Source organism: Carcharhinus amblyrhynchos, chromosome 6 (genome assembly GCF_965287045.1).
Source record: "Carcharhinus amblyrhynchos chromosome 6, sCarAmb.v2.hapA, whole genome shotgun sequence".
Lineage (NCBI taxonomy): Eukaryota > Metazoa > Chordata > Chondrichthyes > Carcharhiniformes > Carcharhinidae > Carcharhinus > Carcharhinus amblyrhynchos.
Genome location: NC_137329.1, coordinates 71,753,911 through 71,825,999, shown reverse-complemented (window position 1 = coordinate 71,825,999; position 72,089 = coordinate 71,753,911). Strand labels below are relative to the sequence as shown.

General features: G+C 43.7%; 1 pseudogene; it reads right to left on the bottom strand.

The window, feature by feature from the left end:
- Positions 1-24,522: 24,522 nt before the first annotated feature.
- On the bottom strand, positions 24,523-41,021 carry LOC145344355 (cold-inducible RNA-binding protein B pseudogene; annotated as a pseudogene).
- Positions 41,022-72,089: the final 31,068 nt, after the last annotated feature.

Genomic DNA, 72,089 nt, shown 5'->3' with positions numbered 1-72,089 from the left:
CCACTTTTCCCTTTAAGGAGAGAAGCCGTCGTTTTCAACTTTACTTCCCTCCATATCCTCAGATGCATCCCATCTGGTCCTGTTGACTGATCAACTTTGTGTACAATCAGCCTTTCTAATGCCCCCTTTTTTCCACAATTTAATACATCTACTCTCTCAACAGCCTCCCCCTTCATTATAATTTTGGCAGCATCTTCCTTGGTAAAGACAGATGCAAAGTATTCAATGAACACGTCAGTCTTGCTCTCCCACCCCACACATAGATCCCCTTTTGTTTCCTGAATTGGCTCCACCTATTCTCTTGCAGCATTTATTTGCCAACAGAAGACTTTTGGTTTCACTTTTATGTTTGGTTGTCAGTCTCTTTTCATCTTTCCTCTTTGGCTTTCATTTTCTTTTTCACTGATGCTCTGAATTTCCAATAATCAACCTAGTTTCTTTATTTACCAGTATTACAAGTAGGCTTACATTAACACTACAGTGAAGTTACTGTGAAAATCCCCTAGTTGCTACAGTCTGGCACCTGTTCAGGTACACTGAGCAATTTAACATGGCCAATGAAAGTAACCAACATGTTTTTCAGACTGAGTAAACCCACACAGACATGGCGAGAATGCGCAGACTCTGCACAGACAGTGACCTATAGATTTCATAGAATCTTACACTATAGAAGAAGGCCATTTGGCCCATTGAGTCTTCACCAACCACAAATCCACCCAGGCCCTATCCTCATAACAAAGAACAAAAATCAGCCCGGGAAACAGGCCCTTCGGCCCAACGAGCCCACGCCGCCATCTCAAACCCCATGCATTTACTCTAGCTGGTCCCCCTAACAATAATGGGCAATTTAGCTTTGCCAATCTACCTAAAGCGCACATCTTTGGACTGTGGGAAGAAACCAGAGCACCCAGAGGAAACCCATGCAGTCATGGGGATAATATACAAACTCCACACAGGCAGTGACCCAAACTGGGAATCGAACCCAGGCCCCTGGTGCTGTGAGGCAGCAGTGCTAACCATTGTGCCACCCTATTCACACTTGTATTATCAAGCTGACGTCAATCATACTCTTGCTGTTTCATACTTTTTTTTGTTATCCAGAGAGGTCTAGTTTTGGTTGCTGTATCTTTCCCCCTTGCAATTTGACAGTATCCAAACCATTTCCTCTTTAAAAATAGTTCATGACAGTGTCTCCTTTCAATCTATGATTCCCAAATATATTTATCTCCACTTAAACTGGCTCTTTCAGCTGGGTTACTTGTCCTTTTCCATAGCTAACCTAAATCTTATTATACTATGATCACTTTTGCTTAAATATTCCCCATTTGATCCAGTCAACTCACTTCCAGAGCCATTTCAGCAATGTCTTCTTCCTTGTTGGACTGGAAATACATGGATTAAGGAAATTCCCCTGAGAGCTCTTTCCCCTCAATGCCCTCTGCACTATTACTACCTCTGTCTTTATTAAGATAATTGTGGTCTCCAATCATCTCTAATCTTTTGCTTCTTGCACCTCTCTGTGACTTCCCTGCAAATTTGCTTTTTTTTCACACTAGTTCTTGACCTGTAGAAGACACCCAGTAGTGCAATGGCACCTCTATTGTTTCTTAACTCTGAGCAAATCGACTCAGTCATTCTCCCTGGAATACCTTCTTTAGCTCTATACCCAGCACTGTCACGTATCATGTAATTGTTCCTATTGGCTCATTGTGGAGCCTTATTGCAGTAACGTATACAGACGGAAATGGTGTTGTAAGATGAAGAGCAGGGTGCAGAGGGAGAGAAACAGCAGCCCTGGAGGAGATCGCCCACCATTAATAATGTTACGTTCATTTTTAACCCCGTGCTTCCAAGCGTCATATCTCCAAATACACAACCCCACCGTTCCATTTTTCTTTGCTTCCCTATCATTCCTTGAACTCATTGTTTTCAGGGATTTTTAGTACCCAACCTTGGCCCTTTGAGCCAGATCTTCTTTATCACAACATCATACTCTCATATGGCTGTTGCTCCTGCAGGTCAACACTATTATTTACCTTCATGCCTTTAGATACACAACCATCAACTTGAATGAGAGATTTCTGTATTTTCACCAAAACATTATAATTTCTTACTCTAGTGCCATCTGCGTGTCCCAGTCTTTCATTTACCTTGTTTATTCTTTCTATTAATGTGCCCTGGTTCCTGTTTCCCCACCAAGTTAGTTTGAACCCTCACCAACAGTACTAGCAAGGCCATTGGTCCCAGCCCTATTGAAGCCTGATGATGACAATGAAACAGTTGTCAATTGTTGTAAAAATCCACCTGGTTCACCAATGGCCCTTAGGGAAGGAAATCTGCTGCCCTTCTTTGATCTGGCCTCGATGTGACTCCAGATCCACAGCAATGTCGATGCCCTCTGAAATAGTCTAGAAAGCCACTCAGTTCAAGGGCAATGGGTAATAAATACTGACCCAGCCAGCGATGCCCACATCCCATGAACAGATTTTAAAAGAAGGGTAGCCCATCTGATCTAAATGGGACCTGTATCTCCCTAGAACAGGTCCCATTGTTCTGGGGATCTGGACTTGTGCATTGCCTCTCTAATAAATCATCTACCCAACCCTTCTATTTCACACTAGCATGTGGCATTAGGAGCAGTCCAGCAACTATTACCTTTTAGAGGTTCTGCTTAATGTGACACTTTCTTCATCTGAGCTCACTGTATAATTCTGGCCTCCCCGTCTGCCTATCTGATTTTCATCATTCCCATTGGCAGCCATGGTTTCAGCTGTCTAGTTTCTGAGCTCTGGAATTCCCTCACTAAATCTTTCCAAATCTCGAGCTCTCCCTCCCCCTTTTAAGATGCTTCTTAAAACCTATAGGGGTGATTCTCCCATCCCGAGGAGAGTCGCGTGTTGGTTAATTTGCGCATGCATTCCCGCCATGTGTGCATCTTCCAGTGTCAGATATCTGGCGCCATCTGAGCCGGCAGGTACACAAGGTAGGCACTTTGCATCTGTTTTTAATCTGATTTTTAATGTGATTAGCAGCCCGGAACTGAATTCTCCAGGCCCTCCCACCCCGGGGAATTAATTCACTCTAGTGGGGTTCAGACTAGCTCCCCACTTTTGGGGTGGAGTGAAGAGGGGGGCATTCGGAGTCTCCCAAGAGGGGTGGGTGGCTGACGGGTGATGACCCCCCGGGCATGGGCACTGTGTGCCCTCTGGTACTGCCCAAAGGACTAAGTAACAGGTAACATCTTGGAACTGCCCATCGGGCATTGGGCAGTGTCCAAGAGGCTGAGGCCATTTGAGGGTGAGGCCTAGGGAGCGATCCACAAGGCGGGGGGTGGGGGGGGTCCTGCTGCCACTCTGCATTGGGATCGGTGGGGGGCTGGAGGGAGGCCAATGAAGGGGGGAGGGGAGAGAGGGAGGTTGTGGTCACCCTGGGATGGTGAGCCAGGGATCGTGCCAAAGGGCTCTGTGGGGTTGGGGGGGTAGCTGGTGGTGTGCCTAGTGTGGGATGGTTTGTCTGGGCAGAGCCAGCCTATGGGAGAATAATCACTGCTGTGGTTTAGGGGGCTGCAGATCAGCCCCTCTGGAAAGGAGGGTGTCGGGGCTAACCCAGTAATGCTTGTGGGGGCGTGATCAGGCCATCGGGGTGTTGGGAGGGCAGCACTGTAAGGTTCCCGGGCTGGCCAGTTCAATCACTGGCCGGCAATCAGGAGGATGATCGATAGGGGCCACTGCGTGTGCGCAGAGACCCAGAACTTTTAGCCTCTGACCCCGCCCCTGAACTTTTAATTACATTTACAATTGTGACCCTTGCGTTGTACAGAGTGTGGGAGATTTGAGTGTGAGGCTGGACTGAAAAATCTGGAGTGATTTGCACCAGTTTTCCTGTGAATTTGACACAACTTTTTTGGGAAAATTGCGGTCTACCTCTGATTAAACTTTCATTCACTTATCCTAATATCTCATGTGGCTTGGTGACAGCTTTTGTTTTGGTAACACTTATATGAAACACCAATGGAGGATGGAGGATATGGGGCCACAGTTGTAGGATCACTGGACTGGTAACCCTAAGGCCTACGCAATACTCTGGCGACGTGGGCTCAAATCCCTCCACAGCAACTGGTGGAATTTAAATTCAATTAATAAATCTGAAATATAAAGCTAATCTTAGTAATGATGACCATGAACCCATAATTATGGTCATAAAAACCTATCTGGTTCACTAATGTCCTTTACGGAAGGAAATCTGCCATCCTTACCCCAGTCTGGCCTACATGTGCCTCCAGACCAACAGCAATGTGAATGCCCTCTGAAATGGCCTAGCAAACCACTCAGTTCAAGGGCAGTAAGGGATGAGCAACAAATACTGACTTTTCCGGTATTGCCCACATCCCATGAAAGAACAAAAATAAATTGGGACATTTTACTGTATTAATAGTTGAGTAGCAAGTCAAATTTGTGATCTTTGATTTACAGTGAGTTAGCTAATTTTTTTATTCTTTCATGGGATCTGGCAAGGCCATCATTTGGTACCCATCATTAATTGCCCTTGAACTGAGTGGCTTACCGGGTCATTTCAGAAGGTAGTTAAGAGTCAAGTGACAGTGATGGCAGGATTGTCACAATTAGCATCAGTGCCCAGAGTTACGGGGAGCAGAATCAGTCGGGGGCTCCTATTCTGATTGCTACCCAGTGACAGCCACTGGAAGGACATGCTAACAGACATTGGGTGAGGCTGTGATGTGCTCTAACACTCACTGCCATGACTCACAGCTACTTGTTAAAGACAACCTGGGACACATCAGAACCTGAGATACTGCAGCTTAATGAGAAATCAACACCTTCATTTGTGAGATACAAAAAAAATTCAATTTGCAAGTTTGTTTAAGTTACGTAACCCTTGCACATAAATTTGAATGTAATAAATATATTTGCTCACAGTTTGCTACAGGTTTGTCTTATTTCTAGCAATGCCATATCCAAGTTCTGAATCTCTTCAAGTTCCACTGTCAATCTCAACCTCTTGCAAATTCCCCCATCCTGCCTTGGTCACTGCCACATATCTGCACACATTCTTTGTTGGCAGCGTTAGCTAAATGTTAATAGCACATTCACTTCCTAGCCTGAGGTTGGAAGTTCATCGACCTAGTCCTGAGATTCTGGGATAAATCCCACCGAGGGAATGTTACACTGTTAGAAGTGCCACCTTTCAGATGAGACGTGAAACTGATGCCTCATTAGACACCTCAAGATGACGTAGAAGAACCCACATATTGCTTTGAATAAAAAGCAACAGAGTTCTCCTTGGTGTTTTGGCCAATATTTATCATCGGAATCTGTACCCTACTTGTACAGTACTAGAATAGTGTTCCACCCTCCCATTCCTCCTATAGGATGCTCATTCAGGCAGCACTCATTCCTTCTGAAAGCCCCCCCCCACCCTCCCCATTTATTTCTGTCTTCCCATTGCCTTCCCTGTTTTTCCACTTTTCAGCCATGTCTCCAGCTCCCTGCCAAACCATCTCAACCCCTGTGTTCCCCATGAATGGTAAAAACATCTCTCCTCTTCACACCCCCTCCCAAAAACTTGTCCATTATCTAGAAGACATGTATCAGGATTGTTATGGAATACTCTCCACTTACCTGGATGGGTGTAGTCCCAACTCTCGAGAAACTCGACACCATCCAGGACAAAGCAACCCGCTTGATTGTGACACCTTCCACAAACATTCAATCCATCCACCACTGATCAGCAATAGCCATCTACAATAATATAAAAGAAAATTACTGCTGGAATCTGCAACCAAATGAGAAAATGCTGGAATATCTCAATTTAGATTATACTCTTAAGGATAATTTCTGTAGCTTTTTTCTATCCTTACAGATGCTGTGGAGATGCTGGCGTGGGACTGGGGTAAGCACAGTAAGAAGTCTCACAACAACAAGTTAAAGTCCAGTGGGTTTATTTGGTAGCACAAGACACCAAGGCTTCTTACTGTCCTTACAGATGCTACCAGTCCCACTAAGATTTTCCAGCATGTTCTCTATTGATGTCCCATCTGCAAGTTGCACAGCAGGAACTCACCATGGTTCCTTAAGTAGCATTTTCCAAATCTGGAACCACTATCATTTAGAAGTACAAGGGCAGCAGATAATTGGGAACATCACCACCTGGAAGCTCCTCTCCAAGGTAGTCACCATCCTGACTTGGAAATATATCGCCATTCCTTATATGTTGCAAGGTCAAAATCCTGGAACTCCCTCCCTAACAGTACTGTGGGTGTACCTACATCTCAGGGACTGCAACAGTTCAAGAAAGCAGCCCACTACTATCTTCCGAAGGGCAATAAATGTTGGCCTAGCCAGCAACATCCATGAATGAATATTTAATGCCCCTTTTTACCACATTTTAGTCCAGGCACTCTCCAGTGCAGACTCCTTCATTGTGATTTTGGCAGCATTTCTGCCTCCAGCAAAAGATAGGTCAAATGTTGTCATTTTCTACATTATCAGAAAATGTAATGATATTTGAGTTCAGCGCTAAAGTGGAATGTTACCCCAAAGTAGATTTGTTCAGGAGAGAAGGATTGAAAATTTATCAAAATCTAAATCAAATCAACAACCACATATTATGACATCTGTAACTGATTTTTGCCCTTACAAAATGCACTTAAGTCCCCACCCAACTGAATTACTTTGTATTACTGTCAAGGACATTTGTGTTTTCACTGACTCCCAGTATTGAAGGCAATCTTCATTATTGCACTGTAAGAAGATAAGAAAGTAGAAGAATCTGTTTCACATTCCCTTTAGATTACCTGTACCTCAACTCAATTTATCTCAGCTCTATATCCCTTCATACAAGGATAAAGGGATGGAGATGAAGGGAATTATTTTCTGAGACTCGTTAGTCAATGGAATTGACTATATTCAAGGCCAAGTTGAACAGACTTTTGATTGACAAGGAAGCCAAAGTTAATGGGGGGCAAATAGGAAAATAGAGTTGAGACCACAACTGGATGAGTCCTCATCATGAGTGGTGAAACAGAATCAATCAATGGACTGAATAGTCCACTCCTGTTCCTAAGTCCCAAGTTCCTGTAATATCTATAGCTAATGAAAATCTATTTGACTCCAACTTCTTTTTGTCACAGACAATGGGGATGGGGTGGTGGAGGAAAGAGAATCAATTTAAATCACTTGATTTCCCACTCTCTACCTATTCATAAACAGGGACTGTTTTTTTAAAATCCTCATTTTTCCCCCTTTATAAATTTTCCCTAACTCTTAAATTTGGACTTTCAAATTCTCTGTTAATAATTTGCGCAGCAAACTTGATGTAAGAAAATGAAAGGATTGGTTTATTTTTACATGTATGCAGACATGCGAGAGGGGTTTTGCAACATCCACTCCTTTTTTCACTCACAATAAATAGGGGATAAAGAAAGAGGATTCAGGGTACGGCCGCAATAAAATATAACTGTGGGTTTTACAAATGTCTAGAGTCCAGAATCATGAGTCAATGTGAATGTTCCTTCTGCGGGGAGATTGGTTGATTATAGAATGCTTTGACTTTCTAGAGTGACACTTTCACAACAGGAGAAGTCATGGAGAGTGAATTAGTCTGGAGGCATGAGTTCCAAGGTTCTAGCATTTGGCAGGTTTGATGAGGGCCAGGGTTCTTTCTGCTACCACCGGTTTGATGGTAGACAGCACAGACTATTGCTTGGAGTTCTGTTCATGTTGGAATTCAAAACAATAACTGCTGGAATTCAGTTCCACTATATGCTATCTCAATGCAGCTTGAGAAACATCATGTGACATACTTCCTCAATGTTGGACAAAGATGGTATGTCACCACGGCTGCAATCTTGAAGTGTTGAATTGGAGCCAGGCTTGCTTTGTTCTAGGAGATGCTGGTTTCGGATTGGTAAACAGGCTCCCTTGTGTAAACCATTGTGTCAGAACTACTAGTGCTTCATCCATTAGCAGTATTGTGGGAGATTAAGGCCTGCAAAGGCTTGTCTTTATTTGAATGTGGAGGGAGCAGACTCACTCATATGACCATTCAAACTGCTGCAAGGCATCAGGTGACCAGCTGAATGATTTTGTACACCTTCAGCTATTGCCCATTTTGAAAAATTGATATAATGAAACAGTCCAGCTGATGAATGTAGTTTTTTTTTATCTTTTACGTTTTGACTGTGACACATTTCTCGAAATTGGTCTGGGACAGTACAACGGCAGTGAAAACTGAGAGCCCGGTAGGCTAATCCCAGATAAAGCAGGATACATGCACAGTATTCACCAATAGTTTGTGATGCCTGAATGAACTGTGTGGGATGCTGAAAGTGTTGGTTCAAGGCAAGAGTTTGCAAATGAGGATGAACCCATTGTTGCTAAATACCCCAACCCCTATGAGTAACTTGAGCGATTTGCTGTAACTACTTATTCTACAGCCACTCACAATTTAAACCAGCAACAAATGTACACGCACAATGTTCACACTTAATAATGGCATCAATGATTTGAAGACTCAATTTGCACATCCGCATTGTGAACTAAAAGAACTATTATGGGGGACAAATCTTAAAATACAAAGAAGCATAATGATAGAGTAAATAAGGAGAAGCTGTTTTTTTACTGGCTGGGAACAATAATTAGAGGAGACAGATTTCAGATAATTACCAAAAAGAACCAGTATGAAGATGAGTAGCGCTCCCTAATCCAGCGAGTTATAATCAGTAAAGCACTGTCTGAAAGGGTGGTGAAAGCAGGTTAGCTTATACATTTCTAATTAGACTAACTGGATACCTCTTTCAAAGAGCTAGCACATGCAACAATGGGCCAAATGGCCTACATCTGTGCTGTAAGATCTATGACCAGATTGATTTCTGGGATGATAGGATTGACATTTGAGGAGAGATTGAGTTGGTTAGGATTATATCGGCTACAGTTTAGAAGAACGTGAAGGGGGTGGTAGGGATCTCACAGAGATCTATAAAGGTTTAACAGGATTCCACAGGGTACATGCAGAAAGGATGTTCTGGATGGTGGGAACTAGGGGCCATAGTTTGAAGATGAGGGGAAAATTATTTAGGACTGAGATGAGGAAAAGTTTCTTCACCCAGAGAGTGGCGAGGCTATGGAATTTGCTACGACAGGAAACAGATGAGGCCAAAACAGTTTTATATATGGGGCTAAAGGGATCAAAGGATATGGGAAAAGTGGAACAGGTTACTGAGTTGGATGATCAATCATGATCATAATGAATGGTGGCTTGAAGGGCTGAATGGCCTACTCCTCCTCTCATTTTCTATGTTTCTATGAACTGTTGTCCGTTTCTCTTCCTTTAAAAAAATACAACACCTCAGTTCATTATCAACTCTAAAATATTTGAAAGTGCAAGAAATAAAACATTAAAAATTATAAAGACAAGAGGGGAAAATGCTCCTAAACCATCCCCCAAATAAAATCTTTTGAACTCAACAAATGTATTTCATTTAGTCTTCCACATTCGGTTTAACTTCTGTCGCTGTCTCCAGCTTCCCCAGTCTGAATAAAAGATTATTGGCTATATTCCTACAGCTTAATTTGCCATCCTGTCTGTTGTCCCACTGCAGTTTTGTGTAATTACCTTTCTTTTTTTGATGTCTTTTATCAGTTTTTGCTCATTTATGAGGTTAATACATATAATGTAGCTAAATTTTCAAAGGCACTTCCCAAGAGAGTTGGCAAACTGAAATTGACTAAAGAAGACGATTTGAGAAAATGTGACCAAATGTTTGGACAGAGAATTAGGCTTAAAGCAGCGTGTTAAAAGATGAAAGAGAGGTGGAAAGGACAGGGGAGGAATTTTCAGAGCATGGGCACTGGACAGTGAAAGAAAGGACCACCAGTGGTGGGCTCTTGAAGGTGGACAAGAGGCCAGAGCCGATGGAGCAAAGAGTTCATGGGAAAGAATAAGATATATTCCAATGATCTCCCTGCAGTATTTTCTTCTCTGCTCTCTTAGAGTCATCCTTTTGTTGAAGGAGGTAATAAAGATGTGAATTTAGATATGTATCCCACTGAGCCCCTGATGACATGCTTCAATATTTGCATGCAGCTAGCAAAGCCAGGCTATCCTGGGAGAATGAGATGAATAACTCCAAGCTGGATTAAACTTATCATACATACTCTCTTTTACATAAAGCAGTGACCCAATGTGGAGAGATTCTGCAGTTACTACGTAGAAACTTCATATAGGGCCAGGCTTATTCTGGATGATAGTAGAATCCTACATTCTCATGCTAACCCCACAATCACATTGACTGCAATGGAGCAGCCTGATGCTGAAGCAAGAGTAGGGATGATACCACCACCTATGGAAAGTGGATATCTTACCCTGAGAGGAGCAGGGAAAGCTTCCTCTGCTCTAGTGTCATTTGGATGTTCTTTGTTTTTTCATCTATCAGATTCATTTATGTCTCAGGCATTGAATGCTTTTTTTCTAGTCACAGAAATGGTGAATGATGTAGCTGCGAGGTTTCTCATAGCAGATGTGCTCCATTATCTCAAGCCAGTGTGCAATGCAGAACAGAACTACAGAGAGAATGTCAGTTTGTCACCTTCCTTTTCAAGGGGTTGTGATCAGTCAATTCATGAAGATTTCTGTCTTGAATCAGTTTTTCCTTGATTGGTTTCCATAGCCTTTATCTTCAGTTGATCTAAGAGCCCTAGACCAGGAAGTGGCTATCCTGGGAAATTCCTACCCCACTCCACACATGGGTTTGTCTTCCAAGAAGGAAATAAAGGAACATATGGACTCAACATTTCCTCCAGGACAGTCTTGAAGAGAATTGGGGATTGATGCCTCTTGGTAACAGTGACTTGTGCGGGGGGGGAGGTGGGGGAGGGTGGGGGGAACGTTGGAAGTAGCAGTTGGGTAGAAACTGTAACCAATACATGCAGTTTACAAATGTTGTGAATGTAATGTAAATAGTTTTAGCAAAATAATGTAGCAGTTTTGAGACTACTTGGGGGAGATGTAGAGTAAAGGATCAATGATTATTTTGAGGTTAATGATGATGTAAGCGTGACATCTAGAACCAGATGATCAAGGGGCTCCAAGAGAGAAAGGCACACGACAACCTATGTCCAGAAAACCATCTACTTACCATGAGGTCTTTGTTAACTGCTTACGTAGAAACATACATAAAACTAGAAGCAGGAGTAGGCCATAAAACTCCACTATTCATTACAATCATCAAATTCCCATCTCCCACCACCCCTCTCTCCACCCACCCACCCCATATCCCTTTTTAGCCCCAAGAGCTACATCTAATTCCTTCCTGAAATCAGGCAATGTCTTGGGCTCAGCTACTTTCTGTGGTAGTGAATTCCACAGATTCACCAGTCTCTGGGTGAAGAAATGTCTCCTCACCTCAGTCCTAAAAGGTTTACCTTTTATTCTCAACCTATGATCCTGGTTCCGGGCTCCCTCACCATCGGGAATATTCTTTCTGAATCTACTCTGTCTAATCTGTTAGAATTTTATAAGTTTCTATGAGATCCCGTCCCACCCTTGTGAATGTAATCTTAACCAATTTAGTTGCTCCTTGTATGACAGATCTGCCATCCCAAGAATCAGCCTGGTAAACCTTCGCTGTGCTCCCTCTATTGCAAGGATTATCTTTCCTCAGATAAGGACACTAAAACTGCACATAATACTCCAGATGTGGCCTCACCAGCACCCTATACAACTACAGTAAAACATCTCTATCCCTATACTCAAATCCTCTTGAAGGTCAACATACCATTTGTGTTCTTTACTGCCTGCTGTACCTGCGTACTTACTTTGTGACTGCTGCACGAGACCACTCACTGAGTATCCACCTCTCTCAGTTTACACCCATTCAAATAATCTGCCTTCTTATTTTTGCTATAGAATTGGACAACCTCACATTTATCCACAATATACTGCCAAGCGTATGACCACTCACTCAGCCTGTCCAAATCACGTTGAAGCATGTCTGTATCCTCCCCATAGCTCACCCTTCCACCCAGTTTTGAACCATCTGCAAATTTGGAGATAATATATTTAGTTCCTTTGTCCAGATCATTGACATATAAAATGAACAATTGGGCTCCTAGCACAGATTCCTTCAGTACTCTACTAGTTACTGCCTGCCAATCAGAAAAAGACCCATTTATGCCAATTCTTTGCTTCCAGCCTGCTAATCAGCTTTCTATCATCTCGACATTATCTGGAATCCCGTGCGCTTTAACTTTATGCAGTAATCTGCTATTGTTGAAAGCCTTCTGAAAATCTAAATAAACCACATCCAGTCTCCATTAGCTTCCAAAAAAGGCTATGACCAACAGCCCTCAGCATGAACACTGCACTGGACTTGCCGCCCCTTCACTTGCATGATTTTGTACTGACGTGGAGTGCCCGCACGTTCACTGAAAATGAGGTTAATGGAGACCCTGAGTGTCTATGTGATTTTGAAGACCTTCTTCAATGGGGAAACCTGGCCCTTTAAAAAGTGCTATGTCTTTTTATTCAGTTGCAGGCTCTCCACGGGGAAGCTTATGAAGGAATTAGCCCTAGCATTTGTCATCTGCTGAATACATCAGTGCACTGCTGATTGACTGAAGCTGCAAACATCCCCTGAAAGGATCCAGAGGCAATGATGTTCAGTGCTGCGGTTACCCGCACAGCCCCCTCGGCCCATCTTGTCTGCACATCAGGCTTGAGCAGATCGTCTGACTTTATCACTGTCTCCTTGGTGAAGTGAAGCATGCAAGGACAATGTTTCCTCAATCATTCTCAGGTCACTGCCTGGATCTGTAGATGCAGCTTCCTGTTTAAGGACAAGTCTTCCTCTTCTATAAGAAAACATGCTCCCTGTGTTTCTGCTCTAAAACAGTCCTGTAGAGATGGGCAGACAATCAGAATTCCGAGCTTGGAATTTATACTGAAGCAACTGAAATTGGAGTTCTAAAAACTCATCTGTGTTAACTTTCCATTCATTAGAATAACCTTCAAGACCTTAATGAATTTTTCATACGCCTCCTGTCAGAATCCTCTTTGATGCTGAACAAAGGTTCAAGTGGAAGATTTTATTCAGAATAAATTGGGAAGCAATTAGATGGAAGCATTCAAATGTCAGGTAACCTTTGACATTCAGTCATTACCATTGCTGAATACCCCTGCCATCAACATCCTGGGGGTTACCATTGACCAAAAACTGAACAGGACCAGCCATATAAATGCTGTGACGACAAGACAGAGGCTAGGAATCCAGTGGCGTCTCAACTCCTGTCCTCCCAGCCTGCCCACCATCTACAAATCAGGAGTGATGCCTGGATAAGTGCACCTCCAGCAATACTCAAAGAAACTTAACACCATTCAGGATAAAGCAGCCCACTTGATCATTATCCCATCCACAAACATTCGCTTCCTTCACCACTGACGCATATCTACAAGATGCCCTGCAGCAACTCACCAAGGCTCCCTTGACAGCATCTTCCTAATCTGTGACCTCTATCAGTTAGAAGGACAAGGATTTAAGTTTTAACTTTATTTATTAATATCACAAATAGGCTTAAATTAACATTGCAATGAGGTTACTGTGAAAATCACCACACTCAAACGCCTGTTCAGGCACACTGAGGGAGAATTTAGCATGGCCAATGCATCTAACCAGTATGTCTTTCGGCCTGTGGGAGGAAACTGGAGCACCTGGTAGAAACCCATGCAGACATGGGGAGACTGTGCAGACTCCACACAGACAGTGACCCAAGCTGGGAAGAGTCCTACTAATTGTCCTGGCTTGTTTAACCTGTGATTATTCCTCTCTCCACACACATTGTTTGTACCTATAAAGACTTGATTACCTGTGAAGACTCACATTCCAGCCACTCTTCACATTCCAATCTTGCAACTGTATCTTTGTCTATATATGCTGTGTTTGTCAACCGACCTCCACTCACCTGATGAAGGAACAGCACTCTGAAAGCTCATGATTCCAAATAAACCTGTTGGAATTTAACCTGGTGTTGTGAGATTTCTTACTGTGCCCACCTCAGTTCAATGCCAATGTCTCCACATCAATTAATAATTAACATTCAAATTTATCTTTGAAACCCTTTGAGATATGTGTATATATTGAATCTTGGGATTTGGGATTTGGACTACCTTTTTAAGAGTGTAGGTCAGGTGACCTTTGACAATTAGCTCCTTGCAGCATAAGACCCAGCTGGGCAGTCTGATATCTGACTGAGCCTCTGATAAAGAGCTGTGCGTTCAAGTTATCAAGCCTACTATTTGATTCCTTATGCACCCTTAGTCCATACGAGCATACATAAAACCCTTGAGAACAACAACAATGACAGTTTGGGTACCTAACTCTTTTCCTAATAGTGACAACTGTTTAGGGGAAATATGTTGCAAGCTATTTTGTGGTACAGTATTCCCCCTTTCACCAGAAACATCTGCCCTTGTCCGTACCTGGGATTCTCCAGTGCGACCAAGTGTCAAAATCTTTGTTCTCACTGCCAGTGGTAGCAGGGTGAACAAGATCAGAGAATCCCATTCCTTGTCACTAGAACTGTGACGAGAAACACATTGGGAGACTTGGTCAAGTCTTTACCAACTACTGAGCATGTCTATTCTGCAATTCTGAGATCTTCACCTTAAGAGTGCAGGTTCTGCAATTCTGCTTTCTTGGGCACCTTGTAGGAGTCACCAGCAGAAAGGGAGTGATTGATTATGGGCACCTTGTTGTCCCACTCAGTCTGGCTGATGAATATGAGGAGGAGGTGAGGGCAGGCACAACAGCTGCTGCTGGAGTGAGGGTCCGCAAGGTGAGGAGGGTAATGTTCTGTCCTTTCCCCTCCTGGAGGTACAGGACATCACTTCATCTCTGGATCTCCTCCACCAGAACCAGCAACACAGCAGTCGAGAACCTATGTGCCCTCTTCCTCAATTGGTACCTATGCCATACTGGGACATGCCACTGTGTTATACAGGACATTCTATAGCTCCATGGCTTGCAGGGTCACTCTAGGCCCTGATTACCATGGTTACTAAAATGCCTCACACAAGTGGGATCTGGAATCATGCAACAACGGATATGATCAATCTTTCAAGATTAGTGCCAAACTCCACGGCACGTTGGCACAGCGGTTAGCAATGCTGCCTCGCAGCACCAGGGACTTGGATTCGATTCCGCCCTCGGGTAACGGTCTGCCTGTGTGGTGTTTGCACATTCTCCCCGTGTCTGCATGAGTTTCCTCTAGGAACTCTGCTTTCCTCCCACAGTCCAAAGATGTGCAGTTTGGATAGATTGGCCATGGTTAATTGCCCCTTAGTGTCCCAAGATGTGTAGGTTAGGGCGATTAGCAGGGTTAATATGCGGGGTTGTGGGGACAGGACCTTGGTGGGATGCTCTTTCAAACAGTTCGTGCGGACTTAATAGCCAGATGGCCTCCTCGTGCACTGTAGGGATTCAATGATTACCCGCAGATAGATCTCATAGTGGCTACGAGCTATAAAACTCACAACTCTCTGAATTAAGATGTAAAATGACAAGATTTATGAATCGTTCAAGGCCATATCTCATTGACATAAGGAATAAAGTCTGGCGATTATTAAATGTTAAATCCTGATTACATAAAGACCTTAATCCGCTCCGCTCTTTATAACCTCTTCTGTATCTTGGAAACATGATACCTTGTAAAACATACCTCTATTCGGCCCTTGGCTGTGATAGAATTTGATTTTAAATAAATAAACCTTTGATTGATGATGAAGTTGATGTGAGGAGCTGGTAGCTGCCGCATGAAAATTGTTTCAAAACAGCACTTTGGGTTAGGGCTGTATGTGTCGGAATTAGCACCTTCAGGCAAGTTCAAATGATAGTAATCAGCAATGAGGATCAACGTTGTGGGCTATATCAGAACCTTCTTACTAACATAACACACATTCATCTCCTGTTTACAACATTTGGACAAAATAAGCTCCACTTTGCTTTCCACTATTTCAAAAGCACATTGGCTGTAAAGTATTTTTGAAATGCAGTCACTGTTCAAGTATACAAATTGTAACAACAATAAAACAAATGGCCTGGTAATCAGCACAGCATCACAACATCCACCTTGAGGCGGTGCACAAGCCTCTGGAGTGGTGCTGGAACTGCCAACTTTTAAACAGTGATACTAATGACACTGACAGATCCACAGTCGACAGCTTGGACCTGTGAAGAAAGACTAGAGAACCTCGAGGTTGGCCAAAGTGGGGACGATGGCACAGTGATAATATCACTGAACTACCATCCCAGAACACAGCCAAATTCTCTGGTGGCAGAGTTCAAATCTCACCACTGCAGCTGATGTGGTTTAAATCCAATTAATAAATCTGGAATTGAATGTCTCAGTAACAAGGACCGTGAAGCTATCATTGATTTAGGGGAAGGCAACGAATAGCGGCCTTGCCAGTGAGGTCCACATTCCCATGAAACTGTCAATAACAAAAACATCCAAAAACAGACCATTAAAAAAAGTTCCCCATTGACATGAGTTCCAAACAGATACACACAAATGCAAAGGAAATCTGCTGCCCTTACCTAGCCAGGTTTATATGTACACACAGCAATATGGGTCTTAACTACCGACCGAAAACTGACCTTGTGGGACAGGTTCAAGGACCATTAGAAATGGGCAACAAATACTGGCAATGCCAGTGATGCCCACATCCCATAAGAGGTTAGTAAAGGATAGCAAGCATGTTTAAAGTACTGAACAGATAACGGATGGAAATTCAATAAAATCTCCTTTACTGTACTGAGTAATCTCCACATGAGGTATGGCAGACCAATACAGTGGACTTATTAAAATGCAAAAAGATTCCATGGTGGAGAGTTAATTACTGGGGGGATGGACTTTGATGAGATGAACAGTCTTTTATCATCCCAAACTTTTCTTATGAATTGTGACATGCTGCAGCTGTGAACATACATAGAACTACAAACTATAGTCCATCCTGGGATTTTTAAGTGCTTTTTAACTCTCCTGAAATGAGTGGCCTTGATCCAAGATGGGGCAGTGATGGATGTGCCTCATAGGCATAAAGCATTACAATATGTTATTGTGAAGGCAATAAAACCAGAGATAAATGAAGCTTGTTGTATCTACTGAGGTTTCTGTCATGAATAGTTAATTTGCAATGATCTAAGTCTCAGATACGGTGAGACTCACTGAATTTTGAAAAGCTTCGCAGATTTTGTTTTTGTGTCCCAACTGAAGCAGTCGAACATCTGCCTCATTTTTTAATGTAAAAAAAGAGGCGGCGTATGTGTTTGGATATCATGGCAATGGGGATTTTTTTATGGTCTGTTTTTGGGAACTTTTGTTATTGATAATTTCATGGGATGTGGGTATCACTTGCGAAGCCAGCATTTGTTGCTCATCCCTAATTGCACTTGAACTGAATGGCTTGCATGGCCATTTCAGAGGGAGCATTGTGGGGTATGAAGACATGTATTCAGCAGACCAGGTCAGGATAGCACATTTCCTTCTGTAAAGGAAAGTGGTGAACTTAATTTAAATTCTGCCAGCTTGCCATGGTGGGATCTGAACTTCTGCCCAAAGAGCATTTAGACTATGCCTTTGGTTACTTGTCCAGTCGTAAAATTACTATGCTATCAATTCCCAGTGCAAGTGACAGTGCAGGCTCAGCAAACCCAAACTGCAAGTGCTAAAATTAACCCTAGGCCTCATTTTAGTAGGTGATGAGTTCTCAGCCTTCCCATGAATGAGTCTGGGCTGCTAGGCTCCCTGGCTGCTACTGTCAGGTTAGACGTGGAGATGAGGTGAGGTAAAGTATGGGCGGAGGAAGTGTTGGGGTTGAGGATGTGGGCAGCAGTGACCTTTAAGCTTTGGAACTCCTGCTCCTACAGTGACAGACCTACCTCCACCAGTACTGTTCCCAGTGTTACACAGTGACAGACCTGTCCCCACCAGTACTGTACCCCAGTGTTACACAGTGACAGAGCTGTCCCCATGAGTACCGTACCCCAGTGTTAAACAATGGCAGACCTATCCCCAGCAATACTATACTACAATGTTACACACTGATAGACCTGAACCCATCAGTACTGTACTGACTTCAGGAAACATAGTGGGGCACATGCCTTTGTCTACATCACAGGTGAGGAAGTTGAGATGGTTGAGAGCTTCAAGTTTCCATGTGTACAGATCACCAACAATCTGATCTGGTGGCTCCATGCAATTGCTATGGTCAAGAAAGCCCACCAATGTCTCTACTTTCTCAGAAGGCTTAAGGAAATTCAACATGTCCAATATGACTTTCACCAATTATTCAAGATGCACCATAGAAAGCATCTTTTCTTGATGCATCACAACTTGGTATGGCTTCTCCTCTGACCAAGATTGCAAGAAACTACAAAGGATCATGAATGAAGCCCAAACCATCATGCAAACCTGTCTCCCATTCATTGATTCCATTCATACTTCCTGTTGCCTCGGAAAAGCAGCTAGCATAACCAAGGACTCTATACACTCCGGCCATTCTCTCTTAAACCTTCTTCTGTTGGGAAAAAGAAATAAAAGTCTGAAAACACATACCACCTAATTCAGGAACATCATCTTTCCTGCTGTTATCAGACTTTTGAATTTGATTTATTATTGTCACATGTATTATTATACAGTGAAAAGTATTGTTTTTTGCGCACTGTCAGACAAAGCACACTGTACATAGAGAAGGAAATGAGAGAGTGAAGAATGTAGTGCTACAGTCATAGCTAGAGTGTAGAGAAAGATCAGTGAGGCAGGTTCATTCAAAAGTCTGTTGGCAGCAGGGAAGAAGCTTTTCTTAAGTCGATTGATATTTTTTTCCTAACGGAAGAGGGTAGAAGAGTATGCCTGGGGTCTTTAATTGTGCTGGCTGCTTTTCAGCGGGCAGCGGGAAGCATAGACAGAGCCAATGGTTGGATTGAGTGATGGATTGGGCCTACTTCCCAACCCTTTGTCGTTTTTTGCGGTCCTGGACAGAGCAGGAGTCATACCAAGCTGTGATACAACCAGAAATAATGCTTTCTATGGTGCGTCTGTAAAAGTTGGTGAGAATCTTAGCAGACATGCCAAATTTTCTTAGTCTTCTGAGAAAGTAGAGACGTTGGTGGGCTATAATGTCAGCATGGAGGGACCAGAACATGTTGTTGGTGATCTGGGCACCTAAAAACTTGAAGCTGCTGACCATTTCTATTTGATCCCCATTGACGTAGACCCGGGCACGTAATAGTCCTATCACAAAGTCCTTTCCTCAGCTGATTTTTCTCTTCACCATATCGGTAACTGCAACACTATATTCCATACTCTATTCTTTCCTTCTGCCCAATGTACTCTATGAATGGTGTTTTGTCTGCATAACTCACAAATGAACACTACTTTTCACTGTATCCCAATACACGTGACAATAATAAATCAATTCAATCAGTGTTATATAGTGACAGACATGTCTACACCAATACTGCACCTTGATGTTATACAGTGACGGGCTGTCCCCACCAATATTGTACTCTGGTGTTATCAACGACACATTTGTCCCACCAGTACTCTATTCCAATGTTAAGTGGAGACAGACCTGTCCCTATCAGTAATATATCTCAATGTTATGTAGTTTTGGGTCTATGCCCACACATATTGCAACCCAGAGTTATATAGAGGTATCCCTTTAAACACCATGAGCACTCTCCTCTACATGTTAGAGACGGTTGTCTACCAAGGCCACTATTGGATGATCAGGGCAGTTCTCCCTGGCCAATATTTATCCCTCAACCAACATCACTAAAAAATGGATGTTTTGAATGTTCACCTCTTTCCTGATCTCTATGCTGTGACTTGATTGTTTGTGGCATTTCCTTACATTACAATAGCTATTACATTTCCAAAGTACTTGATGGGTTGCTAGGTGTTTTGGGACATGTTGTCGTTGTGAAAAGTGTGTTGTGAATGCAAGTTTGTTTGAAGTGAAACAATAAAGCTCTTTTTTCACTTTAGCTCCAGCTGTGACTTTATTGCCTCTCTTTTCCTTGTGCATTTTTAAAAAATTGCTGCCTCCTTTGCAATCCCTGTACAAAACCATTTCAAATTAAAGCTGTTAATAGCTGTCCCAAAGGCTGGGCTTGTTCTGGTATGTTCCTGGCTCAATTCCTCACCTTGGCTATGCTACCATTCGCGAGGCCGCACAAATCCGGATTAGGAGAAAGAACAAAGTGTATTAGCCAGGGATCTCACTCCTTATTGCCAGAGACTTTGCCACCTGAATGACAGACAGAGGTCCAGTAGAGTCCTCTGATGTGATGCCCCTACTGCCAAACTGCCTGCCAACACCCTCTGGCAAGGCTGCCTCATTAAGAATGACTGGCTGGACAGATTAATGGGTGGTGCTAGGCTCCTGTGGAAGCAAATTTCAGCAAGTGGTCAGGGCTTTTTGGTCAGAAAGATCACTTGGCAAAAGAAACAACAATAATGAACAGCACTGAAGCTAATTAGTAGCATTGATTTCTCCATCATGCCAGAATTTTAGCTTAGAGGTATTATTGTATCTGGGACAGTGCAATACAACATGCACAATGCACCTAGGTTTTGATTTGGATAGAATTGGAAAATGCCATTGAAATTATAGTCTTAAGGTCAGCTTTCAAAAGTCCACTAAAATTCACTTACAAACATTTACAAATGTTCGAACTTCTACAAAACAGGGCAGTCAAGTAGGATTATTGAAAGTACATGTTTCTTATTTTTTTCATTTAAACTTTCTGTGACGTATTTAAAAGTGTTCCCAACACACTTGTGTTTTGTACAACACACCTGAAAATAAGTTTATCATCAAAAAAGTAAACCTTTTTAATAAAAATCTTTCAATCACCGCCTGTGAACAATCTGTCATAAAATCACTGAAAATTACTTTCAAAAACTGCACTGAAGTGTTTGATAGGTTCAGTAGTTTGTACTATTCACGGTCATAGGACTAAATTTTTTGGTCCCATCTGTCATGTGGATGGAAAATTTGACAGGCCAGCTTGTTTGGCAGGAGGGTGGGGACAAAAGCAAAGGTGAATTAACAGAAGAGAAACCAGAGAGTGGGGCCAGAAAGACACGGAGAAAGGGCAGGCAGAGTGCAGTTGCTACTCAAAGAGGATCTGGTGGACTGAAGTGCATTTGTTTCAATGCAAGAAGTGTAACGTGTAAGGCAGATGAACTTAGTGCTTGGATTAGTACTTGAAACTTTGATGTTGTTGCCATTGCAGAGACTTGGTTAAGGGAAGGACAGGATTGACAGCTTAACGTTCCAGGATACAGATGTTTCAGGGAGGATAGAGGGGGATGTAAAAGGAGTGGGCAGTTGTGCTACTGGTTAAGGAGAATATCACAGTTGTACTGCGGGAGGACACCTCGGAGGGCTCATACAACAAGGCAACATGGGTAAAGCTCAGGAATAGGAAGGGTGTAGTCATAATGTTGGGGGTTTTACTGTAGGCCACCCAACTGCCAGCGGGAGATAGAAGAACAGATATGTAGGCAGATTTTGGCAAGGTATAAAAGTAACAGGGTTGTTGTGATGGGTGATTTTAACTTCCCCTACATTGATTGGGACTCACTTAATGCTTGGGGTGTGGATGGGGCAGAATTTATAAGGAGCATCCAGGAGGTCTTCTTGAAACAGTAAGTAGATAGTCCAACTAGGGAAGGGACCATACTGGACCTGGTATTGGGGAATGAGCCCAGCCAGACGTTTCAGTAGTGGAGCAGTTCGGGAACAGTGACCATAGTTCAGTAAGCTTTAAGGTACTGTTGGATAGAGATAAGTGTAATCCTCAAGTGAAGGTACTAAATTGGGGGAAGGCTAATTACAACATAATTAGGCAGAAACTGAAGAATGTAGATTGGAGCAGATGTTTGAGGGCAAATCAACATCTGGCATATGTGAGGCTTTCAAGTGTAAGTTAATAGGAATTCCAAGACCAACACATTCCTGTGAGGAAGAAGGTAAGAATGGCAAGTTTTGGGAACCTTGGATAATGAGAGATATTGTGAGCCTAGTCAAAGAGGAAAAGGAAGCATTTGTCAAGGCTAGGAGGCTGAGAACACACGAAGCAAGTGTGGGATACAAGGGGATACAAGGAAAGTAGAAAGAAATTTAAGCAAGGATTTAAGAAGGCTAAAGGGGATCACGAAAAGTCATTGGCCAGCAGGATTAAGGAAAATCCCAAGGCTTTTTATCCATATATAAAGAGCAAGAGGGTAGCCAGGGAGAGGGTTGTCCCACTCAAGGACAGGGGAAGGAATCTATGCGTGGAGCCAGAGGAAAGGGCGAGATATTAAATGAGTACTTTGCGTCAGTATTCACCAAAGAGAAAGATTTGGTGGTTGATGAGTTTGGGAAAGTTGTGTCGATATCTTAGGTCATGTTGAGGTCAAAAAGGAGGTGGCATTGGGGTTCTTGAAAAACATTAAGGTAGACAAACCTCCAGGGCCTGATGGGATATACTCCAGAATACTGCGAGAGGCAAGAGAAGAAATTGCTGGGGCCTTGAGAGAAATCTTTGTACCGTCACTGACTACAGAGGAAATCCCAGAGGATTGGAGAATAGCCAATGTTGTTCCTTTGTTTAAGAAGGGTAGCAAGAATAATACAGGTAATTACAGACCAGTGAGCCTTACGCCTGTGGTAGGCAAATTATTGGAGAGGATTCTTCAGACAGAATTTGCTCCCAATTGGAAGTAAGTGGATGTATTAGCAAGGGCAACATGGTTTTGTGAAGGGAAGGTTGCATCTTACTATCTTGATCAAGTTTTTCAAGGAAGCGACGAAGATGATTGATGAGGGTAGGGCAGTGGATATTATGTAACAAGGTATTTGACAAGGTCCCTCATGGCCCCTGGTGCAAAAGGTGAAGTCACATGGGATCAGAGGTGAGCTGGCAAGATAGATACAGAACTGGCTCCGTCATTGAAGACAGTGGAAGGGTGCGTTTCTGAAATGGAGGCCTGTGATAAGTGGCGTTCCTCAGGGACCAGTGCTGGGACCTTTGCTGTTTGTAATATATCTAAATGATTTGGATGAAAATGTAACTGGTTTAATCGGTAAGTTTGCAGATGGCACAAAGGTTGGTGGATTTACAGATAGCGATGAGGACTGTCAGAGGATACAGCAGGATATAGATCAGTTGAAGACTTGGGTGGAGAGATGGCAGATGGAGATTAATCTGGTCAAATGTGAAGTAATGCATTTTGGAAGGTCTAATAAAGATGGGAAATATACAGTAAATGGCAGAATTCTTAAGAGTATTGATAGGCAGAGGGATCTGGGTGTACAGGTAAACAAGTCACTGAAAGTGGCAAAGCACGTGGAGAAGGTAGTTACGAAGACATACAACATGCTCACCTTCAACAGCTGGGGCACTGAGTTTAAAATCGGCAAGTCATGTTGCAGATTTACAGAACCTTAGGTAGGCTGTTCTTGGAATATAGTGGTCAATTCTGGTTGCCACACTACCTGAAGAATGTGGAGGTTTTGGAGAGGGTACAGAAAAGATTTACCAGGATGCTGCCTGGCACGGAGGGTGTTAACTATGAGGAAACTTTGTTTGTTCTCACCGGAATAATGGAGTTTGTGGGGTGACCTGATAGAAGTCTATAAGTTTATGAGGGCATGGACAGAATGGATATTCAGAAGCTTTTTTCCAAGATGGAAGAGTCAATTGCTAGGTGGCATAGGTTTAAGGTGTTAACCACCTTAACCTACACATCTTGGGATACTAAGGGGCAATTTACCATGGCCAATCAACCTAATTTGTACATCTTTGGACTGTGGGAGGAAATCGGAACACCCGGAGGAAACCCATGCAGACATGGAAAGTATAATCTCCACACAGACAGTGACCCAACTGGGAATCGAACTCAGGTTCCTGGCACTGTGATGATGCACCACGGTTAACAAGGACAACATGATTTTGTGAAGGGGAGGTTGCATCTCGCTAACTTGATCAAGTTTTTCGAGGAAGTGACGAAGATGATTGATGAGGGTAGGGCACCATGCCGCTCATACAAGTGCAAGTTACTGTTGTTGAAGGGAGATGCTGGTAATCACAAAAAGACTGCCAATGGGTCCCACTGGTTTCAGTGATTGTGAACTCCTGCTATGATCACAGGGAATTAAGGTTCTAGTCATTGCAGCACTGTTTGGAATGTCTGTGAGGAAAGGAAGAGCTGTGTGCTTTATACAAGATTGTAAAGACTCAGGGGAACCCAGTGCCTTCATTGATCTTTGCAAGGTTTATGAGCTGCTACCTCGTGTGGAACTGCTGAAGAAGGTGGAAATTACAGGAGCACGTGACTAAACATTGGAACTTATCCAGACTGGCAGTCCAACTCCAAAATCGATATTGAGAGAGACAGGAGATTTGTATTAAATCTATCCCTCTGAAAAGAGGAATGTGCCAATTGTCTGCCATCATGCATCCTGTTCAATACCTTCATCAGTCATAGGTTTGATGACATTGTCGAGGATGATCGCAGAATATCTGTCCAAGATATTTTTAAACAATGAGCTAAACAATAGCATTTTGTATTTAATGCCTCCAGTGTATGATTATGATTTTGTCTGCTGGATTTTTTCCAAAAAGATACAGGGTTGTTGAGCACAAGAGCTGTTAGCTACACAAATCTGTTGCTTACTTCCCAATGGGTGAGAAGATTGATAGGCCACATATCCAAACACAATGAGCTGCACTGTGCAATTCATGGGAAATAGGTTTGAGGACATACCTAGAACTTCGGTATTGTTAGTTGCCTCAATTGTTCCCTTTAAGTGCACCACGCTTATCATAGAATCATAGAACCCTACAGTGTAGAAAGAGGCCCTTCGGCCCATCGAGTCTGCACCGAATACAATCCCACCCAGGCCTTACCCCCATATCCCAACATATTATACCCACTAATCCCTCTCACCTCCACATCCCTGCACACTAATGGACAATTTCTTAGCATGGCCAATCAACCTAACCCGCACATCTTTGGACTGTGGGAGGAAACCAGAATACCTGGAGGAAACCCACGCAGAGACGAGGAGAACATGCAAACTCCACATAGACAGTGACCTGAGCTGGGAATCGAACCTAGGACCCTGGAGCTGTGAAGCAGCAGTGCTAACCACTGTGCTACCGTGCCGCCCTAACCTTAGCTTGGCTTAGTCAGTCGCACTTTTACCTAGAATCAGAAGTTTAGGAGTTCCCAGCCCAGAGTTAAACCCAGGCTGAAGTTAACACTTCAGTGGAGTTCTGTACCATCAGAAGAGTCGTCTTTTAAATGACATTATACAAGGGTACCATCTGCTTTCTCAGATGAATGCAAAATGTCGCAGCACTATTTTTGAAGAAGAGGAAAGTTTTCTCCTATCTTGCTCAATATTGACCTCTCTAAGGACCATCTGCATAAGTTGCTGGTGAACCTGCCGCAGTGGAGGGGGGTTTGCCTTTGAAATGATTGGAAAATTCCACTGACAGGAAGGGCTAGAAGATCTCAGCCACTAAATATCTTCCATTAAGGAACTTCCATTGTCCAATCTCTGTTGAGCAGGATATGGTATATATCCACCTGCTACAATGTTCAAGCACATACTTGTGGGCAGTGCATGCCTTACAACAGGCAGAGCACTTCAACAGCAGTTCATCGTCTGAGAAACAATTTGCAACAGGATCATAAAGCAAAAATGAAAGAAACTTGGCCCTGTGCACCACTTCAAAACAATCACTTCTTCTGCTCTTTCTCAAGTCTCAAACTCTCCCTCCTCAAGGATTTATTGATTACCCTTGAATAGGCTTCTACCACCTTTACAGCCGGAATATTCCAGGTGAAATCAACTGGCTATGTGAAAAACAAATATTCCCCCTCAAGTTCTTTTGTCCATTACCTGAAGTCTGTCTCCTCTGGAAATAGTTTCCTCTACCATATATTCCATCAAAATCTTTCTTAATTTTGAACACCTTCATTAAATCTCCCCTTAATCTTTTCTCTTCTCCAAGGAAAACAATAACAGCTTCTCCCATCTCTCTGTAGAACAAACTATCCTTATTCCTGATACCATCCTATCCAACTCCCCATGGTCTTCACATCCTTCCTAAAATACGATACCCAGAATTGGACATTACGCTGCAGCTGATATATAGGCTGGGATTTTTCTGGTACCCCTGTGGCGGGTTCATCCCATGGTGGGTTCCTACCCCGGCGGGTACTTCCTGTGATGGGTTCCCCCCGCTCCCTCTGCAGCGGGTTGTCCCCAATGATATATGTAACAAGCTATTTAATGCCTATTGACATTGGCAGGACTGGAAAATCCCACTAGTAGGTGGGACTGGAAAATTCCAGCCATAAAGTTTCAGTATAACTTCCTTGAATTGTGTTAGGACACTCTCTTAATCTCATTCTTAGGACCTATACTTGAATCATGGCCTCCATTTTCTTTCCTTTTCAAATGCTTTTCCACTATCTTCCTTTCTTAAAATTTCGATAAGACGTGTGTTTAGATTGAGACGGGTGTGCTGCGTGTCAGGTCACCGTGACTGACTGACTCGTTAACTTGGCTTGACTTGTCACAGAAATTCTTGCTACATGACCCCAGACGACACAGCAAGCCAATCCTGTCCAGCTGAATGGCAGTGGAGTGTTTACCAGTGCTCTATGTTAGTAACTGCAGGGTTTTCAGTGGCTGAACTACAGCCAAATACCCCTGTACACTTGAGTGCTTTCATGTACCAGGCCTTCCCAACCTGGACTTTGGTGGGATATGCCCCTGCAGGGAGAGAGCACACAATCTGGCCAAAATCTTTCATCCTTGTCTGCGTTGGTGATTCTCTGAGTGAATGGAGTTTTGTCGAGAACTGCCAAATTTTCCGTTGTTGTTCACAACAGGTCCTGCCATGGACACCACTGGAGAATTCCAACCCTCTTATATCAGGAGTGCTGGACGTAGTAATTTGGCATTCCAATTGGGATGGTAGCATAGCAGTGATGTTACTGGGCTAGTAACACTAAAGCCCAGGCTAATGCTCTGGGAGTACAGGTTCAAAGCCCACCACGGAGGCTGGTGGAACTTAAACTCTGTTCATAAATCTGGAATATAAAACTAGTCTCAGTGATGGTGACCATGGCAACGATCATCAGTTGCATTAGGGAAGGAAATCTGTTGTCCTTACCTGGTCTGGCCTACATGTGACTCCAGACTCACACTAATGTGGTTGACTCTGAAAAACTCCTGAAATAGCTTCACAAACCACTCAGTTCAAGGGCAATTGGGGATGAACAACAAAAACTCTCAGTGATGCCCATATCCCGTGAAAGAATTAAAAAAAGACTCTTTCTGGTAAATCTCTTCACAGATCCTGGGTCCTCTCATCAAAACTTGTCCCCAGAAATACCACAGTCTAGTTGAGGGTAAATTATTTTGATACCGGTTTATCACAACTCCCTGCCTTTGTACAGTATTCCTCTATTTATAAAGCCCAGGATCTCATGTGCTTTATTAACTGCTTTGTTCACCTGGCTGACCCCCAAAGGACTCCCAAAGTTATGCTTATTCTGTCCTACTTCTTACTGTATAAATGTTTCTGCATGCAGACACCTTGCTGTTTACTGACTGCTTGCAACAGGGGGGAGCCCGGAATCTTAACCTTACAGCATCACTTAAAGCTAGTCTGTGTCTTTTTAAAGGGGTTGTAGTTGGGGTAAGTGCTGGGAAGTAAGTAGGAAGTTAATCTGTCCTCAGAATCAGTGGGGGAATTGTATTAGCTCAGTTGGTTGGATAGCTGGTTTATGATGTGTGGCGACGATTTCAGCACAGGTTCAATTCCTGTACCGATAACTTCCATACCCGTCTTCTCAACCTTGCTTGAGGTGTAGTGATCCTTAGGTTAAATTACCACCACTCAGCTCTGCCACTCAAGCAGAAAGCAACCTATGGTCACCTGGGATGATGTGGCATTACCTTTAGCTTTCACAGTTTAACATAGGACAGAGCACACTCCCAGTTATTTGGACACTGCACTGGGAGCCTTGTTGCAGGAAGTGTAAATAAGGAGCGATGTCCTCTATCCACAGCAGTACAGAATGTCCTCCGAACACATGATCAAAAGGAAAGATGGCCATGGAGGTCAATGCCAAGCATCAAGCCCTGAAGACCTGCAGAGTGTGGCAGAAAAAGTCCAAAGACCTCACAATGGTGTTCAAGGTCAGTGAATGTGTTTGCAAATGCCACATCCTACCAACTGCACTAAGAGCCTCCGCCACTGCTCAGGCTATCACACCTGCTCACTCACCCAGCAACAATCTCTATCAATCTGCTCTCATAGTTCACATGCATCGTTCTACCTCACCCTCATACACACAATACTGCTGCAAGCCTCACCACCATGTCCCACACATGCAGCTAGTTATTCAACCATGACAGGAGAGATGATAGAAATTGTGTTTGTATTTTTTGGAATGTGAAGGGTTAATGAATGATTGAATAAAAATGTTTAGAATTTTGCCAGGAATTGTTACGGTAGACAAGTGGAGGGAAAGTCTGTCTGCTGGTTAGGGATTTTAGCTCATGGGGCCAAAGCGTAGCCCCATTCAGGAGATAAGTTAAGAAATATTTAAGCTGGGAGTAGTGTCTGACCTCACCCTTCCGAATGAAAACATAAATTAAGCAAGTTCCACACATGCTGCAGACTTACTGAGTGTTCCCAGCATTTTCTGTTTTAATTTCAGATTTCCAGCATCAGCAATAATTTGCTTTTCGATAAACATTGCAGCTGGAAAGCCAAGGTTAAAATGAACGTGTTTTTCAAAATAAATCGGTCGATAAGAACAAAGTCAGGTTTGGTGAAATCCAGCTTTCTGAAACTTGAAGATATGAGTTCACCTCGGGATTTAACACCGCCAGTGATACCCACCCCCGGACTTTAGAAGCCAATCAGAGGTTAGGTGCTGAGTATCCGTGAGCTAACCCAATACAGAGGGCAACACAGCCCCGTTCTTGTCCAATGGCCCACATACAAATCTGCACTTATTGGCAGGGGTCACTGGCAGGGATCAGAAGCTCTGGGTCATGGGGCACTCTGATAACACTGCCCATGTCTGCCAATGGCAAGCTGTGAACAAACCCTGGCATTAGATCCAGGATCTGTGCTAGGCCTCAGGGGAACAAACGGCGTCAGACACTACTTCCAGATGAAATTTAATAAAGACAAAAACTCTGATTTCAATCTGTGCCATTTGATTACTAATGTGGAGTCAGACTTCCTAGCAGCCCTGAACATGTCTCCACAGGCAGGGCCTACCCCTGTGGAAAGTTACCACCAGTCATTCCCTACAATGCAGCAGAATTTTTATATTTGGTTGAACATTAAAGAAATACAGTTACATAATTGGTCTGAAATGAATGTTTCATTAATGACTTTGAGTGCCAAGTTTCCCAAGAATTGTTTGAGATTAATTATGACTCCCGGAGCCAGGGCGAGGTTAAAAATCCCCTGGCCTGGCAATGCTTCATAATCAGGCTTGCTGATTGACAGTCTGGCCAGTGACCTGGGAACAGCCCATCTGACTTGGAAGTAATCAACCTCAGCTTTTACTGCAAGTTCTCACCACTGATCATGCACTTGTTGGCTGCACCAGTTTAGTCAATATTTGGAGCATCGTCACAGCAAAGGAGAAGGCCATTTGCCCCATTGTGTCCCCACTAGAATTCCTAAGGAACAAAACATATACTGCAATTCCCTTGTCCCAAACTTCACCTCCCACCCATCCCACGACCACTGCTACCACCAGCAAAATCCCATTTTCTAGCTCTTGGTCCATAGCCCTGGAAGTCACAGCACCTCAGATTCATCCCCAGAGGTCTTTTAAATGATGGGGGTTCCCCTCTGCCACCCTTTCAGGAAGCAAGTTCCCGACCCCGCCCAAACTCTGGGTGAACACAACTTTACCTCATTTCCCCATTAATGCTTCCACCAATCACTTCCCATTGACACCCCCCCAGTCATTGACTTCTCATTTTGAAAACTACTTCAGCATCAATTCCTCACAATCGGGGGGTGGGGGTGGGGGTGGGGTTAACAGCCTTTTACAGTTGTTCTCGAAAAAACACAGGAAGAAGTCTCACAACACCAGGTTAAAGTCCAACAGGTTTATTTGGTAGTAAATCCACTAGCTTTCGGAACACTGCTCCTTTGTCAGGTGAGTGGGGAGTTCTGATCACAAACAGGGCATATAAAGGCGCACACAGTTTACAGAATACTGACTAGAATGCGAGTCTTTACAGCTAATCAAGTCTTAAAGGTGCAGACAATGTGAGTGGAGATAGCATTAAGCATAGGTTAAAGAGATGTGTATTGTCTCCAGACAGAATAGTAAGTGAGATGTTGCAAGTTCAGGCAAGTCATGGGGGTTACAGATAGTGTGACATGAACCCAAGATCCCGGTTGAGGCCATCCTCATACGTACGGAACTTGGCTATCAGTTTCTGCTCAGCAGTCGTGTGCCGTGAAGGCTGCCTTGGAGAACGCTTACCCAAAGATCAGAGGCTGGATGCCCATGACGGCTCAAGTGTTCGCCAACAGGAAGAGAACAGTCTTGCCTGGTGATTGTCGAGCAGTGTTCATCCATCTGTTGTAGCGCCTGCATACCTTCCTGTTGGCGAACACTTCAGCGGTCACGGGCATTCGGCCTCTGATCTTCGAGTAAGCATTCTCCAAGGCAGCCTTCGCAACACACCAAAGCGCAGGGATAGCCAAGTTCCGCACACGTGAGGACGGCCTCAACCAGGATCTTGGGTTCATGTCACACTATCTGTAACCCCCATGACTTGCCTGGGCTTACAACATCTCACTGCCCTGTCTGGAGACAATACACATCTCTTTAACCTAAGCTTAATGCTATCTCCACTCACACTGTCTGCACCTTTAAGACTTGATTAGCTGTAAAGACTCACATTCTAATCAGTATTCTGTAGTGTGTCTTTATATGCCCTGTTTGTGATCAGAACTCCCCACTTACCTGATGAAGGGGCAGAGCCCCGAAAGCTAGTGGCGTTTATGACCAAAGAAACCTGCTGGACTTTAACCTGGTGTTGTGAGACTTCTTACTCAGTTTACCCCAGTCTAATGCCAGCATCTCCATATCTAGGTAAAACACCCAGAATTAATGGGGAATCTTGCAGGTGACAAACCCCTGATAAAACAATAAAATTTTCTTTGATCTCTTTTGTGCTTTAACTGGAACAATACTGGATATGAGGTGGTAAATTGGCACCAGGATAATCCAATAGGGAATTGGCATCAGTGCCCCACATGATGGTCATGCCGTCTGCACAATGGCAGCAATGTGGGGGGGGGTTGGAGTGAGGGGTGTGATTGTGGGCAGGAGGTCATGTGATGAATCCTCCACTGTCAATAACTCTACCCACTGCTATACACTTGAAGGCGTTGTATGCTTATGGGCCATTGACCCCTCAGCTATGACAGTATGCTAGGAGATAGGGGTCACTGCAGAGTGTGAGGAGATGGGGGTCACAGGGAGTGTGAGGAGATGGGGGATCACAAGGACTATGACGAGATGGGGGATTGCAGGGAGTGTGAGGAGATGGGGGTTCATGTGAAGCGTGAGGAGGTGGGGAATCATGGAGAATGTGAGGAGATGGGGGATCATGGGAAGCGTGAGGAGATGGGGGTCACGGGGAGTGTGAGGAGATGGGGGATCACGGGGAGTGGGAGGAGATGGGGATCACGGGGAGTGGGAGGAGATGGGGGATCATGGGGAGTGGGAGGAGATGGGGGATCACGGGGAGTGGGAGGAGATGGGGGATCACAAGGACTATGACGAGATGGGGGATTGCAGGGAGTGTGAGGAGATGGGGGTTCATGTGAAGCGTGAGGAGGTGGGGAATCATGGAGAATGTGAGGAGATGGGGGATCATGGGAAGCGTGAGGAGATGGGGGTCACGGGGAGTGTGAGGAGATGGGGGATCACGGGGAGTGGGAGGAGATGGGGGATCACGGGGAGTGGGAGGAGATGGGGACCATGGGGAGTGTGAGGAGATGGGGATTACGGGGAGTTTGAGGAGATGGGGATTACGGGGAGTGTGAGGAGATGGATGATGACGGGGAGTTTGAGGAGATGGGGGATTACGGGGAGTGTGAGGAGATGGGAGATTATGGGGACTGTGAGGAGATGGGGATTACAGGGAGTGTGAGGAGATGGGGGATTATGGAGAATGTGAGGAGATGGGGGATCACGGGAAGCGTGAGGAGATGGGGGATCACGGGGAGTGGGAGGAGATGGGGGATCACGGGGAGTGGGAGGAGATGGGGGACCATGGGGAGTGGGAGGAGATGGGGGACCATGGGGAGTGTGAGGAGATGGGGATTACGGGGAGTTTGAGGAGATGGGGATTACGGGGAGTGTGAGGAGATGGATGATGACGGGGAGTTTGAGGAGATGGGGGATTACGGGGAGTGTGAGGAGATGGGGGATTATGGGGAGTGTGAGGAGATGGGGATTACGGGGAGTGTGAGGAGATGGGGATTACGGGGAGTTTGAGGAGATGGGGGATTATGGGGACTGTGAGGAGATGGGGATTACGGGGAGTGTGAGGAGATGGGGGGGCCACTCTGTGAGGAGGTGGGACGTGATTTTCTTTTCCTTCATTCTTCTGTAAGATGTGAGTGTTCCTGTCAAAACCAACATATTTTGCCCATCCTTAATTGGCTTTGAACTGAATTAGACCATTTCAGAGGGCAGTTAAGGGCCAACTATATTGACGTGGGTTTGGAGTTGCATGTAGGCCAGAGCCAGTAACAATGGCAGGTTTCCTTCCCTAAAGGTTGTTTGTGAACCAACTGGGTTTTGATGAAATAAATCGATATTAGTTTTTACAATCACCGTTACCGAGACAAGCTGGCTTTATATTCCAGCTGCTGTAGTAGAATGTGAACCATTTTCTCAGAACATTAGACCAGGTCTCTGGATTATTTGTTGGATAACATTCCCAATGTACCACTGCCTCACCTGGAATTGGAGGAAATGGTGATTTTCCCCTGGGATGTGAGGAGTCAATTTGGACACAATCTTTTATGAGAGGACTGGAGCAAAATGGGCTTTGCACATGGAAAATTGAAAACTGGCACATTATGGAGTGGCACAATGGCACAGTGGTTAGCACTGCTTCCTGACAATACCAGGGAAATAGGTTCAATTCCCGCTTTGGGTGACAGTGTGAATGCTGTTTGCACGTTCTCCCTGTGCCTGTATGGGATTCCTCCAGATGCTCCAGGTTCCTCCCACAGTCCAAAAACTGAAGGTTAGGTGGATTGTTCATAGTAAAATTGCCCTTTAGTGTCCCAAGTTATGTAGGTTAGATGGATTAATCATGATAAATGTATGAGGTTATGGAGAAAGGACAGAGGAGAGGGCCTGAGTAAAGTACTCTGTCACAAATTGGTGCAGACACAATTGGTGAAATGGTCTCATTCTGCACTGTAGGGATTCTATGTTTCTATGATTGTCTATGATAGCACTTTGGTTTCCAATTTAATAAAATAACTCATTTCCTGATGAATTGGCATCTGGATGTTGACAGCCTGCTTTTGACTTTAAGCAACATTTGGTTAATTTTCGATATTTTGATTGGAAGTGTCTGCCTCTGAATCAATAGTGTGTGCGTGGAAATCGCTGAGCTGTCCTTTGATAGACAGTGAAGTTGATGTTAGTAATTATTTAACCTATAGATCTTCCTTTATTCCTCCAGGAGAAAGTTGTTTTATAGTATTTCCCATGTCAGGGTATAGATTTTATCCTCTGTCTATACTCCACTTCCAGTGTCTTACATCTGTTGATCTTCATTACAAACCACTCATTTATCTCTTTACTATCCCTGGAATGAAACATTGCACATTTATTGCTTCAAAAGTGCTTCGCACAGATTCTCATTCAGCAGCCGAAGCTTTAATCATCCTTCATTATTTTGTTTTGTTCCCCAGTTTTAGTCTGTCAATGGTGTGAGATATTGGTGCTGGAGAAGGTACATTTTCTTTTTTACTGCTTCCACAGCAGTGATCGATTGCATACGGTTTGAGGCACAATAAAGTTGCCTCTACTCTCCAATCACTAACCCCCTCCTACTGCCCGCCAAAGACTACCTCAGTCACGGTTTCTATTTAGACCCTCAGCTTCAGAATGGGACATTTGTCCATTCCCCACACTATGTTTCAGCCTCTCTGAACATTAATGTTTCACCCTACCCAGCTTGTAAAATGAACATGATGGATCTTTTTTTACCGCTGTAAGTTCAGGTCAGTTACACCTCCAGGATTTTGTTCAACTGAAATATAATTCAGTTTCATTATTTTCAACTAAATCATGAGTGGAATTTTAAAACTTTTGCATCTGGAGTTTTATACATTCTTTCCTTGACTTTGGTTGGGGTACTGGTCACTGTTACCTTCCACACTAGGCCATTCGTTAAGTTACAAGAATGAATGCTCACTGACTATTCAACTATAAAGGCATCTCAGTCAATCCTATCCTCAGCCAACAGAATCATAGGGATATACAACACAGAAACGAGCCCTTCAGTCTAACTCATCCATACCAACCAGGTTCCCTAAACAGAACTCATCCCATTTGCCTGCGTTTGGCCCATTTACCTCTAAACCTTTGCCATCCATGTACCTGTCCAAATGTATTTGGAATGTTTAAATTGTACTCACCTCTATCTGTTCAGTTAAGCACTTGCTGACTTGGGTCATTGAGTGCCAGTAAGGAGAAAGGATTCTGGTTCTTTTCCTTCCCTATCCCCGGGCACACAATCTAATTTTACTGGCCTTCCCCTTGTGGCTGCCCTCTTCCTATCCCTCAACCTATGTCCCACTGCTATCTAACGGCAGTGAAGGTTTGCAACTCAGAAGCAAGCTTGCTGAGTGATCAGAATAGATGGCTGAGACGATGAAGCATTGGGAATTATTAAGAGTGTTTAAAGTTGCAAGCTTTGGACATTTCTAAAATTATATGAGATGCTGAGAGGTAGTTTCCCCATACGGGAGAGTCTAGGACCAGGGGGCATAATCTCAGGGTAAGGGATCGCCCATTTAAAGCTGAGTTGAGGAGGAATTTCTTCTCCGAGTGCAGAGGGCTGCAGAAGCTGGGTCATTAAATATGTTCAAGGCTGAGATAGATAGATTTTTAATCAGTCAGGAAAGTGAGGGTTATGGGGATAAAGCAGAAAAGTGGACCCATACAGGATCTGAGAGCTTGTCCAGGTACCCCACCCGGGCCAGTCGCTTTCCTTGGGTTGAACTTTGAGAAGGCTACTCTGACATTTGCAATGGTGACCTCAGATACAGGTTCATCCGAGGGTGCAGGGTCAATGTTGGAGACACGCAGGGCGATTATGAAGCTTACCTTTCAGCCCAACTGTTCCTTGCCAGTGTCTCAGGTTTCAACTCGTTAACTTTTTAGGACAATCTGTCAACTCCATGGTCACTTTTTACCCCAACCAGTTCTATTAAAACTGAACCCAAAATCACAACACTGCCATGGTGGGATCGAACTTACATTTACTAAATCAATAACTTCACCATTACATACCCAACAGCACATTCCAAACCTACGACCTCTACCAGCCAGAAGGACAAGATCAGCAGATACATGGAAACACCATTACCTGGATGCTCTCCCCAGACCAATCACCATCCCGACTTGGAAATATACCGACATTCCTTCACTGTCACTGGGTCAAAATCTTGGAACTCCCTCCCTAATGGCACTGTGGTTAGCCCAATGGAATTTTATGCGTCCACCTGAACAGGTTAAGACATAAAGGATTATTTCACCACCCCTTGCATTCAGCTATGCTTCTCTCTCTATTTCACACTGAGCAACATGGTAGCACAGTGGTTAGCACTGCTGCCACACAGCGCCAGGGACCTGGATTCAATTCCAGCCTTGGGTCACTGTCTGCGTGGAATTTGCACATTCTCCCTGTGTCTGTGTGGGTTTCACCTCAGCAACTGCTGCTGTTCAGGAAGCTCACCGCCACTTCTCAAAGGAGAAGTAGGGATAAGCAATAAATGCTAGTTTAGACAGTGACGCTCACATCCCATGGAAGAATGAAAAACAAAGTTTACTCTGTTAATGATGTGGCTCTGGTGTTGCTAAATGGGACACCGATTCATAGCAGAATGGTTAGAAAAAATGACCATAATGTGGAATGCTATGGCTGTTGTACTGGGGCTAATACAGTGGATTATATTAATTCATAGTGTAAAACAGGAATGTGGCCCAGAAGCTTAATGGCAGTTGGATGTGAGTGACTTTTGCACCATAGTGCATAGGGTAGAGAGTGGGGTCAATGGGTGCTATTCGGATTGGCGGATGGTGACTAGTGGAGTGCCCCAGGGGTCGGTGCTGGGGCCTCAGCTATTTACCATTTATATAGATGATCTGGAGGAGGGAACCGAGTGTAGGGTGTAAATTGGTGGAAAGGCAAATTGTGCGGAGGGTGTGGAGAGTCTACAGAAGGATCTAGATAGGCTGGGCGAATGGGCCAGGAAATGGCAAATGGAATTTAATGTTGGCAAGTGCGAGGTGGTCCACTTTGGTAGGAATAATGGTAGGAAGGATTATTACTTACGTGGAGAAAAACTGCAGCAGGCGACGGTGCAGAGGGACCTCGGGGTCCTTGTGCATGAGTCGCAAAAACCCAGCTTGCAGGTGCAGCAGGTGGTCAGGAAGGCAAATGGGATGCTGGCCTTCATAGCGAGGGGGATTGAATATAAAAGTAGGGAGGTCTTGCTGCGGCTGTATAGGGCATTGGTGAGGCCGCAGTTGGAGTACTGTGTGCAGTTTTGGGCGCCGTACTTACGCAAGGATATTTTGGCCTTGAAGGGAGTGCAGAGGAGGTTTACTAGGCTGATGCCGGAGTTGAGGGGGTTGAGCTATGAGGAGAGGCTGAATAAATTAGGCTTGTACTCGTTAGAGTTTAGAAGAATGAGGGGAGATCTCATTGAGACGTATAAGATGATGAATGGGATGGATAGGATAGAGGTGGAGAGACTCTTCCCGCTCAGAAAGGACAGTAGGACTAGGGGGCACAGCCTCAAGATAAAGGGGGGGGCGGTTTAGAACGGAGTTGAGGAGGAACTTCTTCACTCAAAGGGTGGTGAATCTCTGGAATTCTCTGCCCGTTGAAGTGGTGGAGGCTACCTCACTAAATATTTTTAAGATGCGGGTTGATGGGTTTTTGATAAGAGAGGGGATTAAGGGTTATGGGGAGAGGGCGGGAATGTGGAACTGAGCCACGACAGATCAGCCATGATCTTATTGAATGGCGGGGCAGGCTCGAAGGGCTAGTTGGCCTACTCCTGCTCCTATTTCTTATGTTCTTATGTTCTTAGTAGCTGTATTGTTTAGGCAGGTGGAGAATAGGGAATAGAGCAAATCACTAAACTTGGGAAGATTCTTTGCAATGTATCAGAACAACTCATTGCTTTGTTTAGAGTCTGGATTAAGATACAGATTACCTTAAGGTGAGAGCTTCACTGCTCTGACACGGTTGTTACTTCATCCCTTGTCCAGATTTTAAATACATGTTCTTTTATATCATAGAATCCCTAAAGTGCAGAAGGAGACCATTCATCCATTGATTCTGTACCAACTCTCTGAAAGAGCCCCTTATCCAGGCACCCACTCCTAGCCTCCACCCCATACCCACACTTTTACCATAGATAGTCCAGTTAACCTACACATGCTAGGACACAAAGGAGAAATTTAGCATGGCCAATCCACCTAATTTGAACATCTTTGGCCTATGAGCGGGAAACAAAATACCTGGAGGAAACCCACACAGACACAGGGAGAATGTGCAAATTCCACGCAGACAGTGACCCAAGGCTGGAATTGAATCCAGGTCCCTGGCGCTGTGAGGCAGCAGTGCTAACCACTGTGCTACCGTGTTGCTCAGGGTGAAATAGAGAGAGAAGCATAGCTGAATGCAAGGGGTAGTGAAATAATCCCTTATGTCTTAACCTGTTCAGGTGGACGCATAAAATTCCATTGGGCTATTTTTAGGTGCTGTGCCTGCCACACAGTTTGTTTTAACCCTTATACGATGGACAAAGAACAGTGAGTAGACTTCTTGTTAATACAACAAACATTTATTTAAAACACAGAACCATTAATCACCCAACAATAAGTTATCTTATAAAAAATACTGAAGTCCAAGACCAGCACAAGACCTTGACTTAACTTCACGTGACTAGCAAATACCCAAGCAGATATTAGCCTTTGCCTATACACTAGCCTCAATCATCCTCTACCTAACCTAATCCTTTGATCAAATCTAGAAGAGTAGGCTTGGTCTTCCTTCCTTCTTGGGTGTGGTGGCTCTCCTCACGCTGGTTGTTGCTGGTAATGGTCACGGTTTTTTTTTGTTTTTATTCCAATTCAATCAAATCAAGTCCAATTCAGAGTCCCAACAAGTTGAGACATTCCAATCTAAGCTGGCAAGACAGGGCTCTCACCTCCTGTCTTGGGCTTGATCTACATGATCCAAGCTGATTGGAGTAGGCATAGCTCCTCCTCCAAGGCTTGATCTCATTTGCATCTTAGCCAAAAGGCCGAGATGCCGCTTTTAAAAATTGCTTCAAATGAAGCTAAAATGTAACCTAATGACTTTAACCGAGTACAGCATGTCAATACTACACTTGATCTAAGCCAAAAGGCCGTGCATGATGGCCACCACTGTTGTGGCTTGTTCATGGGGTCACAGAGGGAGAGAGAGAGAGAGAGCACTTCTGTTGTGCAGAAGCTTTTATCCTTCCCTGGGCAGTGTCCTGATTCTTGTCAACCAATCGATCAGGGTTTGATCACCCCGATCGATAAGAGCCCAATTAGGTGCTGCCACACCGGTCTCCGGATGTGTACCCAACGTCCATGCCTGTAGGTGCTGGAGGCACATCGGTCGCATACTTCCCTCCCAAATAAGAGGTTAAGGTAAACAAGTATGTTTGACCAGAAAGTATCCATTGTCTTTGGGATGGCTTATGTCCTGTGTATTCAGTTGTCTGAGCTGCAACCTGTTTATCTCTGTCTTTCAGGCTGCAGCCTGCTGTTTTAGTTCTTGCCCAATTGTCTCAGAGTGCTTTACAAATTGCCATTTTAGCTGGCCCATTTGGCCACAGTCCCCCCTTTGATCTTGAACGCGAAGCGCGATGGATCACAAACTCCGGACCAGAATCTGTCAGGAATCCCCCAGTCATCCAACAGTCAAGGAAGGCCTAGGCATTGGCACGTACAGTAATAATACATCCCTCTAACATACTTACATTCCAGAAGCTACAGACAACAACACTCCATAAATACAAACAATCACACATTCTAAACACCTTTATTACAATAAGCTAATTACAAACCAACATTCAAACAACAAACCATTACAATAAATATTCGTGAGTCCAGGGTACATTCCGATATTAAGATTTTCAACTGTCCCTTGTTGTCCATTAGTGCAAAGTGCAATCCGGAGGGTTCTCTAAACATTCTGCTAATGAATTAGAGGGGGCCGTGATCCGAAGGCGGACCCCACATCTTGTCATTGTGTCAAACCACAAATGGCTGGGATATGAAAAGTTCATCTTGCTTGGGGTGTCCTGCGTGCTTATCCTGATGATGAGGCCGATGAGGTAGATCCCAGGTTGCATCTTTTTGTCATCCGCCGTTGTCCTAAGGAGATCAGTGTAATTTCTGCTGTTATCGAGTCTAATATTTGATATATATACATGTATTTAAACTGTCCAAGCCCCCCCGCCCCGTGTTTTTTTCTGAAGCTGCATTAAATTCAGATAATCCACTTGCAAAAGATTTGATTCCCAAGTGGCAATGTTCTGTTCAAAGGACCACGCCACCTGATGAAAGTACAACAAATGACATTTGATTTTTAAAAATCAGAAAACAGTTTTCAAGAAATGGGTTTTAAAATAACTGACCATCAGTTTGCTTTTGAAGAGTCTTGCAATAAGTTATGCAAAAAGGCTGCTGTGTAGAGAGATCTTTCATTACTTTTTGGTGGCAAGGAAAATGACTCAAAAGTAACTGGATACATTGCTGGTAATATTCAACTCGCGATCTCAATCCCGTGACAAACATTCCATGCCGTTTTTCCAACTGAAGACACTTAAACTCATTAAAAGCCACATGGCTCACTTTATAATGAAATGTTCAATCCTTATAATGAGTTAATCAAGTCAACAACTGGATAACAAGATTAATCATGGTGAAAATGGTTTTATAACATTTTAACATAAAGGCAAAGCAAATTTCATCAGATACTGCTTTCTGCGGTTCCAGGAGCAATTTTAGGAACAAGATTTGATGTATATATATCAAATTTTAGGGAGGTTGATCCTGAATGAGGCAGAAATGCTTCTCTTGCTTTGATCAGTCATAGTCCCTGGTATGAGCAGCCTCCGTAACCACCACCACCACTGTAGTAGTATCCACCTTGGCCTTTGTACCCATCCGAATAGCTATCCCAGTCTCCTGTATCAAACCAGCCTCTGCTGCTATAGCCACCGCTCCCATCACTATCCCAATAGCCACCTCCTACCCTTCTCCTGTGGCCACTGTTATATAGCCGCCTCGACCGTACCAATGGCCACCTCCAGACCTTTTCTTGGCATGTCCCACTGAGATCTGACGCCCATTGAGGGATTTTCTGTTCATTGCCTGCAGCATGTCCCTGCCGTCCCCTGGATTTTTGGAAGTGATGAAGCTGAAACCGCAGAATGCCATGGTGTCTGTGTCTTTAATCACTTTCACCTCAGAGATTTGCCCGTACTTGGAGAAAACCTCTTTCAGGGACTGCTCGTCTGTGTTGAAGTTTAGGCCACTAATGAACAACTTTCCTTCTTCAGTCATGGTGGTGGGATTGCTGCGTAGTTAACTGTGTGGAACTCTAGGAGCTGGCCTAACTGGTGGAACCAGTGGTCCTGGTGGTCTCGGAGATCGCGTATATGGTGGTGGATATCTCCTATAATCTCGGGTGAAGTGTTCTGTCTGCCCGCAATTAAAACATGTTCCTCTATTTCTCCCTGGGGCTGCTATGTAAGGTGGAGCTGTCCCTCTCTGGTGTTGGAGATCCTCTCTCCCCTCGTTTCTCCATACTGGTTTCTATCTAACCCTCATTGGAAGCATTCTCGCCTCTCTTTCTGACTGTGACATTGGAGGCCCCTGAACTTCCTGTTCCCAGACTCGAGCGAACCGTCGGAGAACCCATGCTTCATTGTGTGTGGTCTCTGTGGGGTCAAAATTAGCACAGGCTTTCTTGCCTTCCTCTGTGGTGTGCGAGACTAATGTCCTAGCCCATTTGCATAAATCAGCCTCATTTAATCTAGCCCGATCTAATTCCCTATAAACTCCCATGAAGTGGATCCACAAACAACCAGCAAAGACAATCAGATGTTACCCTTTCCTTTGTCTACATTTATTTAACCCATCTACAGGATCCCCTTTATTAAACCCTACACCAGTCAATATCGCTTCCTTAATTTCGTTTAAGATTTCTTCCCCGACATTTTGAGGGACTGGCAAGGCAGACTGTGCAGACTTGCTCAAGCACATGACTATCAGCTTCACTTCTTCCTTTTCATCTCGCCCATGCATTATCATCTGCTGCCTAACATCCTCAAAGAAACTGTGTGAATCAGCCGATGGCTCAAATGTTGTGATTTTATTTGTGATTTTGGCCAATTGTGCCACTGTAAAGAGGGTTGTGTATGTAACAGCTGGGGCCTGAGACTGCCCTACCCAGCTTTCAGTCGTTACTGGGTACATCGGTACTGAAGGTGAATGTGGGGGCATGGTAGGTATGACTTCCCCGAGGAAAGATGGTGGTGGACCCCAATGCTTGGTTTGTGCAATGTAAAGTCTAGCATTCTCCTCTAACTCTCCCCAATCCGCATTCTCTATCTCCTCTTCCTCTACTGTCCCAAAGGTACACACAAATCTGTTCTGAACCGATAATAAGGATCCTAGCCATGAAATATCTCACTGGCATTTGGAGTGGTCAGCGGTTGCCTGTTTCTGTTCTTTACTGGCTTGATGTAGTGCTTTTATTGCTGCCTGCAGATCAGTGAGCTTGGCTTCCAATCATGCTACTGCCCGCTTGGCTTCACGTTTGGACAAGACAGCACGCTGGGTGTCTTGGTAGGTTCTCTCACACTGGGTTCAAAAAATTGCCCTGATATAATAAATTTGCCTGGTTGGTTCTCTTTAATTCACCTACCTCTCTGTCCTTCTCGGCTCTTATTTGTTCTATCCTCTCCTGTTGCTGTTCCTTTAGTTTCTTCACCTCCTCCTCCTTTTCCTCCTGTGACCGCTTCGATTTCTCCAGTTACTTAGGAACTGTGTTTAATTCCTATTCTGTTCCTGGAAGCTGTCCTAAGCAGCTCATAATGGCAGTCGTTTTCTAACATTTTCCTGCTCGTTTTCCCTGAAATTTTCTTAACTCACCTGTCCTAGGGATTCCAGTCCCATCTCAGTATTGGTACAAGATTCTGCCCATAGAGGCCACTCTTTCTTCTCAATATATTCTCTGATATTTGTTTCCCATATGGGACACTTCCCTGTCTCTGTGCCATTTCCTGCCATTCTATATTCAACGCCAAGGGGAGAGAGTTGATCAGACTGTGGGTACGGCTTTGGGCTATGTTCCGGTCCTAATCTCTCTGGATTCTAATTTAAACCCTGGAGTTTATCCTGTCCTCCTTGTTAGCAACAATTCATACACAATAAACAATTTCTGGAAAGCAGTTATTTGTCCAATAAGGAGTTTACACCTGTTGGTTCTGAGTTTTAAATAATCGTTCAATATAGATTCTGTGGGATTTGATATCAGGGCATGTTGATGTCCTATCTGGGATGCCAATTGTTGTGCCTGCCGCACAGCCTCTTTTAACCCTTATAAAATGGACAAAGAATTGTGAGTAGACTTATTGTTAGTACAACAATATTCACCCACCCAACCAACAGTAAGTTATCTTACAGAAAATGCTAAAGTTCAAGTTCAATACGAGACCTTGACTTAGCTTTGTGCGACTGGCAAGTATCCAAGCAGATATTGGCCTTATATCTGTGCACTGGTCTCTGTAGGCCTCTGCATTGTTTTAACCTTTAGTCTGGTCTGGCACCCTGGCTCTGGTCTTCCTTCCTTCTCGGGTGTGGTGACTGTCCTTGTTCTGGTTATTGCTGGTGACGGTCACCCTTGTTGTAGCTCGTTCGTGGGGTCAGAGAGAGAGAGAGAGTTTCTGTTGTGCAGCACCTTTTATCCTTCCCTGGTTTTGTGTCCTTTTCGGTGGTCTCCTGATTCCTATCAATGAATCGATCAGGGCTTGATCACCCTAATCGATAACAGTCTAATCAGGTGCTGCCACACTGGTCTCTGGGTGTGTACCCAACGTCCATGTCTGTAGGTGCTGGAGGCACATAGGTCACATATCTCCCTCCCAAATAAGGGGTTAAGGTAAACAAGTATGTTTAACCAGAGGGTGTCCATTATCTTTGGGATTGCCTATTTCCTGTGTATTCAGTCGTCTGAGTTGCAGCCTGTTTTTCTTTGTCTTTCAGGCTGCAGCCTGCTGTTTTAGTTCTTACCCAATTGTCCCAGAGTGATTTACAAATTACCATTTTAAGTGGCCTGTTTGGCCACAAAGGGAATGTTTCCTCCTGGTGTCCAGGACCAGCATTCCTCCACCTGCTAATACAAAACAAATTACCTGGTCATCCTCTCACTGATGTTGCTAATTGTGGAATCTTGCTGTGTGTAGTTTGGTTGCTGAATATGTCCACATAAGAAAAGGAATCATGGGTTGCAAAAGGTTAAGGTGACCTGAAGTGCCGTATTCAAGTGTAGTAACCACATAGGAACAGCAGACGAGCAGCTAAATTAACAACATCACACAGCTGTAAAAGTCCCTGATGCACATGAGAAAATTCCACCATGAAAGTGTAGCTTTGACTTCAGTAGAAATGAAGATCAAGACGGTTTCTAGTTGATACATAATGCCAATTCTACACATGGGCAACAGGTTGGCAAACTACCCCAGGGCTTCTAGTGAGGTCCAACAATGAACTACCCTGCTGATGCTGGATTAGCATCTCATCTCCCTCCAAACTTCTGCTTCAGCAACAAACCTTATACTCAATCCACAATGTGATTTAAAATTGTGATTTGATGGTAAGACTTGTGCCTCTGACTCAGAGGCTTGCCTGTTTGAACCCCAAGCCAAATATGTCTGTATAAGATCAAACTGGATGCTCCAGTGATTACAGCAGGAATGTCATGATAAAAGCTAATTACTGCAAACACTGGAATCTGAAACAAAAACAGAAAATGCTGGAAGATCTGAGCTGGTCTGACAGAATCTGTGGAGAGAGCACAGAGCTAATGTTTTGAGTCTGGATGACCCTTCCGTCAGACTCTTTGGGCGGAAATCATTGCGGGCAGGGGTGGACCATACAAATGTCTGTTGACCTCAGGCAGGAATTTTTGGCCTTAGGGTGGGTGCAACCAGAAAGTCCCATCACTTGTCATCCAGACTTGAAATGTTCACTCTGTTCTCCCGCCACAGGTGCTGCCTGTTGCGGGATTTGATGTTTTAATTGATCATAACTTTACCTTTCAAGTACCCAGACCAAGTCACAGGGTTCTTTTAAACAGCTATTTTAATGCAAGCTATGGCTTGGTCCTTGGAAAGTGACAGGTCAGTGCCAGTAATTAGATAGAGCCCAGAATTCAGGAATACACAAGCAGTAATAGTTTCCAATTCAATTATAAGTAAATAGCAATAAAAAAAATCAAGGTATAGGAACTATCTCTAACCACTCACAGCTATTGATTAAAGTTACATCATAAGTTACATAAAGTTGCCCATGTGTATGAAAACCAATCAGGGCGGCACGGTAGAACAGTGGTTAGCACTGCTGCTTCACAGCTCCAGGGTCCTGGGTTCGATTCCCAGCTTGGGTCACTGTCTGTGTGGAGTTTGCACATTCTCCTCGTGTCTCTGTGGGTTTCCTCCGGGTGCTCCAGTTTCGTCCCACAGCCCAAAGATGTTAGGTTGATTGGCCATGCTATGAAATTGCCCCTTAGTGTCTAGGGATATGTGGGTTAGATGGATTAGTGGGTATAATATGTAGGGATATAGGGTTTGGCCTGGGTGGGATTGTGTTTGGTGCAGACTCGATGGGCCGAAGGGCCTCTTTCTACACTGTAGGGTTCTATGATTCTGAAAATCACAATTATAATATCCAATCAACATGAAGATTTAATCATGTTAGCTGACCTAATTCAGCTTAATGACAAGTTTATATCCAGTTGTATCCTCTGTCAATCCCTGGCATGTAAAGTTCCATTTAAGTCTAAGTAAAGTTTATTTATTAGTCACAAGTAAGGCTTACATTAACATTGCAATGAAATTACTGTGAAATTCCCCTCGTTGCCACAATCCGGCCCCACTTCAGGTCCATGCACTTAACCAGCATGTCTTTCAGAATGTGGGAGGAAACAGAGCACCTGGCAGAAATCCATGCAGACATGAGAATGTGCAAATGCCACAAATCAGTGATCCAAACCAGGAATTGAACACAGGTCCCTGGCACTGTGAGGCAGTAGTGCTAACCACTGTGCTACCGTGCAACCCAATGCTGAAGTCTGTCTGGTTTCCTGTGCTTTTCTGCAATGTTTGATATGACCAAGTGACTTGCTAGGCCATTTCAGAGGACAATTAAGAGTCAACCAGACTGCTGCGGTCCTGGTGATGCATGTTAAGCACACTGGGTTAGGACTGTAAGTTTTCTGCAAAACCAAAGAAAAGCAAACCTGCTGGCAATCCACTAGCTTTATGGTCACCAGTACTGATACTGCTTTTTAATAGAGTTTCAAATTCTGCAGTGGAATTTGAACACAAAATCTGGACTATTAGTCCAGATCTCTAGATTATTAGACAGAGAGAATGCTTATGTCTGTTGATTACAGAGCTGTTAGTTCTCATGGCTTGGGAGGTGCCATTCCCATGGAAACAAAAAATTCTCTATGCTAACTTCCACTGGCTCCCCATTGCAATTAATTTAATTGAAATTTTCATCTTTGTCCTCGTGGAATTTCCATGTATGTCCCAATTTGAAGTTCTTATTCTAACCTCCTTTCCTCCTCTTCTGGCTCTATAATCAACGAGGAAAAAAAATGGAAGGAAGACAGACTTGTGGTTCTCTAGCACCTTATAGGATCCTGGAATTTCCCAAATGCTTTATAACCAATTAAATACTTTTGAAGTTGTAGTCAGTGTTGTAGGAAATGTGGCTGTCAGTTTGCACACAGCAAGATCCCAAGACAGCAACGTCTTAATGACCAGAAAATCTGTTTTAGTGATGTTGGTTGAGGCAAAATTATTGGCTCGACCATTGTGCTAGCTCACCTGCTCCTCTGCAAAATGGTACTACAGAACTTTCAACAGCCCCCTGAGAGGGTAAATAAAGTGCTCTGGTGAAGGGTCATCCAGACTTGAAACGTTAGGTCTGTTCTCTATATCAGACTTGATGCGATTTTCCAGAATTTTCTGTTTTTCCTTCAGATTCCACATCTGCAGTAATTTGCATTTATATTTGAGTAGATAAAGTCTCAGCATAGTATCTCAGTTGAAGGATGGAGATGTAGGACTCCTTCAATACTGCACTGGATTGACAGCCTAGATGAATGGGATGGATAGGATAGAGGTGGAGAGACTCTTCCCGCTCAGAAAGGACAGTAGGACTAGAGGGCACAGCCTCAAGATAAAGAGGCGGTTTAGAACGGAGTTGAGGAGGAACTTTCACTCAAAGGGTGGTGAATCTCTGGAATTCTCTGCCCTTTGAAGTGGTGGAGGCTGCCTCGCTAAATATTTTTAAGATGCAGGTTGATGGGTTTTTGATAAGCGAGGGGATTAAGGGTTATGGGGAGAGGGCGGGAAAGTGGAACTGAGCCACGACAGATCAGCCATGATCTTATTGAACGGCGGGGCAGGCTCGAAGGGCTAGTTGGCCTACTCCTGCTCCTATTTCTTATGTTCTTATGTTCTTATCATTGCCCCAGCTTGTGTCTGTGTATACCGCTCCCTTTTTCCAGTTCCAGATGTCTGATTTAATGAATTTTCCCAGACTAAAGGCCTTGGTGCTTATCTGTGAAAACTTTTATAAATACCTTTTTCCTCATGGCAGCTTATGTAATTTTTTTAGCTTGTGTGAATATTAACACTTTCACTGTCAGACCAGGTGAAGTTCTCCAGCATTTTCTGTTTTTATTGCTGTGTTAATTGTCCATTGTGTTGTGATCAGTATTTATCAGCCCACCAACATCACTGAAATACAAATTAAAATAAAAAGAGATTTATGAACATTAACTCTGTTTTTCTCTGCACAGGTGCTACTGGAGCTAGCAGATTTAATCAACACTTACCTGTTTTTATTTCAGGTTTCCAGCATCGATAGTATTTCGCTTTTATTTCACTAAAATACAGCTCTGATTTAAAAAAAGGAGCTCTGGTGAGGATGTGAACTCAAAATGTTAACTCTGTTTCTCTCTCTGCAGAAGTTGCCAGATCTTTTGAGTTTTTCCTGCACTTTCTGTTTTTCTTACAGTAATAAATGAAATACCTGTTCATTTTCACATTGCTGTCTGTGGGGACAAGTGGTGTGTAGATTGGTCACGGTCAGTGACGACACTTGTGAGGTACGTCACTGGCTGGAAAGTGCCTTTAGTTTGCCCTGAGACAGGTTACTGCATGCTTTTTTCCTTTGTCTTCTTTAAGATAAACTGACTCTTTCAGTTGACCTGACAAATCAGAATCTCTGGCGAGCACAGATTTATTTTCAGCTAGAAAGCAGGAGAAATGAAACATCTATAATGTATGGTTGCCCAGCGATATGGTAATGGGAAGTGCATGTACTGCCACACCAAATTACAGACAGACAAAGAAACTGACAGGCTCCCCCTCGAGTTCCATTTTCCATTATTCAGTCTACCCCCGACGTGTAGGGACAAAACACATGGATTGTCATAACTGATTATCTCCTGCAGATTTCAGACATTTCGCACTGCACGCACATCTTGATGAATTCATTAAGTATTTACCTCACAGTTGGAGAGAGTGCCATTGCTTAGGTCATTCTGGTGACATGCTCCACTCTCCCTACAACCAGAAAAAAAGACTGCCTTTGCATCAGAAAACTCCTTTATAATCCCTCTAATTTGGAGGAATAAGGTGAGACTGAACATGAAGAACTGGAGGCTACAAATTGCTTGGAAAATCAATGTATGAATGGGGCTGAGATGCAAAGCGATCGAGAGCTATAGGGATTGCTGGAGGATCATCAACATAGTGAAAGATGTTCTTTGGTCTGCCCTAAACATGTTGATTTTCCTGCCCAAAGTTGTCCCCAATCAAATATTGCAGACTGGCACATTCTAAAGCCCAGGATTACTCGCTGAGAGACGCACTAAAGTTTGGGGCAGCCACTGGAGAGGCATAATGGGGGAAGGTCGCTATCTAAGACTTTTCATCCAGAGTGAACAGAGGGGAGGGGAATTGTATAGAAACCTCTCGGGCTGTATGACTCATACTGAATGTACACAGTGAATATTACACTTATCACAATTGTATGGAAACACCTCAGAATGCAATTTGATCCATGTAGGCATCCTTTGCACCATTTGTAATGAGTATATTGAAATGTCTATTATGCTTAAAGGCAGTGGCAGATTAACCATTAAGCTGAGTAGGCTTAAGCCTAGGGGCCTGGCAGGAGGGGGGCTAAAGAGGAAAAAACAATTGGTTTAACCCTTTTAAGGGTGAATAAACTTTCATAACTATACCCGGTGGGTGAATTAATATAACAAATACCTATAAATAGAGGAGCTTCACTCCTGGACTTGTACTACATGCAAATAAATACAAAATAAATGCAACAAAGAGTTTATTGTCATGCTATAACATGAATACATACTTATTTTAGTGCATACTTACATATAGTACATTTTTCAACATTTACCCTTACACAGTATTAGTCCCACACCACAGCCGATGACTGTCACCACTGCGTCCAGTGCTATCAATGTATCATCAAATTCACAATCATCATCTGATAATTCACCAATATCAACATCAAAATCCTTGGCATCTAAATCACTCTTACTATCATCACTGCATAATCCATCATCAAAACCGTTGCTGAGCACATTTGCTGCTTGTGGAAACGTCAAAACACACTTTTGTTTGTGTGCCGCCATTGTTGTTTACAACACGACAAATGACTCGCTGTCACCACTCACCAGCCAAAGAGTTCAAATTCATTATCATAATGTATTCATAACATGTGTATGACATCATCATGAAGCTGAAGAAGGAAGGCATCTGATTGGAAAAACAGCGGTTGGTAAATCTTGTTTGACCAATCACTGCAGACATGACAAAGTCAGCCTACTGAGAAATGACATTTATGTCGCTTTACCCTTCAAAGGGTTAATTGAGTGTACAAAAAATAGTTTAATTGAGCGTACACGTGAGTATTTTGGATGATATTTCATTACTTTTGCATATACTTTTTTCATACCTGGAATATTACAAATACTATTTTGTTTTCTGAAGTAGGCTGTGAACATATAAACATCATAAGACATCATACATCAGTGGGGCAGGGGGCAGGGGGCAGGGGGCAAGGTCAAGGAGCCTTACTAAAGCTCAGCCTAGAGGTCCAGGTGGTAGTTAATCCACCACTGCTTAAAGGGCAACATGGTGGCACAATGATTTACACTGCTGCCTCACTATGCCAGGGACCTGGGTTCCATTCCAGCCTTGTGTGACTGTCTATGTGGAGTTTGTACATTCTGCTCCTGTCTGTGTGGGTTTCTTCCAGGTGCTACAGTTCCCGCCCACAGTTCTAAGATGCGTAGGTTAGATGGATGGTAAATGTGTGGGGCTACAGGGATAGGACAGGAGAGAGGACCTGGGTAAGATACTCTGTCAGAAAGTCAATGCAGACCCAATGGGCTGAATAACCTCCTCTGCATTGTAGAGATTCTTCGATTCTTTCACTGGATTGAAGCACCTCAGAGTGCAACATGGTAGATGCAGAAGACATGAATATTATTACACCTTGTGTTATGGTCACTTTGAAATGTTTGTAACGTTCTTTCAGATATTTTATGAATAATGTATATTTTTGCAAAAATAAAAATGATCTAGGGCTACAGATGCTAAACAATAAGACCAAAGCAAACCAAACATTGCAGCTCATTTATAGAGGGCCTATTAAACGTGTATTCAACTTGCTTAGATATGATGATACTGTGCCTTTAAGAAATACATTTATATCATGTTTGTGTAAGGGGTTTGTTTAGAATTCATATCTGGTTTGCAAGGTGCTGGATTAATCTTTTAAATTGGTAGCTGGGAAAACGGGGTAAGTGCTAGCTGTGTTTGTTTTAAGCTGAGCTAATGCATTTGTATTTACTTAGATTTTCTCTGTGATTACAGAGTAGAGTTTAGGTTGATTGATAGGGACAGAGACGAGTGCATAATGGGAGGAGCTAAGCTTGTAGGGAAGATATACAGATTCCCTTTCATTTTTAAAACAAGCAATTACTGCCTGGTTCTGAAAGAAGCAAAATGTTTCTTTCTCTGTTTCTCTCTCTAGAAATGCTCTAAATGCTCTTAGACTAGCAACCTAAGTACAAGCAGGTAAGGCTATGTTCTGCTACCTGATTTTGAAGAAAGGTTTAACTCTGTAAGAGGAATATTGCTTGAATTGGAACTCATAGGGATAGGTTAGCAATTAGAATTTTATCTTGTCATGTTTAAGTATTGTTCATTTGTTAAATGTTAATCTAATTCATTTGTTATAGTTAAACTGTATTCTTAAATAAAGTTTGTTTCCCTAGTGTGTTAGTAGAATTACATCTGCGGTGATGTCAAAATAGCACATATTTGGGGTCTACCCTGACTTCATAACATACCGTGGGGTTTCTGATCTGGTATCCTAACACAGACCACACTTTGCATATATCTGCTCTCCATATTGTATAGAAGAAAGCACGTGAAGGTATCTGCAACGATACTGGACAGGTTAAAACTAACAGAAAAGACTGCTGGGTTTCTTTTTTCTCAAGAAAAGAGAATTCACGCAGAGCTATAGCCTGATTTATAAGATAATGAAAGCAAAAGGCTTTAAGATAATGAAAGGATCTGATAGTGTAGTGGTGGTGTGTTACTCACTCGGGGAGTCTGAGTCGCCGTGGCAACATGCTCCTCCACGTGTGTTTTGCAATCTGGAGCTCTGGCTAGTGATGGTAGAAGTTCCAACTTTATTTCCATCACATGCCTGGTGTGAACTCTTCAGTCAGAAGAGCGTAAGACTTTTAATCCCAGGGCTATGTGTTTGTACCACAATTGGGAGCCATTGCTTTACTGTGTAGAGATATGGTCTCCTTATTTAAAAAAGGATCGAATTCCATTAGAAGTAGAACAGCGAAAATCCAATCAACTGATTCCTGGAGTGGGCAGGGGGTGGGATGGCAGTATCTTATGAGGAAAGGTTGAATTGGTTGGACCTATATCCATTTGCATTTAGAAGGATGAGAGGTGGTCTCATCGAGAAACATAAGATTGTGAGGGGGCTTGACAGACTGGGTGCTGTGAAGATATTTCCCCTTGTGGGAGAGTCTATGATCCAGGGGGCACAGTTTACAAAATAAGGGGTCTCTCATTTAAGATGTAGATGAGGAAAATTTATTTTCCTGCAGAGGATCGTGTCTGGAATTCTCTTCCCCAGAAAGCAGTGGTGGTGAATATTTTTAAGGCTGATTGACTCTCTTCTCAATCAAGAATCTAAGAATATTGGAGGGGGCAAAGGAAAGTGGAGTTGAAGCCTCAATTAGATTGGCCATGATCTTATCAAATGGCAAAGCAGTTTTGAGGGATTGAATGGCCTCCTCCTAATTTGTAAGTTCATGGCTGACCAAGAATCTCTCTCTTACTGGCTGACATTGGAGGCAGTTGCAGGATTTTACTGAACTTGTTTGGTGACATTATCGACCCATTGGGACTTGAGCCTGGGTCATCTAATACAAAGGCAGGAATGACGCACCGCTACATCTCCTATCTGATGGTCTACATGTATAGAAGCCCAAAACCAGAAGCCATGAAGAGAATAAAAGCAAAATACTGCAGATGCTAGAAATCTGGAATAAAAACAGAAACTGCTGGTTAAATTCGGCAGGTCTGGCAGCTTCAGTGGAGAGAGAAACAAAGTTAATGTTTCATATCCATTTGATAAAAGCAAATTACTGTGGATGCTGGAATCTGAAACCAAAAGAGGAAATGCTGGAAAATCTCAGCAGGTCTGGCAGCATCTGTAAGGAGAGAAAAAAGTGATATTTCGAATCCAGATGATCCTTTATCAAAGTTAAAGGCATAAAAAGTAGGAGATATTTACAGTGTAGGATGAGTGAATGAAAGATGAGTCATAGCCACAAAAACAAGGGCAGCACAGTGGCACAGTGGTTAGCACTGCGGCCCCACAGTGCCAGGAGCCTGGGTTCAATTCTGGCTTTCAGTGACTGTCTGTGTGAAGTTTGCACATTCTCCCATGTCTGCGTGGGTTTCCTCCGGGTGCTCCAGTTTCCTCGCACAATCCAAAGATGTGCATGTGCAATAAAGATTTCTAGTCTTCATGTTCAAATGGAAATATAAATGCAAGCTGGTGTCATGTGCAACTCCATCCGGTATGGTGAATCTATCCCAGTATCCTTGTCTCAGCCAGGCTTTGTGAGAACTATAGCCTTCGCTCTTATGTGCGCTTGTTTGATTGTAATCAGGTCATCATTGTGCATGGACAATGAACATTGCCCTGAAGCCTAATGTCGAGCCAAGGAGTTGTCATGAGGTAATGAGAGTAAAGGTGCTCTGGTGCATAGATGAGGTCAGTGGTGAGGAATGACTCCTCTGGCACCAAGAAAGTGGGCTCTGCTGTTGCCAGCTGCACTGAAACCTATTTGGGTATATTTGTTATTCCCATTGCCTGTGGAAGTGTTAGGAGCTGGTGGAGTAATACCTGCAGCATGAAGGATTTATAGAAGCAATATGATGGAGATGATGATATACCTTCGACACTAATCAGTCATGTATCAGACTCTCTCTCTCGAGAAGTTGGAATCATGTCTAGGAGCAACGTGCCTACCTTGTAACCTGTTTAGATATAGTACAAACAAATAACAATTAAGCAGATCTCAGAGTATGACCACAGTCTGTATAAGAATAAAATACATACCTTGGGTCCAAAGTAGAAGAATCCAATCCTAGAATAATGTTGTTATACTTTCAGATGCTCAAAAATGTGGGAGGCAAATTAGCCCCAAATTAAGTAGCTCTGCAGTCAAAATTGCCATATGTTTTGCTTATGTTCTTCCCTGCTCCTCTTTTGATAGCACTAAGTACCAGGGACAAATTCCTGCACTTTATCACCTTTTTCTGATTGAGCATTTGTATTGCCTGAGTCACAATCAGTATTGGAGGACTATTCCACTGTGGGGTTCATCATTAATCTGTCTAATGAATTTTCAGCATATTGACTCCCTTGCCAGCCAGCAGAAGTGATTTTAGCTGATGTGCCACTCCTCAGCTCATTGCCACTGTGACCCCAGCATGCCTTGGTGAGTCCAACGGAGACAAGGCGTGGGATCCTCCAGTCTCGTCTATTGCAAGCCACAACAGAAAATTTGGCTTTCCAGCCAAGACCATATTTACTCTTAGTAGTACTGGAAAATCCCAGCCGTAACCAAAAGCGGGAGATTTTGCCCAAAGGAAATTCTGCTCTATGTGCCTAGGCTGTGTTAAACTATGACTAATTTAAACTCAAGATGAAGCAGGCACCATACAAGTCCAAAAATGATAGACGCTTGGGATTAAATTTCCCAATTAGCAATCGGGAAAATGTAAGGAAATCTCATAAATGAGGTAAATGCCAATTTGAAAATAGTGGGCTATGTTGCAGGCATCATCAAAAGCTACATTTACAGTGTTAATTGGATCTCTAGTACTGTGTCACCTGATTAATTGGAACCATCTGCTAAGTAAAACATCCAGTTACTTTAAAAGATTTTCAGTTGTTTCAAATAAATTACTAACTTTAACTTGGAGCAAAATGGCCTCATCAATCGTAACCCCAATAATATGTTAATGGTAAAACAATCTGTCTCTCTCTTCCACTTTCAACTTCTACACCTTCCATTTCCTTGTTTGCTTTCTATTTCTCGTTTTTCTCCTGTCCTCTGTTGAAGGTATCGAAATCTGCTGGGCTGCAGTTTTGCCCAGTTCCTCTGCTTGCCCGAGTGTTTGCATGCCATGGTTGAAATTTTCCAGTTGTTTTTGCTGGCAGAATCTCCCTGTCCTGTCAATGGTGAACCCACGAATTTCCCAGTGCTGGATGGGAGGCGAGGGAGTTGCACACAAAGGGAAACCCAGCTGACAGCAGCATGACTCTCCCCCTGTGAAGCATGCCACGGGGGGGCAGGGCGGTGGAAAATCCTGCCTCATGGACATGTCTCAGTTGTTCTACACTGTGGCAGGGTCTGAGCCTGTCCTTGCCTAGAGGTCCCCAGTAGGAAGCCAGACTGATTCTACCACCCCACCCCCACCTCCGCTCTGCAGTCCACAGCAGCCCTGCCTCACATGAAGAGGAAGTCCTGGAAGATCTTTCACTGTGCTCATCTGCACTCTCCACTAGTGCAGAGACACATACCTCGGTAGGGCACAGCACTAGAATAGTCTCGGGCTCACTTTCTGGGGAACTCCTCAGTCACTTGCGCATTCCTGCAGCAGTTGGAGGCAGGAGCTGCCAGGTCTCCGGCACTCAGAGTGCTGCTGGAGACAAGCCACATGCTCAGTGTCAGTCAAGTGATGAGTGTCTGGAAAAGACTGCCAGCTCACTGCTGGAGATGTGATGACAGGTGCTGGAACATCAGGCAGAGTTTTGACAGTCAGTCAGTGGACCCGAGTGAATGGTGGAGGATTCCATCTACCTTCTGTCAGAGATTGTGTCTTCGAGATGTGAGTGCCTTGAGGCTACCATGGGAAGAATGAAGATTAATGAGCACCATGGAGACTTTAGTCCAGCAGGTCTTGCTGGATTTGTGCTCAGCCGGCGCTCCATGACCACACTCTCTTATGGGCACCATCAGGCTACAGGCTACATGGGGGCGAAGTATGTTGATCTCCCTTCTGGTGACCCATCTCCTACAAGAATCAGGTTGGGATTTTCTGGCACAGTATCATAGAATCCTAGAATCCATACAGTGCAGAAGGAGCCCATTCAGCCCATCGAATCTGCACCTATCACAATCCCACCCAGGCCCTATCCCCGTAGCCACACATTTTTACCCTGCCAATCTCTCTAAACTACGCACTAAGTGGCAATTTATCACGGCCAATCCACCTAACCATCGTGTGTTTGAACTTTGGAAAGAAATTGGAATACCCGCAGGAACCCCATGCAGACATGGGGAGAACGTGCAAACTCCATACAGGCAGTCACCCAAGCCGGGAATCAAACCCAGGTCCCAGGAACTGTGAGGCAGCAGAGATAACCGCTGTGCCACCAAACCGTCCATAAATACAAGTCAGCCAGGCACCCTGAGGCCTCCATTCAGGGCACTCCAAGAGTGTACACCCACTCAGAGTCCCCTCTGCCTGTGCTCACACCCACTCCAGCAGCACATGCCACTGAAGGCACTTCTGCCCCCAAGAAGGACACCTGCATCAGGCCCCCAGGCTTCAGGTCACCAGAGGATGTTTGCCAAGGTTATCATGGAAATCAGGAGGTAGCAGGCAACACGCTTCCTCCCCGCTCTTGCTGTGGATGTCAGGGCTGCACTGAGACATAGTGGTAAAAACAGTTGACGACACGGCTGTGCTATCGGTGTAAATAAATTGCACATTTATGGAAACATTTGACGGTTATTTGAATGTTTTGGTCAGCTGAATTTGTACATTGGAATTCTGTTATCTCGAGGTTTAGCCACGATAGCGTTCCACTGATAGTGTTGCATTGTGAGATTAACATTCATCAGCTGAATTGGTCTCCGCACGCTTGTGTGATGTCCGGGAGATATATATTTGAAGCGTGTGATGAAAGTGTTCCTAACCCTTCCCCCACAGGGAACACCACTGAGTGAGAGCAGCTTATCAGTATTGATATTCTAGCCGCATTTGTGTCTCTTCACTGATAGTTGCAGAGCACAAAACATGCAGGGGAGGAGGCGATCCTTAGGTATGTCCTCACCTCAGTCACACTAACATTTGCATCATTATCTGGTGGTGAAGCTTCAAGTCTCCTCTCACATCGCCCTTGTCCCTTGCTGGACTCAGCTCCAGAGCGATTTCATTCATAGAGCATCACAGGCCAAAGCAGAGACCATGGTCTGGCCATTCATGAGACCACAATGTATAAGTTTGAATACTGGATTCATTCTCACAGTGGGTGGTTAGACATCCCCTCAGATGAAAGGTAACGGCCTTGAGAGCTAGGAGAGATGTGGTGACACAGCTTCACTTAACCTCACTGTTCCTGGGACTTAAAGTTTATTTATTAGTCACGAGTAGGCTTACACTAACACTGCAATGAAGTTACTGTGGAAATCCCCTAGTCGCCACACTCCGGCGCCTGTTCGGGTACACTGAGGGAGAATTTAGCGTGGCTAATTCACCTAATCAGCACAACTTTGGGACTGTGGGAGTTGTCCCAATGGGACTTGTCAGTAATTTAACTATTCCGGGCATGTTCCCCATGTTCTCCTTCCTCCATGGCGTCTTCATGTTCATATTGACCCTCAGCAACCTCATGAGGCTCCTGGGTCTCTGATGAGTTTGCATCCTCTTCCCTCTGGCATAGCTGGATTATGAAGGGTATTCATGTGGGACTCATGAGTTTATCACAAAGGGCCAAGAATCTGAAACAGATCCTCAGAAGCTCGGTGGTCTACTTTATAAGGGAGTGCGTGGAGCTGTGAGCAGCATTGTACCTCTCCTCAGAGTGACTCGGAGAGTGACCCATTGGATTCATAGCTACTGTTCCTGTACTCAGTCCCACATTAACTCTATATGTGCCAGATGTTATACTACCTTTGCTCTCCTCAACATCTCCCCATCCCACACAGAGACTTCCCATGATCCATCCTTGTCAATCTATATCAACCTATGCCCCCATCCATCCACATGATGCCTCATAGCTCTGATACCAACCCAAGCCCCTCTACCCACCTCCCCATAGCCTCTCACATCCCCATACCAATTTAGTGCCAATTAATACTAACCTATTTGATTTGATTTGATTTATTATTGTCATGTGTTAGCAGACAATGAAAAGTATTGTTCCTTGTGTGTTATACAGACAAAATATACCACTCATAGGGAAGGAAATGAGAGAGTGCAGAATGTAGTGTTACAGTCATAGCTAGGGAGTAGAGAAAGGTCAACTTATTGCAAGGTAGGTCCTTTCAAAAGTCTGATGGCAGCAGGGAAGAAGCCAATTGATTGGTACGTGACATCAGACTTTTATATCTTTATCCCGACAGAAGAAGGTGGAAGAGAGAATGTCTGGGTGTGTGGAGTCCTTAATTATGCTGGCTATTTGCCGAGGCAGCAGAAAGTGTAGACAGAGTCAGTAGATAGGAGGCTGGTTTGTGTAATGAACTAGGCTACATTCACAACCTTTTATAGTTTCTTGCAGTCTTGGGCAGAGCAGAAGCCCATGCCAAGCTGTGATACAACCAGAAGGAATGCTTTCTATGGTGCATCTGTAAAAGTTGGTGAGGGTCATGGCTGACATGCCAAATTGGTGGGCTTTCTTAACAATAGTGTTGGCATGGGGGACCAGGACAGGTCGTTGGTGGTTTGGATACCTAAAAACTTGAAGCTCTTGACCTTTTCTACTTCATCCCCGTTGATGTATGCATGGGCATGTTCTCACTATGCTTCCTGTAGCTGATGACCTACGTTGACATTAAAGGAGAGACTATTGTCACTGCACAAGTTCACCAGATTCTCTATCTCATTTCTGCACTTTGTCTCATCATTGTTTGAGATTTGACCCACAGTTGTGTTGTTAATAAATTTGGCCGCACATTCATTGGTGTATGAGGGATATAGTAAGGAATTGAGAACACAGCCTTGTGGGGCACCAGTGTTGAGGATGCTTGGGGAGGAGGTGTTGTTGCCTATCCTTACTGATTATGGTCTGTGAGTTATGAAGTTCAGGATCCAGTCACAGAGGGAGGAGTCAAGGCCCAGGCCATGGAGTTTGGAGCTGAGTTTTGTAGGAATAATGGTGTCGAAGGCTAAGCTGTGGTCAATAAATAGGAGTCTGACATAGGTGTCTTTATTATCTAGGTGTTCCAGGATTGAGTGCAGCGCCAGAGAGGTGGCATCTACTGTGGATCTGTTGCAGCAGTAGGTGAACTGTAGTGGATCCAGGCAGTCTGGGAGGCTGGAATTGATTAGTGCCATGACTAACATTTCGAAGCACTTCATAATGATGGATGTTATGGCCACCAGATGATAGTCATTAAGGCACACTACTTGGCTTTTCTCTGGTACTGGGCTGTTGGTCATGTTTTTGAGCAGATAGGGACCTCAGATTGTTGTAAAGAGAGGTTGAAGATGTCTGCGAAAGCTCCAACCAGCTGATACACGCAGGATATGAGTGTTCATCTCAGTACCCCATCAGGCCAGTTGCTTCGCATGGAATGACCTTCGAGAAGGCTGCTCACTACCCTCTACCCACCACCTTTTTCCATTACCCCTTCCATGGCAACTCACCTAGGATCCTTGGACAGTTCCTTGACATCTGGACAGTTCTTTAACAGTCCATTGATAATTGGACAGTTCTAGTTGGACAGTGCATAAACATGCCCACTTTTAACAATGCTGAAAGGTACCATAACTGTCCTGAGGGAATCCCAGGACCCTATGCCAGGGAGTAGCTTGGCTTGCTAATGGGGTATCCTGGGCTGTCCAAATGTCTGCACAGTCCAGATTCCACACTCCTGTTCTTCCAAGATCCCACTTCAGCGGAGGAAGCTGGTGATATAGATGGCAGGCTACCTCCTCACATCTGGCATATACAACTCCAGTCAACTCCAATCCCAGCCATGCCAAGATGGGAAATATTGGGCTTGGGGGAGGGGGAGGCTTTATTCAGCTGTTTCCTGGATTTTCACCATAGTGCACAGCCTCTTCCTAAACCTGGACATTTATTACTGTCGCCTACCCTATTCGTTCTGCGCATTAGTTCAACAGCTACTTCTGCCTTTTCATATTACAATCTTCAGGCTTTTTCATTCCAGTTGTCACAGTTTCTGGACAATACGGCTTTGATTTATCTTGCGTTCTCTTTACTCTTTTGGAGTTCTTGTTCAACTTCAGCCAGGTTTTTTCAGTATATGAGAAAGCAATGATTATATTCAAATTTAGCTCACATTCTCACACAGTGGCTGTTGTCTGATGGGTAGTTTCTGATATTTTGTTGAGGTGGTTTTAAGCATCACACTAACTAAAATTGTATATTATTGGAGATTATAACATGATTAATTGCAAGTGATAATTGCTATCCCTATCTGATTCACACATCTTACCTCATTTTGATACATTTCAGGAACTATATGTCAAGGACACAACCTTCATGTTGGCATCCTAACAAATTAATTCTGAAATGATGAGGTTTCAGTTTAATTTCAATTTGAAAGAAAGGAACTAGGATTCGGGTGGTAATTTTTCAAAGTTTAATTTTCACTCGAGGTGGAAAGGGCTTTCTTAATGACTGACAATTTTTCATTTTTGTCATTTCAACAATTTGAGTGCTCTGCAAGTGTGTTGCCTCAAGTCTGGAGTCACATCTAGACCGGACCAGATAAGGGAGGGGGCAAGAAAAGTTTGAAAACAACAAAGGATTTCAAAATCTCATGGGAAGTGGTTTGTGGAGGAGGCTTAAGGGGTCCTGATTTGTATTCCAATGACAATTCTACTGCCAATGTTGTAGAGAAACCTCGTGATTCTTTACCTTTCAGTGCTGAGTGCTGTGTTGCTGCAGTATCTGTGGTGCTTCAATGAGTTGAGGTGACTCTACCTTAGCCAATCTGTTGTTACTCATGATCCTCAGAGTAAGTAAAGCCTCTTTTTGCTCCTTAGAAATATAAGCCAAGGATTCTGCAAACCTTCTCAACTGTAAAGGGCTGATCTCAGCTGTTTCAGACTAATCCGATTTCAGAAATCAGTTAAAGGAACCTACAAGAGCTAATCATGTAGGAGCAGGTCTCACATCTGCAGCCTGATGATTCTTTATATCCCCTTATAATGACAAAGCAGAACTTTTGACTGCAGATGTCTGGAGATCATCAGTAACCTCCCCTTCTGCCTCCTTCACAGCTTCCTGCCATCGCTGTGAAGACAGAAAGAAAACTTATACAGCCCACAAGACATTTTGTTGACATAGCCCACATGCAGGATTGCTATATTCCTCTGAGCTGTCCCTGAATTGAAAATTTCATTGATACACAGCCAAATGGTATTAAAGAAAGATGGCACAGACCAAAAAAAGCTCATGCAACTGGAAAGGACTCAAATGTGGAAGATAGAATGTGTGGGTGGAACACATTTTACAGTGGTGAGCTATGCACAGAGTCCAATAGCCAATAGTTAGGACAAAGTTATTTCGACAGCATAACTCTGAGGTTGGGAAGGTTTGACATTAACCAATTCCTTAGCTTTTGCCTCCCACATTATTTCCCTTTCCCAACTAATCTGCTGCTCTTCTGGGATCCCAAGTCCCCTTATTGACAAAAAGAAAGAAAGCATCACTAACTATACCGTGTCTTTTAAGGCATCTAGAGCAGTGATGGTAACCTAGGCTAGTGAGTGGGCTGCACGAGAGGCCCTCCTTCACCTCAGTGGGCTGCAAAATTGAAATCAGGCTTGTTCACTAACCATGACCCATGATTAAGATTAAATACATTTACTACACGTTGAATATTTTGTGATGAATTACAGAAAATGTTTAATCATTTATATATTAATAGAACTATTATCAACTTAAATGGTAAAAACAAAATATTTACATGTTGGACACAGAGGGAGCGCACGGCTCTCACAGTTAATGTTGTGAGCAATCAGCATCCACCTCAGTTCACTTGCCCTCGCTTTACCAGTGTAATACTTCAATCAAACTGGTAGGAAAAAGTCTGTGTAGACAGAAATCAGCGGAATATTGCAATCCTGCATGTGGGCAATGTCAACAAAATGTCTTGTGGATCGTAAACCAAGCCCAGACGGGCCGCAGTAGGTTGCCCACCACTGATCTCGAGCATCTCAATCCACAACACATGAGGATGACTATTTGAATACGCCACACAGGCAAACACAAAGGCCATTTTGCGTACAGTACGATTCCATCAGTGATAGGGGGTGAATGACAAACCGACCTGTTGTCGATGGTTGTCCTTGGAGGAGGAATGTCGGCCAAGACAATAGGAATTCTTCTTTCAGAGATAAGCCAGGAAACTGTAGACCAGTGAGTCACACGTCAGTTGTAGGGAAACTATTGGAGAAAATCCTGAAGGAAAACATCTTGGAGAAGCAAAGCTTGATCGAGGATAGTCAGTGTGGCTTTATCAAGTGGAGGTCCATGCCTAACAAATTTGATTGAAATTTTTGAGGTGATCAGGTGTGTAGATGAAGGTATTGCAGTTGATATAGTCAATATGGATTTCAGCAAAGCCTTTGACAAGGTCCTATGGCAGACTTGTAAAGAAAGTAAATGCAAATGGGATACAGGGTAATTTGATAAAGTGGATTCAAAATTGGTTTTATTGTAGGAGATAGACGGTGATGACAGAAGGCTGCTTTACTGATGGTGTCCAATGATGTACTGCAATGAAGGATCTGTGTTGGGTCCCCTATTATTCATTATTTATATAAATGACATAGATGACTATGTGGGGGGCAGGATTAGTAAGTTTGCAGATGGCACAAAAATTGGCTGGGTGGTTAAGAGTGAGGCAGAGTGTCTTGGGCTACAAGCAGATATGTATGAAATGGTCAAATGGGCATGTAAGTGGCAGATGGAATTTAACCCTGAAAAGTGTGAGCTGACACACTTTGGAAGGAGTAATTTGATGAGGAACTACTCAATGAATGGCAGGACACTAGGAAGTTCTGTGGAACAAAGGGACTTTGGCATGTTTGTCCACAGATCGCTGAAGGCAGAAGGGCATGTTAGTAGGGTGGAGAAAAAGGCATGTGGGAGGGGCAATTGCCTTGATCAATTGAGGCATAGATTACAAAAGCAGGGAAGTCATGTTGGGCACAGCCTCAAGATAAAGGGGATGGCAGTTCAGAATGGAGTTGAGGAGGGACTTCTTCACTCAAAGGGTGGTGAATCTCCGGAATTCTCTGCCCGTTGAAGTGGTTGAGGCTGCCTCGCTAAATATATTTTAGACACGGGTAGATAGGTTTTTGGTAGGCAAGTGGATTAAGGGTTATGGGGAGAAAGCAGGAAAGTGGAACTGAGCCACTTCAGATCAGCCATGATCTTGTTGAATGGTGGGGCAGGCTCGAAGGGCTAGATGGCCTACTCCTGCTCCTATTTCTTATGTTCTTATTTATCTTCTTATGTTCTTATTTGTGTAGAATTTTGATGAGGCCACAGTTAGAGTACTGTGCGCAATTCTAGTCACTACATTACAGGAAGGATGTGATACTACTGGAGGTGATGCAGGGGAGATAGAGTCATAGAGGTTTACAGCATGGAAACAGGCCCTTTGGCCCAACTGATCCATGCCATCCCTTTTTTAACCCCTCAGTTAGTCCCAATTGCTCTCATTTGGCCCGTATTCCTCTATACCCATCGTATCCATGTAACTCTCACCTTAAACCTATGCCCTCTAGTTTTAGATTCCCCTACATTTGGGAAAAGATATTAAATATCTAGCTGATCTATGCCCCTCATTATTTTTATAGACCTCTATAAGATCATGCTGAAGCCTCCTATGCTCCAGAGAAAAAAATCCCAGTCTATTCAATCTCTTCTTATATCTCAAACCACCAAGTCCTGGTACCATCCTAGAAAACCTTTTCTGCACTCTTTCTAGTTTAATAATATCCTTTCTATAATAGGGTGACCAGAACTGTACACGGTACTCCAAGTGTAGCCTTATCAATGTCTTGTACAACTTCAACAAGACGTCCCATCTCCCGTATTCAATGTTCTGACCAATGAAACCAACCATGCTGAATATCTTCTTCACCATTCTGTCACCTGTGACTCCACTTTCAATGAGCTATGAACCTGTACCCCTAAATCTCTTTGTTCTGGAACTCTCCCCAACTATTAACTGAGTAAGTGCTGCCCTGGTTTGTTCTACCAAAATGCACCGCCTAGCATTTATCTAAATTAAACTCCATCTGCCATTCGTCAATCTACTGACCCAATTGATCAAAATCCCATTGCAATCCTAGATAACCTTCTTCACTGTCCATCATGCCATCAATCTTGGTGTCATCTGTAAACTTACTAACCATGCCTGCTAAGTTCTCATCCAAATTATTAATATAAATGACAAATAACAGTAGACCAGCCCCAATCCCTGAGGCACACCATTGATCACAGATCTCCAGTCTGAAAAACAATGCTCAACAACTACCCTCTGTCTTCTGTCATCAAGCCAATTTTGTATACATTTGGCTATCTCACCCTGGATTGCATGAGATTTAACCTTTTGCAACAACCTACCATGCAGTGCCTTGTCAAAAGCCTTGCTAAAGTTCATGTAAACAACATCAACTGTGCTGCCCTCATCTACCTTCTTGGTTACCACTTCAAAAAACTCAATCAAATTTGGGAGACATGATTTTCAACTCACAAAGCCGTGCTGACTGTTCTTAATTAGTCTTTGCATCTCTAAACGTCTGTAGATCCTGTCTCTCAAAATACCTGCTAATAACTTACCCACTACAGATGTGAGGTTCACCGGCCTGTGGTTCCCAGATTTTTCCCTGCAACACTCCTTAAACAAAGGCACAATATTTGCCACCCTCCAATCTTCAGGCACTTCACCTATGACTTTTGTTCTCTGCTCGGGGACCCGCAATTTCCTCACTAGCCTCGCACAATGTTCTGGGATACACTTCATCAGGTCCCAGGGATTTATCTAACTTGATGCGCTTTAAGACTTCCAGCATCCTCTTCTCTATTATATATACAGTCCTCAAGACATCACTATTTATTTCTCCAAGTTTCATAAATGAATGCTGATGAGAAATATTAATTTTGGGTCTCACCCATTTCTTGCAAATCCATACATAGATGACCTTGTTGATCGTTAAGAGGTCCTACTCTCTCCCTAGTTACTCGTTTGCCCTTTATGTATTCACTAGGATGCCGCCATGAATTGAACATTTAAGTTATGAAGAAAGGTGGGTAGGCTTGGGTTGTTTTCATTGGAGTAGAGAAGACTGAGGAGTGACCTGACTGAGGTGTATAAGATTATGAAGAGCATGGGCAGAGTGGATAAGGAGCAGCTTTTGTGCTGTTGACAGAAGATATTACATTTGTGATTGTGTTAACACAAGCATGACCTGTAACCAAAAAAGTTTATTTCAAGTGCATTTTGGTTGCAATTTTCTGATTGGAGAAGAGTTTCCATTATTGGTACAATGTGGAAAATTGAGTCAATTACTTCAGTGAATTACTGGGGGAGTGATGCATTGCGGTTCAAAGTTAGTGCATTGTGATCAATAGGAGGAAATCCTGGCTGAACCCAAACACCCTTTTCCCACCGACAATTCCCAATCTGTTTTATCACCCCACCTTTTCTCAAACTGCTTCCTTAGCTGAGAGAAGCTAATTCAGCAAAGATGCAGTATCAAACAAGCTTACAATATCTTTTGGTTATGCACTAGGGAGAGCATTTACACGCTCTACCATTTAGGAAGTTGTTAGACACTCAATCCCATTCCATGCCCTGTAATAGTATATGACTCTGGCAAAAAACTAGTGAACTATTCCAAGAATTACTAGCAATGGAAGCAGACAAACATCTGCCTTAGTGCACCTCTGGCTGCGTGAAGAGACTTGGAATTGGAAGTGTCTATGACAATTAGTCCAATTTTATAAAGTTGCTGTGATCCCTGTCTTTTGCTGATGTTCGAACCAAGGCTATAATGAGACCTGGAGCCAAGTGGTCCTGGTGGAACCCAAACTGAATATTGCTGAATAAGTGCTGATAGATAGCACAGTTGAGGATACCTCCAATACTTTGCTGATGATTGTGATTGGACAGGTGGGGTCTGATGCTACTGGCTGGATTGGATTTCTCCTGCTTTTTGTGCGAACTGCATTGGTTAGACCTGCTAAGTAAATCACAAGCTGAGTCTGACATTGACGGATAAACTCCAAATTGGACGTGACCTGAAATAAATGGTGTGTCGGTCCACTTTGTTGTCTAACGAGGGGCATGCACACAGTGGGTCATGCGTGGGCTGCTCTTGGATGTTTCAAGAGTGGCCTAATACTTTGCATCGTTTGTGTATGCTTAAAACTGGACCAGCAGATGGGCACCACAACAGCTCAGTGACTATCACTGCTAGCTGTGCAGATACATGGATTTGGGCCAGTGTCTGTGGGAGTTTGCACATTCTCCCTGTGGTTGTGTGGGTTTCCTCCGGGTGCTCCAGTTTCCTCCCACACCCCAAAGATGTGCTCTTAGGCTGATTGGTGTAACAAATTGTCCCTGAACTATTCTCCCCTGAATCTGGTTTCCAATGTGGGTACCATATGCATTATCGTGGGTCTAGGTAGGTGTAGAAAAATGCTTTGTTAAGATGGCAGCGCGGGCTCGTTGGGCCGAAGGGCCTGTTTCCCATGCTGGGTTGTTCTTTGTTTGTTTTTAAAAGCAGGAAGTGCTGGAAAAACTCAGCAGGTCCGGCAGTGTTTATGCATTTCTGAAGCTGATTCACAATGGACTGAAAATGTTAACTTTGTTTTTCTCTCCACTGATGCTGCCAGATCTGCTGAGTTTTTCTAGCACTTCCTGTTTTTATTTCTGAAGTGGCCCAAAATGATTTGCCAAGATAGCCAAATGGTAAATTCTATGGGATAAGATTTGGTGGCAGTGGTGATTGTCCGTTCAAGGGCAACATAGCAGAGTAAAGGACATATGGCTTCAGTGACCAATCAGGACTCAGAATGTGGAATCACCCCATGGTGAGAAAGGTTCCTAGGCAAAGAGACAGTTTGGGAGCTAGCTACAGCCATGGGGCTGCTATATAATCCTTATTGTTCACTAATGAAGTCTATTCTAAAGTGCATCTTCATAATGGCATTATGTGATAAAAACATTAATCAACGATAAACAGTAGGAACACTTGATAACTTGATAAAAACATAGAGGATCCTGAGGGGTCTTGACAGGTTGGATGTGGAGAGGATGTTTCCTCTTGTGGGAAAATCTAGAACGAGAACTGTATCAAAATAAAACTTTGCCATTGAGACAAGGTGAAGAGAATTTTTTTGTCAGAGGATTATGAGTTTTTGGAACTCACTTAGCACTGCTTAGCATTGGTTATCACTGCCGCCTCACAGTGCCAGGGACCCGGGTTCGATTCCTGGTTGGGTCACATTCTATGTGGAGTTTGCACATTCTCCCTGTGTCTGCGTGGGTTTTCTCCCGGGGCTCCAATTTCCACCCACTGTCCAAAGATGTGCGGGTTAGGGAGTTTGGCCATGATAAATTGAACCTATTGTCAGGGGATTAGTAGGGTAAATATGTGGGGTTATGAGAATAGAGCCTTGATGATTAGATGGCCTCCTTCTGTACTGTAGGGATTCTATGATTCTATAATTATTCAAAAGGCAATGGAAACAGAATCTTTCAATACTTTTAAGGCAGAAGTTCTTTGTGAAGATCTGAGCATATGTTTTATTAGCAGTTCTGCTGGTGGAACTCGCCTTGTTGATTGTGGAGTGATACGATAGCTAAGGAAGAATCATGAGATTTTGGTTCCAAAGTTCCTCTTCAAAGTTTCTTTTGAGTGGGTGAAACGTTACTGGAGGAAGTTGGAAATATGAGGTTGCGTTACCATCAGATCACTGATGAGTGGCGGAGCAGGCTCGAGGGGCCAAGTGGCCTATTTCTAATTCAGATGATGCAAAAATGGAATACAGGTATGAGGAGAGTAGATTTTGCTGAAGGAAAATCTCTAGGCAATACCTTGATGCTAACAGAAAATGATAGTAATAGTTTTCTTTTATCCTCTAATGCAACATCATTATTCGATGGTTAGAAGCACCCTTAACAGTAAAGGCTGATGTGATGCCAGATGCAATGATTTACCAGGCACACATGCTGTGACATCTCCCAAACATATTGTTTCCATGTTTTGTTACCAGGAAGCCAAATAAAACATGACTTATCTTTTACATTTGACTGCATTCAGCTGGGAGCTAAATAGCTTTGCAATGAGTCTGTATGATTCCTGATTGATGAATAGAGCATGGAGGAGAAGGATTTCTAGCCTCATTCTGTTTATGTTTTCTTCATTCATGGGATGAGGGCACTGCTGGCTTGGCCAGCATTCATTGTCCATCCTTAATTATTCCATATAGGGTGGCAGTGAACTGCCAATTTAAATACTGCAGCTTAAGAGGTGTAGGTACGCCCACAGTGCTGTTAGGAAGGAAATTCCAGCATTTTGACCGAGTGGAGGAATGGTCATATACTTCCAAGTCAGGATGGTGAATGGATTGGAGGGAACTTCCAGGTGGCGGTGGTCCCAGGTACTTGCTGTTCTTGTCCTCTTAGACAGGAATGATTGTGGGCTTAAAATCTGCTGTCTAATGAAACTTGTTGAGTTCCTGCAGTGCATTTTGTAGATAGTACACACTAGTGGTGGAGGGAGTGTATGTCTGGTAGCAATCAAGCAGGTTGCTTTCTCCTGGATGGTGTCAAGCTTTTTGCATGTTGCACTCATCAATCCAAATAGAGACTATTCCATCACACTCCTAACTTGTGCCTTGCAGATAGGTAGACAGGTGGATGAGTTACTCGCCACAGGATTCCCAGCCTCTGACCTGCTGTTGGGAAGTGCTGTTGCACTCTGAGGTTTTCAAATCCCTGCCGAATGTTTCTAGAACCAATCACAATCCATTCCTGAGGACGACCTGTAAATTCCATTCGGCATCCAGCAATCCCATTTAATCAGAGAAACTTCTGCCACCAAACTGGGACTGAATCGTAGTGAATCTTTACATTCGTCTTGTTCAAAGGTTAAGTTTTAGAACTTTTAAGTGACTCTGTTTGTTGTGGGGTTGTCGCGGGAGACACAGACTTTCTTATTCCTGAAGAAATCTTGCTGGAGGCAATAATCCTTCCTTCAAAGTACCTTTATTTACATCACTATTAGTGTTATGGATCACCAGGACATTGCTGCAGCTGCTCTCCAAGGTGCCGCTCACTTCTCTTCTCTCAGTCAGTTACATCTTTATCACACAGCTACTTATGCACATACTCAGCACACATCAAATCCCTTCACTGTATGTAATGTGCTTTGGGACACCCTATGTGATAGGGGTTATATAAATGCAAATATTGTCCTTTCTTGGTGCTGTCCTTTGAACCATTGAACAATCATTTGAAGCTGTCATTCACCGTTATGCACTGTGCATGTTTCATAGCTCCTGCTGTTTGGAATTATTCGCCAATGTAATGAGTATTGGGATTAGTAAAATTAGTGCAATCCCTTCAATCGCCTTTAAAATACCAAGTTACGTCAGAGCTCCATCTTTAGCATTCTGCTGCGCCAGCTCAGATATTTTGTGTCCTCCAGTAATCTTTTCGCTGCTGCAGTCTAATTCTATTCAACAAACCTTTCTTCCACAATTACTTTAACACCATAAAGATCTGAACCTGTCACTCCTGGCCATTTTAGAGATGGTTCGATTGCATTCTGCCCACGTTACCACATTAGCATTTAGCTCCAGCATTCTAATTCCACATAGTTCAGATGGTTGTGTGAGATGCTTCGATCTTTGCAGTGATTTTAGGGGCTGATCAATCTCCAAGCAGCCAGTGCTGGGAACGGAGCAGTCAACCTTAATGATCACCCGAGATTTTTAAAATTCAAGCCTGACATTATCCACTTGCTCCATCCTCAAGCACCTCACCTTTTCCCTCACATCCTGGACACTCTTCAGTTTTATTTCAGCTCTTCAGTTTTATTTCTGTCGGGGATTTTTAAAACTTCTTTCATGTGCCACTGGCAAGGCCAATACTTATTACCTATCCCAATTGCCCCTTGAGAAGGTGGTGTGTTTAATGTTTGGGTCGAATTATAAGTTATAAAAAGATCATGAGGTAGGTCACTATAACTTCAATGAGGAACCGTTTATTTTATATCTTTACAGCCCTAGACTAATTCATCCAAGCTCCATCCTGGGTGGAGTTTGTTCCCTGGGTCACCTTTTAAAGGGGCAGTATGCATCCTAAACTACATATATAACAGTGGGGAGCTACCTACTTGAACCGCTGCAGTTCATGTGGTGTAGGTACATCCATGGTGCTGTTAGGGAGGGAATTCCAGAATAAAGATGAATAGAAATCCTGGGTCCATCCCGCAGCACAAAGTATTTCCTTCTCCACATTTCCTCTCTATGCCACTTTTGAAGTGAAAAGGTACTGACATGCTGTTGATTGCAGCTGGATATCGGGTTATGCAGCATTCAAGTTGGTAGATGGTGCTGTGTAAATCCAACAATCTCTAACCTTCTGCAAAAATAAAACAGTGATCTTCTGAATGCGCTTTTAGTCTGTATCGACCACAATCCCACCCAGGTCCTACCCCCGTATCCCTACATATTTTATCTGCTAATCCCTCTAACCTACACGTTGCAGGACACTAAGGGGCAATTTTAACATGGCCAAATAACCTAACTTGCACATTTTTGGACTGTGGGAGGAAACCGGAGCACCCGGAGGAAACCCATGCAGACACAAGGAGAACGTGCAAACTCCTCACAATCAGTGACCCGAGCCAGGAATTGAATCCAGGTCCCTGGAGCTGTGAAGCAACAGTGCTAACCACTGTGCTAATGTGCCACCTTCCCAAAGAGCTCCACAGCCGACAAGGAACTTTTGAATAAACAAGCTTAGGAAATCGGTGCAGACGTAGACCCTTTGAGCTGCTCTGTCAACTATTGGGTTATAACCTGTAATTAGCATCAGAAAGCGATGGCCCGGTGGAATTACAAGACTTTAAAGCATATTTCTGTGCTCTTCAAAGCTGTGCTGAAAGCTCCAATGCCTGAAGCAGCTTATGGCCTGAATTGGAAGTGCTCTTGTAGGCTCTGCATAGTCAAACAGTATTAGATTCAGGGAGGCCCTGTCTGTTTTTTTTAACTGCACTGGCTGCCATAAAGCAGGTAGGTTTAAAGAGCCCAGTGAAAGTGACAGGCCAGGGAGAAGGTAAGCGTTTGAGATAAGTGAATGGGATTGGGACGGGAGGTCAGCAGGGTCAGAGGTCAGGGAGTGGAAGGAGGTTGGAGAGTGTGAGGGAGTTCAGAGTTTGGAGGTGAGGAGGTGGAGGGATTTGGTTAGTTGGATGAATGATGAGAGTCAGTCCATGGATTGTTGGAGGCTGGTGTGGTGAATAGTCGGGCGGGGAGGGGTTAATGAGGGTGTCGCATGTAGGGATCAGTGCTGGGTATTTAAAATAGTTATGCAGAGGTTAGAAGAGATTTTATTTCTTCTAACATTTATTGAATAATTATTAATGCAATCCTGCCAGAATCATCCAAAATTACTGATTTAAATCACTTTCTTGGAAGAATCCCAGCGCAGCGTAATTGTCAAGGGGAAGTTAGCACTTCTGAACAGTTGTGGGGAAACCCTTACCTGAAAACTTCACTGAGGGATTCCCCAGGTCAGCTTTGCAGTATCCCTCAAATCTGACATAGGGGATCCAGGAAGTTCACCTGTTGTGTTTTGAGTTCCATATTCCCATCTTTCCCCAATAACCTTTGATTCCCTTGCTTTAGACTAGGCATGGTGGCACACTGGTTAGCACTGCTGCATCACAGCACCATGGCCCTGGGTTTGATTCCTGGCTTGGCTCACTGTCTGTGAGGAGCTTGCACATTCTCCTCATGTCTGTGTGGGTTTCCTCCTGGTGCTCCAGTTTCCTCTCACAGTCCAAAGAGGTGCGGTTTAGATGGATCTGCCATGCTAAATTGCTCCTTAGTGTCAAGGGGACCAACTAGGGTAAATGCATGGGGCTATGGAGATAGGGCCTGGGTGCTATTGTGGTTGGTGTGAACTTGATGGGCCGAATGGCCTCCTTCTGCACTGTAGGGATTCTATGAAATCACAGAGATGGTTCTCAGAATAGTTTCCTATGAAGAATCTAATTATCTTTGCCTGGAAAATGTTCAATGACCTTGCCTCCACTGCCTTCTGATTCAGAGTTCCAAAGTTGCACACTCTCAGACAAAACAATTCTCCTTATCTCTGTCCTAAAAGGGCGACCCCTAATTTTAAAACAGTATCCTCTAGTTCTGGACTCACCCGCAAGAGGAAAATCCTTTTCACATCTGTCTTGTTATGACTGTTCAGGATCTTCTATACTTCACTATAGTCACCTCTCACCCTTCTAAACTCCAGTGGAAACAAGTTCAGTCTGTTCAACCTTTCCTCATCAGATAACTCTCTCATTCCAGAATCAGTTAGTAAATCTCCTCTGAAGACTTTTATATCCTTCCTTAAATAAGGCAATCGAAAAGGCACACAGTATTCGAGATGTGGCCTCACCAATACCCTGTAGAATTGAAGCATAACAGGCTTGCTTTCCTCTCATAATAAAG